We start from the raw sequence: 72,089 nt of genomic DNA, 5'->3' as shown, positions 1-72,089 counted from the left end.
TTGTTCTGCATTTCTTTAAGGGAGTTATTTATGTACTTTATCATCATCATGAGAAATGATTTTAAATCCAAATCATGCTTTTCTGGTATGTTGGGATATCCAGTATTTTCTTTGGTGGAAGAACTGGGCTCTGATGATGCCAAGTAGTCTTGGTTTCTGTTGCTTAAGTTCCTACATTTGCCTCCCGCCATCTGGTTGTCTCTGGTGTTAACTTGTCTTGCTATCTCTGACAGTGGCTTGCTTCCTGTATATCTGGGTGTCAGGACTCCTGGAGACCTGCTTTCTCCCAGTGGGATCTGGGTACAGAGTGCTGTGTCACAGGGTCAGCTCCAGGCGCAAGCAGAAACCAGAAGGATCCTGTCCCAGACTGCTCCTAGGTTCCTGTTTCCAGAGGGCTCTAGGCAGGTTCCTCTTGGATCAGGAATGTGAGCAGAAGTGGTGGTCTCTCCTGTGCTCTCAGAATTTTCTGCACTTCTGAGAGTCCAGCACTCTCCCCGGGGATCTGGGTACAGAGATCTATGGGACCAGGTCAGTTCCAGGCACAAGTAGAAACGGGAAGGATCCTGTTTGAACCTTACTTTCTCATTGTCATCAGGATATATGTACTTGTTTTTACTAGTTTATTTATTTGCTTGTCTATTACTGTAAGGAGACACCATGACAAGTGCAACTTATAAAAGAAAAATTTTAATTGTAAGCAAGCTCTATAATCTTAGAGGATTAGTTCATAATCATCATGCCAGGGAGCCTATCAGCAGGCTGGCATGATGCTGGAGCAGTAATGAGAGCTTATATATGATCCACAGTAACCAGGCAGACAGAGAGAATGAACATACTGTAGGCTTTATATGCCTCAAAGTCCACCCTTCCCCAAATGACACACCGCTTCCAACACAAGCATACGTCCTAACCTTACAACAACAAATTCCAGGTTCAATAAAAGTCCCTGTCTCAGTAATAGACAATAATATCAATGTGGATAATGAGAAAGGAAATCACCAAACATGAATTTCTAGTCTACTTGTGTGCGCACACACATGAGTGCACCCATTCACACAGGTGCACACAGATATACACCATACATGTGCATGGCAGAAATTTATTTCTCCTAGTTCTGAAGATCAGAATTTGTAAGAGAACATACAATCAGGTCTTGTGTCTGCTGAGGGACTATTTCCCGGTTCACTTTACATTCTTCTTATTCACGTGGTGGAAGAGATAAATCCTTTGACCTCTTTTACAAAGGCACCAGTCTCATGCATGATAACCCTCACCTCAGGACAAGACTACTTTCTAAAATGTCAAATCTCTAAACTTCATCATGTTGGAGATTAAGTGATCAGTATATAAGATGGCTTGCAAAATCCTCCAGACCCCCACCATGGGTACTCTCTGCTTCTTGAGTTGTGTTATCACCTCTGAACCTGTGTGTGTGTGTGTGTGGGGGGGGGGGGTTAATGTTTCTTCCTAAAAACTTAAGGAAATGAAAAAGACACACCATGGAGGCAGCTTGGAAAAGATTGTGTGCAGTAGAACTAACCCATTCAGTGCCACTCTCAGGATAAAATCAGACAGGGACCATAGCATTTCTGTACATTGTTTTCAATGTAACTTACCAAATAACTTCTCCTTGTCCTCAATTTCAACAGCCCCTTCTCCATGCACTCTACCCACTCCCTGTCTTCCCTTTAGACTGTTTTTTCTTCCATTATCTTCAATACCTGAAAGGTCTTGACATTTGTACTCTTCCTTTTACCTCCTTGAAGGACAAAGATTTACTTGCTTGTACTTATTGCTAATAGCCCATGCTGTACTTATTGCTAATAGCCCATGCTGAGACAGTTCTTCCATGCAGTAAAGAGTCAGTAATTATTGGATGAACAATAAGCAGCAAAGAGCTAGGTGAACTCACAGCTACCTTGCTGTTTGCATCATGCACAGAGCACATGTCTTATGCAGGTCCCCTGCTCTCAAGTTCTTTGATTATTTCCTATAGTAATGTGAACTAGTCCAGGGAAACTGCAGTGCTCAGCGGCCCCTTATCTGCTTTTTCAGATTTCCTTTGCTTCTACTCACAGTATTCTACTTTGAGGAAATCATTTCAATGGGGAAAGAATTCAACGCAACACTCCATTGCAAGTCTCTCCCTATGGCTTTTTGGGGAATTGTATTCTCTGAATAAAATATAGGTAAAAACACTAGGATTTTATTTTTTTAAAAAAAGTTCTTTCATTTCCTGTTGATACAAGACTATAACTTGAGTCAGGAACCAATCTGAGGGGCAGATATTTATAATTTTTTTGGCTTTTTACAAGTGGACTCAATTAAGTGATGTAGAATGATAAAGCATTGGTAAAGGTATTGGCTGATTAATTAAAAGTTCCCTGATGTTAATAAGAATCAGTTGTACTCCCTCCACCCCCTCTTTCTCCTCCCTCCCTCCCTCCTTCTTCTTCCTCTCCCTGTCCCTGTCCCTCTCCCTCTCCCTGTCCCTGTCCCTGTCCCTCTCCCTGTCCCTTTCTCTCTCTCTCTCTCTCTCTCTCTCTCTCTCTCTCTCTCTCTCTCTCTCTCTCTCTCAAAAAAAAAGAAAAAAATTTAAAAAAAAGAATCAGTTGTAGTTTTTTTTGGTTTCACATATTTGCATTATGCATTATATCAGCACATTTTTTCTCATTTTTATAGGTAAACTTTTTGGAAAATATGATTAGTGATATATCATTGATTATCCAGGTCTTTTTAATCCAGTCTGAAATGAGTATGTGGAAGCTATTACCATCCACTAATAAGGTTAAAGGAGCAAAGACTGCATCTTTGCTTCGGAAAATCCTAGATAGCTTTTTCTACAAATTTTTTATATAGTATTCAGAGTAACAATATTGAAAACTTATTAAAGAAAATATATTTAATGGCCAGAACTAGAAAAGATTATCCTGAGTGAGGTAACCCAGATCCATTAAGACGAGCATGATATGTACTCATAAGTGGATGTTAGTTATAAAGTACAGGATAGTCATGCTATGAGCCACAGGCCTAGAGAACCTAAGTAACAAGGAGAACCCAAGGGGCAGGGGCGGACACTTGAATCACATTAAGAAGGGGAAATAGAGTTGACATCAGGGATGGATGGAAGAAAGAGACTGTGTGGGGTAGTGTGGGGTGGGGATGAGACGAGGAGGGATGAAGTAGGGGGAAGATAGAGGGAAAGTGTATTTGGAGAGACAACTGGGTTCAGGGAGGGATCCCTGAGATGAATTATAAACCTGGAATAATGGAAACTCCCAGGAATCTATAAGGGTAACCATAGCTAAAACTGATAGCAATGGAGGATATGGAACCTGAAATGGCCACCAAACCTTAGACCCACAATTAATTCTGCCTACAAGATGTGCATGGGTTAAAGACAGAAGGGCCATCCAATGACTGACCAAGCTTGAGGTCCATGCCATGAGAGGGATCCCACCCCAGACATTATTGATGATATTCTGCTATTCATGGAAACAGGAACCCAGAATAAATGTCACCAGAGACGCTTCAGACAGCAACTGATAGAAACAGAGGTGGAGACCCACATCCAAACATTAAGTTGAGATTGAGGAACCCTGTGGAAGAAAGGAAGGAAGGATTCAAGGAGCCAGAGGGTTCAAGAAAACCCTAAGAAAACATACAGAATCAACTAACCTGGGCCCACAGAGCCTCATAGACCAACAACCAACTAGAAAGCATGAATGGGATGGACCTAGACCCCCTACACATATGTAACAGTTGTGCAGCTGATCTTCATGGGGCTCCTAAAGCAGGTACAGGGGTTGTCTCTGACAATATTGTCTGTCCTTGGATCTCTTTTCCGTAACTGGACTTCCTTGTCTAGCCTCAATAGAAGAAAATACAACTAATCTTACTGCCACTTGATAATGCCAAGGCTGGTTGATATCCATGGGAAGCCTCCTGTTTTCTGAAAAGAAGGGGAGGAGGGGATAGGGAGGTAGGAGAGGGAAGACAGATGGAAGGGAAGAGAAGGGAGGGGAAACTGCGATAGTGATGTAAAGTAAATAAATAACTTAATCAAAAAATAAAATAAATGCATAACAAAATTGGTAGAACTAGAGAATTTTGATTTACTGAATTGATTTGATGAGTGATGCTGGAAGGCCAATACTATTTAGGATTGAGTTGACTTAATTATGCTAAAGAGAACCATAGAATAACTTGCTTAATGAATAATAAATAAATAAGATAGTGAATGATTTTAATTGTCTGCTCTTACTGAGATAATTAGTAGCCAAAGGGCATTGTTTTAGACCATTTTGCCTATTTTTGGGCTTCCTTAAAAACTCTTATAAAGCCGTATCACCTGAAAAAAATATAAAGAAAATGTTTCCCTTGACAAGAAACATTGGCAAATATATGAAGAAAGCTTTTACTCAATGCTGATAGGAATATGAGCTGGGGCAACATCTATAGAAATCCTTACGGGAATTACTAGAAAAACTGAAACTGGAAGTACATGATCCTACAGTACCAGCCCTCAGTATCTGCCATTGGAGGACATGCTGACCAGCAGAGCAGAGGTCCCCGATGTGGGTGACAGCTCCCAGGCAGAGCCACACCTTACATTCTTACACTGAACATCCTCTGAGGCTGCTGTTAGCTCAGACAACTTCAGTGATCATGGAGAGGTTGGAACACTGCAGGCCAAGATACTAATTACGGTTTATATTGAGCTATCTCTAGCCCCCCTCTCTAACTAGCACTTTCTTGCCTATCTCTCTTTTTTTTTTTTTTTAGTCTATCTCTATTCCGAGTTAACATACTTGTGAGTAACCTTAAAACCTTTGGGAATGTATTGACTTAACACAATCCTGTCTTCTAACAATCAAAAAGTTTAATGCATCTGAGGCCTACATCTCTGATCTCCTGATCTTGCTCTAATCCACTTAACCTTGTATTTCTACCCATGTATTTTAAAGTAAATTCACTTAAAACTTTCTTAGTTATGTTTCTATCGATTTCTTATCATGTTTAAATGTGTAGTTTCAGACAACATGAATTCCTGGGCTGTGGTTACTCATATTTGGCTCCAGAATAAACTATCTCTTCTGAGCTTTGAGGTCAGAGTTGTGGACGTATATCAACATCGTCCATTCATGTTTTCTGCTGAAGTCGGTACGCATAGTGGTCAGGTTATGCAATCAATATCAGCGAGTACAAGAATGGATAAAGTGAGTGTGGGATGTTGTAGATCCACTGAAGTTTTATCCACCATTAAATGATGAAATGATGTCACTTGCAAGGAAATGGGTGAAACTGGAGACATTATATAAACACATAAGCCAGACTCAGAAAACCAAACTCTGCATCCTTTTTCTTATATGCTGAGCCCATATTTAAAATTATATGCATCTAAAACTATAAAAATATGCATGCATATATGTGTGTGTGTTTGTGTGTGTGTGTGTGTTTGTGTGTGCATGTGTGTGTGTGTGTGTGTGTGTCCTGAATACACTTTTAGGATTGTGGAAAAGCTGCTGGAGGGTTAACGATTACTAGACCAAAATTAAAAGAACAAGAACCCAGAGAGATCCTTGAGTATGAACACCAAATGTATAAAACCATAGTTTTAGGGTATAAGCTGATAGCAGAATTCAGACCTATCTGCTGAGAGCCATTGGGCAGCAATGACAGACAAATGGCATCCAGTGAGGCCTCCCATCTCTCCTCCCCCCAAATCTAAGCTACAGGAGACTACATCTCCTGGGTAAAATTGAACCAGAAATAGAATGCCCTTGCATGCCATTGCAGACCTATTTTAAATTAATTGCCTGACTAAGAAATCGCAACTGGTAATTCAGCTGAGGTGATTTCAAGCAAGCAGTTCTGCTCAGCAGAAGGGGAACTGTACTTGCATGTGGCAGACGTGCATGTGAATTTCAAAAACACCAGTGTCTCCATTACAGTTGCCAATACACTGAAAGACAGTTATCTCTGTCCAAGCTGAAGGAAAGAGCCAATACAAACAACAGAAATTTCTGTAGAATTTCAAATGATGTAATTATTGAAGGAAGATTATACAGCATCTACATTTTCAGATTTAGTGAAGTTAATATAAAAGAAAATTAATTAAAGAAATAAAACTGTGATTATTCTCTGAAAATATAAAGCAAACCACTGGCAAGTCCTGAGGGCAGTGGCACCCATATGTATATGTGAGCACGTGTGTGCCCATGCATGTGTGTGCATAACACAGAACATACTTTTTCTGTCCTTTATACATGTCTTTAAAAAGAGGAATGAATATATATATTGCTATTATTTTAGGGTTTTGTGGTAGGAAGGTTGAGTTTTAATTAATTATTTTATTTATTCATATTTCAAATGTTACCCCTTTCCAGGTCCCCCCTTCATCCTATCCCACTTCCCCTTTGCTTTTACAAGGATGCTCCCCTGCCCACCCATCCACTCCTACCTCACCCTGCTAGTATCCCCCTTCCCTGGGGCATCAAGTTTATACAGGATTAAGTTCATCCTTTCCCACTGAGGCCAGGCAAGGCAGTCCTCTGCTACATATGTAGTGGAGGCCATGGACCAGCCCATGTATGCTCTTTGATTGGGGACTTAGTCTCTGGGAGCTCCCAGGGGTCAGAATTGGTTGATACAGTTGGTCTTCCTATGAGATTGTCATCCACATCAACTCCTTCAATCCTTCCCTTAACTCTTCCATAGGGGCCCCCAACCTCAGTCTAATGGTTGGCTGTCAGTATCTGCATCTGTCTCAGTAAGCTACTGGTAGAGCCTCTCAGAGGACAGCCATCCTAGAGGACAGCCATCCTAGGCAAGCACATGGCCTAAGTAATAGTGTCAGAGTTTGGCACCTGAGCATTGCATGGATCCTAAGTCGGGCCAGGTTCTGTATGGCCTTTCCTTCAGTCTCTGCTCCATTTTTGTTCCTGCATTTCTTTTAGACAGGAACAAGGCTGAGTCAAAAATTTTGAAGGTAGGTGGGTGATCCCATCCCTCCACTGGGTCCCTGTCTGTCTACTAGAGGCTGTCTCTTCAGGTTCCATTTCCCCAGTGTTGAGCATTTTGACTAAGGTCATCCCTATCGAGTCCTAGGAACTTCACATACCCCAGGTGTCTGGGACTTTCTGGAAGTGCCCTCACCCCCTCAACTCCATATTCCCATTCTCCCGACTCTCCTTTTCTCCTGTATCCCCCCCCACATGTGATCCTTCCCCACTTTTCCTTCCCCTCCTCTTTCCCACCCTGGCCCCTTCCTCCCTCTTTCTACCTCTGCCTCCCATGATTATTTTGTTCCCCTTCTAAGAGGAATTGGGCCTTCCTTCTTGTTAAACTTCATATGGTCTGTGAGTTGTATCATGGGTGTTCTGTATATTTTGGCTAATATTCATTTATCAATAAATATATAACATGTATGTATGCCCTTTTGTGCCTGGGTTGCCTCACACAGGGTGCTATTTTATAGTTCCATCCATTTGCCTGCAAAATTCATGATTTCCTCATTTTTAATAGTTGAGTAGTATTGTATTGTGTAAATGAACAACATTTTCTGTATCCATTCTTCAGTTGAGGAACATCTGCATTCTTTCCAACTTCTGGCTACTACAAATAAGGCCACTGTGAACATAGTGTAGACTCAGAACAAACGCACACACTTATGGATACTTGATCTTTGACCAAGAAGCCAAAATCACACAGTGGAAAAAAGAAAGCATCTTCAACAAATGTTGCTGGTGTAACTGGAGGTCTGCATGTAGAAGAGTACAAATTGATCCATTTTTATCTCCTTGTACAAAACTCAAGTCCAAGTGGATCAAAGACCTCCACATAAAACCATATACACTGAATCTAATATAAGAGAAAATGGAAAATAGCCTCACAGTGGCACAGAGGAGAATTTCCTCGACAGAATACCAATGACTCAGGCTCTAAGATTAGCAATGACAAATGGGACCTCATAAAACTGAAAAGTTTCTGTAAGGCAAAAGACATAGTCAATAAAACAAAATGGCAACCTACGGATTGGGAAAAGATCTTCACTAACCCTTCACCCAATAAATGACTAATTTCCAAAATATGCAAAGAATTCAAGAAGTTAAGCTTCAGAAAACCAAATACCCCAATTTTAAAATGGGGTACAGAGTTAAATAGAGAATTCTTAACTCAGGAATCTCTAATGGCCCAGAAGCACTTGAAGAAATATTTAACATCCTAAGTCATCAGGGAAAAATAAATCATAATGACCTTACACTAATCAGAATGGCTAAGAGCAAAAACTCAAGTGGCAGCAGATGCTGGCCAGGATGTGTAGATAGAGGAACACTTCATTCCTGGTGGGATTCCAAACTGGTACAACCACTCTGGAAACCAATATGGCAGTTTCTCAGAACATTGCAAGTAGTTCTACCTGAGGGCCCAGCTCTACCTGGGCATAAACCCAAAAGATGCTTAGTCCACAATATCACAAGGTTGAGGGATATATATGTGTGTGTGTGTGTGTGTGTGTGTGTGTGTGTGTGTGTGTGTGTGTGTGTGTAGAATAGATAGATAGATAGATAGATAGATAGATAGATAGATAGATAGATAGATAGATGTTCTTTTCTTTGTTTTCTTTGGGTTTTGTTTGCTTGTTTGTTTTGGACATAGGTTCTCTCTAATTAAACCAGTTTGCCCTGAACTGACTCCCTATAGTTCCGCCTTAGCATTGAGTGCCAGGAATACAGGAATGCAGGTACCATCCTGAATGGTGTTTTCTTCTACCGCTTATAAAGCCACCAGCACTCACCTGGAAGCTCATAACCATCTATAACTCCAGGTCCAGGGATACAGGGCCACTACTGACCTCCTGTATATCAGGCACACACATAGTACACATACATATATGCAAGCAAACCAATCATGCGCACAAATAAGATAAATAAATCTTAAAATTTTTAATGTCCTAACTTCTTCAAAATATAATTTTTCCTAAATTTCATTAAATATGCACAGATTTATAAGCACTGGAATGTAAGTACCTCTTTCTTATGTATGACTATACATTAATGTTTGAATATACATGCATATGTATCCAAAAATTCTATTTTTACAATTACATTATAAGGTGCAACAGGCAAAACTTTTTATTTTCACCAAATTAAATCCCCCTTTCTCTGATCAATACAGCAATTGGTTTCAATGTTCAAATGGCATTAAGACCAAAGATGCCATCTGCTTTTCCTGAAGTATTAGTTAATTTACTCTGATTAACATGCCAGTTTTACATAACTTTCAAAGAACTCAGCACAGATTGCACAAATTAAAAATATTTGTATAATGTGGCTTTTGCCATTTTATGACATTTCAAGACTTAAAGAGTCTCTCTGAATAATATATGCAAAGGAAAATAGATGCCTGGAATTTAAATGTCACATTAAACATATCACTCCACTCACATTACAGCATATTAGAGAATATTTTTATATCTATCAACTTTGATAAAAAATAACCTAGACTGTATTTTGTGTCCATGCTATTCCCATGTGTCTGAGGCAGTGTCAGGGAGTCACTGGGCTCAATGAATTCATAGCTATATAATGTGACAAGAAGGGCCAAGCTCTAGAAAACACGGTGTAATTAAATGTTGTAGAAGAATTCAGTCACGACAGATTTGTTAGAAACTGAATATGAGGGAAAAGAGAGGATCTATTCTGGAGATCGTAAGATCACCCATATGGGTACAGCTTGAGTTCAAGCAAAACTGCAGAGTTAGTGAGGGTGTGAGAGTGGATATTCTAATTTTTGTGATCCATGTGATCTGGGTCGTAGTTAATTCACTTTGTCATTAGCAACAAAACAGCCATGAACAGCATAGGAAAGTGTAAGTGCACTGGTGCTCCAAGAGAGCTACTGAGACAGGCACATGACTTGGTCTGTGGGTTGGTCCTCAATAAGACCCCAAATGCACAAAGGCTTAAAGTGTTGCTTAAAATGTTTAATTTCCAAAACTAGAAAAGAAATTATCAAAGAGCCCTACCCCACCACCACCACCACCTGACACACACACACACACACACACACACACACACACACACACACACACACATACTCACACTGTGGCAATTTTGGTCCATTTTTATGGGCAGCCTGGTTTTTCATGGCCCAATACAAGTTGACTCAAGGCTCAATGACTTGTATAGTAGCATGATCTGTAGCAGCAGGAAATTTTGATCTATTAGCTCAGAACTCTGTCCTTTCATCATTCCACATACAGAGGAAACAAAGATAAAGAATTTCTTTAGAATCAGTGCTATGTGAAATCCTTCTCTGAGGATGGCGGAGCCTATTGAATCACATTCTCATTCATTCTCAACACATGCCATGCCAGGGTCCCTAAGTGAAGAGAGGCTTTAACCTGTTCGATATTCTACCATAGCAAACCCTTTCGTGACTACTTAGATCCTACATCTTTGGATGAGGGTCAGTTTTCTGGTTAGATTTGTCAACTTTGACGCAAACTATGTGCTGACCCAATACACAACATCCACAATTAACCAATATAACATGCCACCTCCAGTTAAAACCAGTTAATTGTGCACATGGGTAAGATGAGCTCTTGCCATCTTTGAAGCGCCAGAGTCACCACAGACATAGGTTTGATGGATATCCGGATATCTTTGTCATCACTCCTCCATGCAATTTGTGGGTGGCACTACATTGAACATTGATATGTAACTCGTATTAAGACTTAATCTATGGTCTAAGGTGGTACATCACAGAATAGATTGTGGCTGGAAATCAGCTAGCACCCACTGCTAGCACCTCACATCTTACTCCCATAGAAAAACCCTACAAATTTGATGTTGTCTACATGTGTGTGTTTTATATGGAATAGCCTTCACAGGCCAGGCATTCTTGATGACAGGAATTCAAAGAAATATAATGCATAAAAATTATTGAGGGAAGAGTTTACTGATAAACACAACTGAGCCTCAGAAGTAATTATGATGCAGTTCTGCTTGTAAGTAATTTAATTTAGGAACTAAAACTCTGAAGTATCACATACCTCTTATCTGTGTCCTTCAAGATTTATGACTTTTTTCTTTTCCCCATTACAGGCTTTCTTCTTTTGATAAAGGAAATATTACTAACATGCAACTTAGTTGTTACACCTTGTCAGAAACCATCTAGGAAAGGCTAAGGACATGTAAGTGACTTTTCTGGAGATGGCCCACCATTTTGCATGGCCTAAAATGGGTGAACACTGAGACAAGTTCCCAAGGACTTCATCCCAGGATTGCTTCTCACTGATAGTGTGTCTTTTTCTGTCACTATTACATAGCCTAATGATTCCTGGACATCGGCCCATCCTATCTGGACAGATTTTCTATAGGTTACCCTAAAGATGTACTTTCATGTAGTAAAGCTGTATTGAGAAATGAATGATTTCATAAGTTCTAATAACGGATTTATAGAATTCCTAAATTTATACAAGTAATTTTGAGCTCTCTGTAGTATGAAACAGGGCTCTGTAAACCTTCATGAGTCACAGGCTAATTGCAATAGGATAAGAAAGAAGGCTTGAAAACAAATTTGTGATCAAGAAAAATATTTCTTCTAGGTTAGCTATGAGGCCATTATCTGATAAGTAAACATGATAAACTGGGAATGGGCAACTTATTGTAGGTGCAAGGACAGAAAATAAAATATGATTACTTTATCTATATAAAACTTCAAAACTAATGAGATGATATGTCTCTTGACAAAAACGTGCTAACTTGTGACATAAAATTATTGCTTCAGACTTATAATGACCTTAAGGGGCTAGTAACAGATAATGGATCTTTAATGAAATGCTAGTTTTAAGGGAAAGACATGTAAATAATATTGTTGTAACTCTTAAAACCTTACTGATATATGGCATGCATTAATGCCTTAAACTCACTCTGAACTTATTGGAAAGTAAAAGTATTTAGAATCTTATGTGATCAATTATCTTACAGTAATGGTTCTGCCTGAGAGTTGTATGAGGTAATTGTTTATAGGCAGTATATATACTGAGAAACAAAATATAAGGCATTCTTGGAACTTACTGTATGGAGCTTTGTTCTACCCATAAAGTAAGTGTGTGTGTGTGTGTGTGTGTGTGTGTGTGTGTGTGTGTGTGTGTGTGAAGTTATTGGAGCTTTGCTCCATCTACCAAATGTGTATGTATGTGCTTATATATGTATGTATGTACTTACATATGTGTGTACTTATGGATGCATGTATGTATGTATGTATATATGTATGTATGTAAATCGGGTGCAGCCTTCTTTAGTTTCATCAAGAATGTGTGTTTTTTCCTGCATGTGGGAATAAAGGTTACTTGGACCTTTTCTTTCTCTGCCTCATCCAGAATGTGTGAGTTCTTTCTACATATGGAACAATTCTTTTTTTTTTCCTTCTTTTTTCCTTTGCTTTGCTTCGCTTTTCTTTTCTCCCTCTTGGATCCCTTCCTGCTTTTTCTTAGAAGAGTTTATGGCCCATAATGATTAGCACCATGACAGTCAAGCAAAATAACCACATAAATTATCATTTATTGAGAAAATAAAAAATAGTTACAGTTCACAAGAGTTTCACAGCTAAGTAAACTTCAGGTGGGAAGATGTTTGGAAAGGCTACATGTTTACACGGATGTGCGCAGATTAAAAGAGATAAATGGCAAGTATGCTGTGGAAATTATTTTAAATTTTCATAGTCTGAGGACAAATCTGAGAATTTTCATAGGGGAAGTGAATCTGTAGTAGATGTTAGGATAATTTTCAAAACAACATGTAAGAGAAGATGCGATGGCGAGACACTGGGAAGTGAAAAGAGGTTTTAGATACATTTCATTACAACGTATTTCTCAGCAGCTCCAAAGAGCTGCTCAGAACTTTCATGTTGGACTAATTATAACCCAACTTCTAGCTACCAATCCATGGATAATTACTGAAAGAGGAAGAGAGTAGGAGCCACCCTGAGCTAATTAAAATGATTTATCAGTTCCAGATGTCAGGCTCTTTTAACACTTCTTGTGAGAGTTGAAAGTGTGCATAAAGAATGGGGGTCGGGGGTCGGGGGATATTTATCCCAAGAGAATTAAAAAATTATGGGGCCCTAAATTAACTAATGACTGTTCCTTCATAATTGTTCTATTGTTCCTATGTTATACCAATCATGGTGACAAGTTAAACCTGACAACCCTTAGCACATGGTCAAGTGCATCTAAGATAGCTATACATGCAGCCCAACATCTTTGTAAAAGAACAGGATTTTATCATAGTTTCTGAAGGGTTTGAGACATTATTAGAAGACAGAAATTATGGGATTTATATTCAATGACAGTTCAATAAACTTTTGACACATACACAACATTATGCTAATGGTTCAAAAGAACAAAATGAAGAAAGCATTTTTCATATTACTTTTTTAATTTAATTTTTTACTTATTCACTTGACATCTCATTCACTGTACCCCTCCCAACCAACACATAATCCTTCCCCCATCCCCCCTTTCCTTTCTCATCTAAGTGGATCCCCGCCCCCCCAGTATCCTTGACCATGGCATGTCAAGTCTCTGCAAGGCTAGGTGCTTCCTCTCCCACTGAGGTTAGACAAGGCAGCCTGGCTAGCAGAACATGTCCCACATACAGGCAACATATTTTGGGATAGCCTCTGTTCCAGTTGTTCAGGACAGTCATTAAGGCCAAGCCGCATGTATGCTACATGTGTGCAGGAAGGCCTAGGCCTGTGCATGTTCTTTGGTTGGTGGTTTAGACTCAGAATACTAAAGGACCAGGTTAGTTGACTCTGTTCGTCTTTCTGTGGAGTTCCTGTTCCCTTCAGGGCTTGCGATCTTTCCTCCTATTCTTCCATAAATTTCCCCAAGCTCCATCCACCATTTGGCTATGAGTATCTGTATTTATCTAAGTGAGCTGCTGGGTAGAACCTCTCAGAGGACAATGTGCCCCTATCTGTAAGCATAACAGTGTCATTAATAGACTTAGAAATTGGTATTTTCCCATAGAATGGGTCTCAAGATGGGCCAGTTATTGGCTGGTTATTCCCTCCTTCTCTGCTCTATTCCCATGCCTGCATTTCTTGAGCACATGATAGATTTGGGATTGAAAGTTCTCAGTTGGTACTTCTATCATTCCACTGGGGTTTCTGCCTGGCTACAGGAAATGGCCTGTTCAGGTTCCATACCCCAATGTAATGAGTCACAGCTAAGGTCACCCCCATTGTTTCTTGGGTGCCTCCCTTATCTCAGGTCTCAATCTTGTCTTGGAGATTGCCCTCATGTTCTCACCCTCAGCAGTTGCAGATTTTTATTCATTTTTCATGGCCATCTAGCCATCTCTTCTATCTTTCCCCATAATTGATCCTGAACTCCTCTTCCCATTCCCTTCCCCATCCCCTTTCCTCCCAGTAACCTTCATCCATCTGCCTCTTATGACTGTTTTATTCCTCATCCCAAGTGAGATTAAGCTTCTACCTTGGGCCTTCTTGTTTAGCTTCTTTGGGTCTGTGAAGTATAACACGGTACCTGTATTTAATGACTAATAGCAACTTATAAGTAAGTACACACCATGCATGTCCATCTGGGATTGGATTACCTCACTCAGGATGATATTCTCAAGTTCCATTCATTTGCCTGCAAAATTCAATAGCTGAATAGTATTCTGTTGGTAGATATACCACATTTTCTTTATCTATTCTTCAGTCAAGGGACAGCTAGGTTGTCTCCAGTTTCTGGATATTACAAATAAGGCTGCTATGAAGATAGTTGAGCAAGTGTCTTTGTGGTATGTTGGAGTATCCTTTGGATATATGTTCAGGAATGTCATAGCTTGGTCATGAGGTAGAACTACTCCCAGTTTTTGGAGAAACTGCCAAACTGATTTCAGAAGTGACTGTAACCAGCTTGCAATCCCACCAGCAATGGAGGAGTGTTCTGCCTTCTCCCCATCCTCAACAGTGTGTGCTAGCTCTTGAGTTTTTGATCTTAGCCATTATGATGGATGTAAAATGGAGCATCCTATTTGTTTTGATCTGCATTTCCTTAATGACTAAGGACTTTGAAGATTTTTTTAAAGCATTTCTTGGCCATCTGAGATTCCTCTATTGAGAATTTTCAGTTTTAATTGTGTTATTTGGGTTGAGGGGTCTAATTCCTTGAGTTCTTTGTAAATGTTGGGTAGACCTCTGTCAGATGTAGGATTGGCAAAGATCCTTTCCCAATCTGTGGGCTACAGATCTGCCCTATTGACAGTGTCCTTTGCCTTAGAGTTGCTCATCTTAGAGCCTGAGCCATTGGTGTTTTGTTCAGAAAATTTTCTTCTGTACTAATGTGTTCTCAGAAGAGAAATTTCTCTCTTTCCCTTCTATGAGATTTAATGTATCTGGTTTTATGATGAGGTCCTTGATCCACTTGGTCTCAAGTTTTGTGCAGGGTAATAAATATGAATCTATTTTCATTCTTCTGCCAGAAGATATCCAGTTAGTCCAGCACCATTTGTTGAAAAAGGTTTCATTTTCCCATTGTACGGTTTTTAACTCTTTTATGAAAAGTTAAGTGTTCTAGATGTGTAGGTTTATTTCTGGATCTTCTATTCAATTCCATTGATCAAGATGTCTGTTTCTGTATCAATAACATGCAGTTTTTTTTTTTCACTATTGCTCTGTGGTATTGCTTGAGGTCAGGGATAGTGAATTCTCTCAAAGTTCTTTTATTGTTCAGGATTCTTTTGGCTATCCTGGGTTTTTGTTCTTCTGTATTAAATTGAAAATTGCCCTTTCAAGGTCTATAAAAATTATTTTGGAATTTTGATGTGAATTGGATTGACTTTGTCGATTGCTTTTGTTAAGATGGTCGTTTTTACTATGCTAATCCTACCTATCCATGAGCATGGGAGATCTTTCCATCTTCTGATAGCTTCATCAGTTTTGTTCTTCAGGGACTTGAAGTTCTTGTCATGCAGACCTTTCACTTGCTTGGTTAGAGTTCAACAAAGATATTTTATATTATTCATAGCTATTGCAAAGGGTGTCATTTCACTAATTTCTTTGTCGGCCTGTTTATTACTTATATAAAGGAGGGCTATTGATTTCTTTGAGTTAGTTTTGTATCCAGCCACTTTGCTATAGGTGTTTATCAGCTATAGGAGTTCTCTGGTAGAATGTTGGGGAATTACTTATATACACTATCATTTCATCTGCCAATAGTGATACTTTGATTTCTTCCTTTCTAATTTGTATCCCCTTGATCTCCTTTATTTACCTTATTACTCTAGCTAAAACGTCAAATTCTATATTGAATAGATAGAGTGTGGGCAGCCTTTTCTTGTCCTTGATTTTAGTGGAAATGCTTTAAGTTTCTCTCCATTTAGTTTGATGTTGGCTGTTGGTTTACTGTATATTGCTTTGATTATGTTTAGGTATGTGTTTTATATCCCAGGTTACTCTACTACCTTTAACATGAAAGTATGTTGAATTTCATCCCAATTTTTCAGCATCTAATGAGGTAATTGTGCGATTTTTTTGTTTGTATATATGTTGATAGATTTTTGTAGACTGAACCATTCCTACATCCCTTGGGATGAAGCCTACTTGATCTTGATAAATAATGTCTTCGATATTTTCCTGGATTTGGTTTGTGTGTATTTTATTGAGTATTTTTGCATCAATATTCATAAGAGAAATCATTCTGAAATTCTCTTTTTTTGTTGTTGAGTCTGTGTAGTTTAGGAATCACAGTGACTGCAGCTGAATAGAATGAGTTTGCAGTGTTCCTTCTGATCCTGTTTTGTGGAATAGTTTAAGAAGTATTGGTATTAGCTCTTCTTTGACACTTTAGTAGAATTCTGCACTAAAATCGTCTGACCCTTGGCTTTTTGGGGTTGGGGGTGGAGGGTGGGAGGTGGGGGGATGGGATGGGGTGGGAGAATTTTAATGACTGCTTTTATTTCTTTAGGTATCATAGGGCTATTTAAATAGTTTACCTGATTTTGATTTAACTTTGGTAAGTGGTATCTGTCTATGAAATTGTCCATTTCATTAAGATTTTCCAGTTTTGTGGAGTGCAGCCTTTTGAAATGAAACCTAATAATTCTTTGAATTTCCTCAGTGTCAGTTGTTATATCTCCCTTTTCAATACTGATTTTGTTTATTTGGATACTCTATCTCTGTCTCTTGGTTTGCTTGGCTAAGGGTTTGTCTATCTTGCTGATTTTCACAGTTCTTGGTTTCCTTGATTCTTTGATTTATTTTGTTTCTAACTGATTGAGTCCATTTGTAGTGTGACTATATGCCATGTAAAGGAATGTGTGCATACTATGAATACACATGTATGTGGAGGCCAAAGGTCAATAATAAGTATATTACTCTGTTACTTTTCACTCTACTTTTTGAAGCAGGATCTCGTCAATGAACCCACAGCTCATTGATTGGTTAAATAGACTGGCTGACCATGGAGCTACTGGGGATCTACTTCGCTCTACATCTCCAGAGCTGTGGTTACAGATTCATACTGCCTGTGCCTAGCTGTGATATTGGGTCTGTAGATCTGAACTCAGCTCCTCAGACTTATGCAGCAAGCGGTTTATTCACTGATTTTTCCCCTTCTTCAACATTTGCATAAAGGAGGAGCCCAATCATCATTGGCCCTTAGGAAAAGTTCCCTGGTGCAAAGTTACCAGCTTGATCAGGAAATGAATTTTTTTAAATAAGGGGAATTCAATAAAAAGCTTGGTGACAAATTAAAATTGTGAGAGAAGAAATGGAAAAGAAGAATTGGACAGAAGGAAAATGGCATTGATAATTTTTCTAATTATTTCTTTTAATTACAAGTGTAAGAATATATATGATAAAGCAAAATAGTTCATAATCAAATTCAAGATTTACATTTGAGGGGGGGAGCCTGAAGAGAGAGTGAATAGAATTCATGTGCTTGGCATCTGAATACATTTCTGAAAGAATGACATGTAGAATTCATGAAAGCAAAATCATTGTTGCATACAAATGGCTCAAAGAAGTTTATTGGGTTGGGGACAACTATAGAGAGAGACCAACAGGTGCCCAAGACAGGGGAGTCTAGTGGAAGAACTTCAAAAGTGAGTGAAAGAATTTGTAGTTGAACTTCAGGGGGAAAAAAATCGACAACCTTTCTTTTAGTGGTGTATTTTTTGTTCATTTCGTATATGAGAAATAAATTTACATCAATATTCTTCCTCTTTTCCACTCCAGCTCCTCCTGTGCCACCATTTCCTTTCAAACACATGATCTCTTTATTCTTGTTACACATACATACACACATAAACTCAATACTTTCACTAATAACTTATATATATAGCATATATCCAATACATATAATATATACCATATATGTATACATATATGCATCATATCCTCTATCAAAAGCCACTGGTCTACTGTAACATTTTATATCTAGGGGTGGGTCTCGAAAATTTTACCTGATCCATGTTGGCATGACAGCTGGTTCTGTCTGTCATAGAAGAAACTATGTTTTAATTGATGACCATGGCAAAAATAATAAAAACGGGCCACCATTTATGGAAAAGCCCAAAGATGTACAGACTATATATGAGAGACAAAAATCAAGGAGTGAATGTTTAGATTGTCAGGTGTGGCCATTTAATACACTAACTAGCTTCTTTTTCAGTGCTATCTAGTAAGGTACATGGGAAATATTTGTAAAATGTAGAAATGAAGAAAAAGAGTCAATTTCTATGCCCATATTTCTCAACACTCTCACTCATGAACTAGTAAATTAATATAACTCTTAACTGCAAACTAAAACAAATTTGGGGCCAGCTATATAGAACTTGGTAGGGAAAAACATTTTTACAACCCACCTACAGCACTGAGGCCACCACGAGGCATTTTTAAATTAGGAACTATGCTCTACTCATTGTCCCCATGTGAATGAGTCACATCTGGGACAGGGGAGGACATGGATGTTGAAAGTTGCTTGAAGTATGCTAATTGGAGATCTTCATCAAAATAGCAGTGAAGAAGCAATTTAATATTGCTTCCCAGAGTGTGAATGTTTTCAATGGAAATCTTGTTCCATTGAAAAAGGGCACCCACTGAAAAAGCAGCTGCCTGACATTTCAAGACAGAATATTTCACAGCACCAATAACCTGGAAAAAATGCCCCCAAAATACACTTGACATCATTATTCAATCTGTCAGCTTTCTCAGCTCTCAAAGAAGAACATAGTCTCTAAGTTGTAGCCAAGCACAAACCACTCTCATTTTCTTAAATAAATATTCTCCTAGAAGTGTTTGTGGGGTAGTTATCTGTAAGGTCATCCAGTTTATTGAATTTTAATTCAGCAATATCATGTCCAAGCCCTGAACCTACTCGAAGAACTGAAGAGACTATGTGAGGACATACTGCCTCTTTCGAAAAGAGAAAGTCTTCAACAGAACTCATCATGTAGCTTTGGAAAGCCTGGTAGTTGCTGACAGGAGGAAGTGCTGGGAGAAGGAGATCCGCTCCCCGTGAAGTGTGGGCAGGACATTTTAACTCAACTTATCAACTCAGTTTTCTTATCTAAAAATGAAAACTTTAGATGGGTGAAGTATTTGATCAACTATTAAAATAGTGATAAGTTATAAAAATAAAACAAAATACTATAAAAGAAAATCCTTTCTGGCTGGAGAGATGGCTGAGCAGTTCCAAGCATTGCATGCTCTGGTCTTCTAGAGGGCCTGAGTTCAGTTCTCATCAGTCACATCGTGGCTTACAACCATCTGTAATAGAGTTCAATAACATTTTCTGGTACGTAACATATATACAGACAAAATACTCATATAAGTAAAAGAATAAACCTTTAAAATAAGGAGGAGGAGAAGAAGGAGAGGGGAAGAAGAGAAGGAGGGGAAGAGGTTGAGGAGAGGAGGAGAAGAGGAGAGGAGGAGAGGAAGAGGGAGAGGGAAAGGAGGAGGAGGAAGGGGAAGGGAAAGAGGAAGAAGAAAAGGAGAAGGAGGTGGAGAAGGGAATGGAAACTTTGACTTGTGACCATTACTTAGTATAAAAAATTTGGCCAAGTATCTAAATGTCAGGCAGAATCCTGCAGTGTTAGTGGTTAACTATACAATGTAAACAGAACTGCATTCATGAACAGAGACACAGTGAGTACAAAGGTTTTGGGTCCCCTCACCATCCCCACTAGAACAACGAGTGAAGTTCAACAAGTAGAATGGCCATCAGACTTCAAGATAAAATAAAGAGCTGTGGATAGCAGGGTGCCTATAGTCAGAAGCTTCTAGAAGGATTAACCAGAAAAATGAAATCAGTAATTACTTTTCAGGAGCACCTTTTGACTACTGTGGAAGGGGGTAAGGGCTGGTTTGAAAATTGTAGGGACTCTTCTGCCAAACAAAACAAGACATGGTAGTGGCTGTGGGGGGAGGGTGAGTACTCCGTTTTGAACCATAACATAGTCTTTTTCTCTAGCTCCTACTCTCTGAGTGAGGTGAAGCTAGCCGATTGTGTGTCTTTTGAGAAGTTAGGAGAAGATATGCATGGAATCATGACCAAGTAAGAAGGAAACACTAGGATCATGAGGTGGGGAGACTTAAGCTGTGATCCCGAGATCACACGTTGTGGTTTTATTCTACTGTATTTAGCTGCTCAGATAGACACGATTTACCTGGGGTAGAGTTTCTCTGAATAAATACGGTACATGGAGAGCAGAAATGAACAACTGCACTGCAGGACTCTGAAACCTGATCCTGGCAGCAGAAGGATCAGGGGCAAGATGCTGCACAGGTAGTGAGACACGAATGTTATGAATAGGGCCCCTAGCTTGCCCAAACCCTCCTGGAGCAGCAATGGCAAAAACCAGCTGAAAAGTAGGTTGGGGAGTGGCTGGCAGGGAGACTTTGAAGGAGCAAGAAATGACCTAGAACAGATAGTCACAGAAGTGGGTTATATCCCCATGTGTTGCTTTGTGTCCCTTGCGTGTTTCTGCTGTAGAACTTGACAGTAATGGTTGCCAAGAGTCACAAAAAGGAGAGCAACCATAGACCCTGGCAACTAGGGTTTGGCTTAGACTTCAGTGTTTGGAGTCCTGCTTCCTTAGTTACAGCTGTGATTCCCACGGTGTACTAGGGAATAAGAGGGAGGTTAGAACATTTCCTGAGCTTTGGAGCCAGTGACAATGCCCCAATTCACCCTCTCTCTTCAGATGCAGGCAAAAAATTCTCACTTTGTTCCTCGGCGGATTGGAGCTTTTTCTAGGTGCTTCCCTTGGAGTTACCTCCCTAGAGATCAGTAGTCAGGGCTGTCACGCTTGGGTAGCGGCCAGCTCCCAGTGAATTCCTTCTATGGCCTACTTGTCAGTATGAAATCTGAGTTTTAATTTTGCACAGGTGGAGGTCTCTTTTGCTATGGGTAAGGTGGATAGCGGTGCCCAGCAAGCTCCTGCTCTCTAGAAAGGCAACAAGAACCCCAGGTAGGAGACCAGGTGCCTTGGCTCCTCAGCCTTGCTTCTGCAGAAACCAGGAGTGCCTCCCCCCACTATTTTTGACGTCAAGCTCAGACAACCAGCAGAGGAGCCTCACAGCTTGGGCGGTGGAGAGCCCAGGGAGAGTGGCAGGGAGGGGAAGCCATCACAGCAACAGCTTGGAGGGGGAGCTGGCTATCACTTTCCCTCAAAATACGGACTAAAACCCGGCTGAAGAAGACCTGCGGGATCAGGGAAGCGCCGGGTTACTGCAAAGAAGGGCGGGGAAAAGGAGGGGGCGCTGCATGCAGCGCGCTGGCTCCAGCGGTGCCCGCGGGGAATGTGACATCAGCGGCACCGGGCGCTTGCGGCTGGAGCAGGCAGCTCGCCTCGGTGGCCGCGCAGTGCACACCTCACCCACGGGAGGACTCGGAGCCCGGCAGGTGGCCGGGATGTCGGCGAAGGAGAGGCCAAAGGGCAAAGTGATCAAGGACAGCGTCACCCTCCTGCCCTGTTTCTATTTCGTTGAGGTGAGTTGGCCCAGCGCCCTGGCGTAATGCAGATCTTTCCGGACAGCTCCGGAGCGAATTCGGATCCTGGGCAGGATTGGTGACCACACCGGAGCACCAGGGCTTGAGCCCTGCTGTTTCCAAATGCTCGACCCTCTCCCTTTCCTCCCACAGGTTTTTCTCCAGAGCGCCCCTGAGTGTGCCTGTGGACATCTGCCAGCACCGGCTGGTTCTCACTAGGGGCAGCTCGCTGGGTGTCCTTCCAGGAAGGGATACCTGTGAGAGTACAGGTCTAGTTTTTGGCCCTATAGCGTCAGTGTGCACAGTAAATATCAATGCTCCAGAGGGGCCATGATGCCTAGATTTTGTAATTTGTGTTTTTCAATTTGCTGACTATATCTAGAACTCTGTGAGCTTTCGGTGGGAATTCAAATGCATACAGTTTTGCCTAGAGTGTAGGACCAGAGATGTTTAAGTGGTATCAGGATTATCGGTGGCTTCTATTAACCCTCTTAAACCCTTCTCCTACTACAGTTGCTATGGTACTTCATCTGCTTCTAAAATTGGGTCATTTCTAGATGTCAATCACCATTCTACTGGCCTTTTGCCGTGGTGTGTGTGGGTGTGTGCACAGATGCATACATATACTCATGTCTATATGTATATAACTCAGTGTAGATACATGCATAAACAAGTGAATATATATTTCAAAATGTATGACATCATCTGAGTTCACATTTCTTTTTGTATCTGTGCTTTTATTGTGACCTGAGCAGTGTTTCGGTTCAGCAATTAACATAGGCTCCCACTCATAAGGAACCTCTGACTTACCTAATGCAGCATTTGAGGGAGGGACAGTTTATGGGAGGGGTGTAAAAGATTGACAGGTACAGGATTCCATGTACTATGATCCATTGCATTCGGAAGACATTTTTAAGCAAGGGGTTTGTTAAATTACAGGTGAAGAGAGGACATATTGCATACATTTAGGAAAATCTAAGGGTTCTAAGGGTTCCTGTAATTATATCTCGGGTTGAATGGAGAATTTGGAAAGGACTGCTGCACTCTCAATAGCCTACCTTCGTTGTCTTTTTAGCCCAACATGGAGGTTCTCACTTCCCAGTACAGATAGCAGCTTCTGTCTTTGATGACTGAGAGGTTTATCTGGATTGGGGAAGAGCTACTATCTTGAAACTTGTAGAAGAAATATTGTGTCAAGGCTCTTCTTTGATAGTGCTATGTATCTCGAAGTTTCTTTTCTGAGCCATATATTTTTGAAAGATTTATGTTTTAAGAGAGGTGTGTATGACCTGCATAAGTTTCGGAGGAATGACCTGTGACTCCTTCATCTGGGACCTATAGAAAGGCGGCAGAGTAGGAGACAGGGAGGAAGAGGGAGAGGGAGGGGGAGGGGAGGCAGGGGGAGAGGGAGGGGGGACTGTTTGCTTAAACAGTTCTTTTAATCATTGTTTCCTCTACTGCCCTTCCTTTTTTACAAGGAACCTGGAGGCTACTGCTTAGGTGATTAAAAAATGTGGGCCCAGAAGGCTCCATGAGCAGAATCGAGGAATAGGACATTGGGATACCTGCTTCCAGATCAGTGGCTAGACCACTTGTGGCACTGCTGATTCATTTAGCGTTGTTTGTTTGTTTGTTTGTTTGTTTTTTTAGCTAAAGCACTTTTAATCACATCTAAGTCTCTCATGTTTACTGGAGAGAAATGACTGAGTTTGAGATTCTGTCCCTACAAGGTACTCACCTAAGGACAGCTGGAGGCTGACTTCATCAGAACACAGCTGAGTGGCTTCCAGGAACCTCATTGAATGAGGGTGCAAACCACAAAATTCAACCATTCTCTTAAAGAATCAAACTGCAGATTCTCAAGGACCTTTTCATGGAATACATACCCTTTAACCTAGGATTTTAAAAGTAAAGATTATTTTATAATTCATGGGAATTGTGTCTCTAGGGGAAAAAAATCTTAAAAATGTTATATATTTTCCAGTAGTGAAAACCATTATTTTTCACATCGACCCACTCTGACACCATCTATGAATTCATTTTAACCAGAGAAGTTACAGAGAGATCATTGAAGACGCATTGTTGAGTTTATTATAAAATTTGTTTCTGTTCGCATTTTCTTATTATTTTTTTTTTGTTTGTGTTTTGAAATGGGATGCCAAGGGAGTGCAACCTGACTTCAAACTAACTAGTGACAAGACTGGCCTTGAATTCCTAAGTCTCCTATCTCTCTCTACCTTCCACGTGCTGGAATGAGAGGCATGCACCACTGTGCCTGCCTCATGAAGTCAAATGAGTATCTATAACACTGTATTTGGGGCAGTAATAGACTTCTAATAGATGCCTCCAAAATTGGATTGCAAATTGTCTCCCTGAAACTTGAATGCACGATGAACCTCTAAAGAGATTGTGGAGATGGGAGAAGGCACCAGGCATCGTTCTTCCAGCTATTTAAAAGTTGGCAGGAAGCACTACCCAGCTCCTTAGAAATGACTCATTTTGAAGCTAGTGGGAGGAATCTGCAGGATGAGTCTCTTTTGCAAAATGAATAAACAGAGCTTGAATTAACATGTCAATTAAAAGCACTAGAGGACATAGTTTCCTATAACCTGGTCATTAAGATAGACTGACAAAATGCAAGTAAATCTCCCTCCATTGTATATCAGTGTAGATAGTATAATTGAAGTAACATAAAGACAGTGACAGGACCAGTATTCAGGGAGGGGAAGTATTCAGGTCTTACATGAGACCAAAGCTGTTTTTCATTAAAGCGTTTGGCCCATTTTAGATTGTTCTTTGATTCTTGAGTTCTTTTTATAGTTTGGATATTAGCCCTCTATCAGATATGGAGTGAAGATTTTTTCCCAATTTGTAGGTTGCCGATTTGTCCTATTGTCTGTGTCCTTTGCCTTACAGAAGCTTTTCAGTTTCTGGAGATCCCACTTATCAATTCTTGATTTTAGATCCTGAGCCACTGGAGTTCTGTTTAGAAAGCACCTACCCCCCACCCCCGCCCATGAGTTTAAGGTTCTTTCCCACTTTCTCTTCTATTAGTTTCAGTGTATCTGGCTTTGTGTTGAGGTCATTGATCCACTTGAACTTGAGCTTGTGCAAGGTGACAAATAGATCTATTTTCATTTTTCTACAAACCACCTGCCAGTTAGACCAGCAGCATTTATTGAAGATGCTTTCTTTTTTCCATTACACAAAGGAACTTAACTGGTAAATTTTCACTTGGACCAGAGAGGGTTAAAATAAACCTAGATGCAATTTTTGGAGGAAAATAGCAACATTTGCCTGATTGGGAACACAATGGACCTTAAAGACAGATTGACCTCGTTCAAATATCACCTGTGCCATGTTAGCTCTCTCGTTGGCTATTTCCTTTTATGGGATAAAAATCATGTAGTCTCAATATGAATATGCAACATTCATCTATAATAGAAAATAAGATGCCCATTTCTTAGCTATAGAGTATACTCTGTGGTTAAGGCATCATGCCTGTTTTAAGATGGATACATTGTGTTCTTTAATTTCATCTTTTACAATTGCCCTTGACCTGAAGTGGATTCTTTCCCCTTCAAGTTCTATTTCATTAGTTCACAATGTTCCCCAGAAGCTGTCACCTCCCAAGTTTCTAGAAGAAGTTCAAGTTTCAAGGGGTCCCTGGAATCAGTCTGTAATATTGGTCATGAGTAGGGACAGTGGAATGCTCTTAGCTTTGTATAGGAAATACAACTTTTCGTTGTGAAGTTGTTAGAAGAACATGTACCTTCTAGCTTAATCTTCAGTGGTTCTGTTGTAGAAAAAAGCTAGTCAGTGAGATAGCCCAACCCCGGTGGCCTGACTTTGATTACCGGCACCAACATGGTAGGAGGGTTAGAAAGAGAGGATAGAATCATTCCCACATGTTAACCTTTTAACTCTGTATCAAAATGTGTAATATACATAAATACATACATACATACATATATACATACATACATACACACAAATGCATATACATATGCATACATACATACACAATGAAGAGATAAATGTAATTTTCAATAAAAGGTCATTGTCTAGATTTTTTTCAAGGAAATAGATAGAAATTAAGTAACATAGCCAAGCTTACAAAGCAACAGTTGTTGCAGAGTGGGTACAAACTCAATCTTCATGTTCACCATCGCAGACTAGTACACTCCACTAACAGAGAGAATGCACATACAGGCAAAGTTTCTCCCTCTGCTTCCTCTCTGTTAAGAACAAGAAGACGGCACCTGGGAGGCTGGGTTGCGATGATCACTGTAGTCCGGGAGTTTGAAGCCAGCCAAGTTTAGCAACACTTTTTAGACCCCAACTCAAAAAGAAAGCAAGCAGAAAAACCAGCAACAGCAAAATAGGAAGATACGGTGTGAGCACGTGGTCAAAGGTGAGAGAGACTGCGTCCTCAGCTCAGCTATCCTCAGCTGGAAGACACTCAGCACAGACTTAGCAGACAGTGCGCACACCCCACGCTGTCTCACCAGCCAGCAGCTAGTGTCCCCAGGCTAGACAAGATGCTCCAGCCCACTTACTCTGGCAAAGAACCTCTGTCATCCTGTGTGCGCAAGTCACACTGTTCAGCCTCAAAGTTCAAGCAATCCTGTCCTGGCTCACAACCACACTTGACAGTAAGTTAACGGGCAGGATGTTGTTGTTGTTGTTGTTGTTGTTGTTGTTGTTGTTATTGTTTCCTTTATCTTATCTTTGGTTTCACTGATAAAGAGGTTGACAGTCACATCCTGTGGTAGTTTGTAAAGCAAGATGGCTTCTAGAACAGCACCCTACTTTATGGATTAGTTGAATAATTCAGTTTTCCACTGTTCAACATGAGAAAAGAAAGGCCAGCTATGGATGGACCAGACCCTTAAACAAGCACATAACCAAGGTAGTATTATATTAAACCAAAAGTAGGGCAATGAGTTCTTGCATTTTAATTTGTGAAGCCCTCTCCACTCCATAGCCATCTCTCCTGTGTTGGTAATTGCAGCTGGGAGCATCAGCCAAAGGCTTTGTGCCTTAACCACTGAATCTTACATTCCATGATGCTGGCAGTCTATGGGGGAGGGGATCCCTTTTCTTCTCAGCCCTGTAACAACCCCCCTGTGCTTGGGCTCATAATCTTTTTCTCATTAGAAACACTGCTCAAAGACCGTTCACCATGTAATGTAAATACATAATAAATCATTTGTAAAGTCCCCAGCTGAAAATTTATGAAAGTGAAAGAAATGGGCGACAGATTTCTTTCTATTTAAACATCATTCAGCTTGGTGGCATACTTCTCAGTTTCTGAGATAATGCAGACCTGTTGAAGAGGAAGAAATGTTTAATGAGTTTTAAGTGGGCATCCATAAAGACAGGACCAAAATCTTTTGTTTTATGTACACCCATACATGTGCTCAAAACTCTGCACACAGACTCATATGAGCATTGAGTGTGTGATAAAATTATGTGAGAAAATACAAAACAGAATCAGAAATGTGCAATCAAGGCTTTTTTAACCTAAAGATAAATAAAATTATTTCTTTTGAGAAATTTTTTAAGACATCTATATCTTAACTTTTTAATTAACATGAATCCACATTTCTGTGTTCTGTATTATCTTCTTTTCTAATTTATATAAGCTATTTAATCTTTCTGTAAAACATAGTTTATTTTCCTTTTACATGAACATTAATATCAGCAAGAAAGATTATATCACAACATCACTGAGTTTCCATGTACCAAAATAGTAACTGTGAATTTCCCCATCTCTTTTGGATTGGGTAGACATAGTCTCCTCAAAAAAACAGTTCTAAACTCTGCCAAGTGAGAAGAGCTGGCAAATCACCCTTCCCCAGTTACTTACAATCCACGAATTGATGCAAGGGGGAAAGTAGGAGAAGGGAATAGATTCCTAAGTCCTAGAGCTAGAGTTAAATGAGGACACCTCTCCTTCTCTCTCCTCTTCAAAGGCACAATCTCTATCTTTTCTCCATGAGTAAATGTCCTACATTTTTTCTTTTCTTTTTTTTTATTGGATATTTTTTATTTACATTTTGAATGTCATCCCCTTTCCTGGTTTCCTGTCCATAAACCCCTTATCCCATCCCTCCCCCACTCCTATGAGGGTGTTTCCTCACTCAACCACCCTCTGTCCTGCCTCCCCGCCCTGACATTCCCTTACACTGGGGAGTTGTATAGCACGACAGTATTAGTTCATTTCTGTCAGCTTCAAAGAGAGTTATAATGGCCGCATTGATGAGTCTAGTGGCAATAATCTTGGTAACAACAACAACAATATATAAAGATTAGTGAATTTCAAGTGTTCTTTATGTGGCAGACGCTCTGGCTACGTTATCACCCATCCTCGGGACCATTACACAGAGGAGGAAGTTTGCCCTTGTTGGTTTGATTGGGTTTTGTCTTGTTTTGGTTTTTTGTTTGCTTGGCTTGTGTTTTGTTTCTGTTTTGTGGGGTTTTTGTGACTAGATTTCAATTTCTATCCCAAGCTTGCCTCAAACTTGGACCTTCCAGCCTTAGGCTTCCAAGTGGTAGAATTATACCCAGCCTCAACCAAGGCATTGCTATCTTTGCTCTTTCAACAAGAAAACTGTAGCTCAAAGAGATAAATATCTTTGCAAAGACAGTTAATGGAAGAAGCCAAGATCTGAATCAGGCCAAGTTCTGCTCACACACTATGATTGTACTATGTTACACCATGTATACTTCCAGTGAGATTGCAGGATTTAATGATGAAGTAAAATGAAGAGATGTTCCTCTCCTTGACTCGGCTAGCTTCATGGTACTACAGGTCATGAGGTAAGACCGGTTGGCATTTTGTCAAAGCCAAGGAGTAACATTTTTTTCTGTACATCCCACTACTGAGTTTGACTTTGCTGGTACTATTTTCTGCTTGGTGGTAAGTGGTTTCCTTCTGGCGTGGATAGTTCAAAACCCATGATCATTGTGCACTCGCAAAAAAATGTCTGCTTTTAGCCAGAACAAATGGCATTCATCGGGTGTCTATGGAGATTAATGAAGAGCTATGGGCAGGATGGAAGAGAAGAAGGCTTTGAACTGAATTTAAAGGAAGCAGAATGGATAGGATAGGTTCACAAAGAGATACGGCTAGGTACATGGCTTGCAGTAAATAGATGCAAAGTGAAGCTAAAGCAGGTAAGGCTAGGAGAGAGAGGTCTTATGAAAACGGAGGTAGAAGTGAGTGCACGTGAGCTTATTGGAGATCTAACCTGTGAGCAAGCCTTGGAGACCTCTTTAGGCATGCGGATTGTCTAAGATGTCTTGCATTTGAGAAACAGTGATTGCTTTTAATGCTGGCAATGTACATCTAACGGAAATGTACATCAAACGTCATTTACAGAACAAGTGTTCCCCATGGACTGTGTAGATACAATAATATACAAAAGCCTAGGCTTTCTCTCAACCAAACACTCTTGTACAAAATGCAAAATTAAACACTCTCATTGCAAAATTAACTGTGTAGTCCAAAAACATCTGACATGGTTCTGTCAGGTATAAGAAGACTGTTTTAAAATGTTAAGAGTTAACTAAAGATATGTATTGTTAATATCAGAACAAGATGAAGGTCTCCTTACATCTGTTGTGTGTCATTTTTCTAGTTTTTATGGTTTTTAGAATTATTTAATTAAATATATGCTATTTTGAGAATTTGATACATGAACATATTGAGCATTGATTATATTCAACCTCACTCCCCACGCCATCTCCTCCTAGCCACCTTCCACATCCCCTCCACAACTTGATATCATCTCTCCTTTTGAAAAGTAACATACTGAGTCCAGGGAGAGTTTCCTATATGAAGTATAGGCAACATAGTAGGGCCACAATCCTGAAGTGAAAGTAACAACCCTCTCTCAGTGGCCACCAACATTCAATACTTCAGCTAGGATCTGGTGAGCTCCTACAGTCACGCTGGGGTCTTGATGGGCTTGATCTTGAGCAAGGAACAACAGCTGCTGGGAGCTCATGATTGGTGGCCCTGTAATGTCTAGAAGACGCCGTTTCCCAGTAGTCCCTCCACCCCGCAAATCATGGCTCTACGCCTTTTCCTCTACCATGCTTCCATTCTTTGTGAGAGCATGTTCTTGTTTGAGTCAAAGCTCATGCAAGTCATTCTAACTTGGCGCGTGCATGGACTGTGCTTGCTGTGTGCCCCTATTTCTCAGCACCTTTCGTGCATCATATTGAACAGCATGACAGGATCTGCTCCTTTTCTGAGTTATCATCCCACACACTCTTACCCTTTTATTATAGAGCATGGATGCATAGAAAATATGCAGAAATTTAGTATAGAAAATACTAAAAATTATATTTTCCCATCATATTGCCCAAGTCTTCCCATATAATTTCACAATTACTTCATTCGATATGAGTAGAGTCTCTCACAGAGAGGAAAAGAAATGTTTGGAAAAATAATGTAGTTTAAAACAATATTTAGAAAATAACTGAATTTCTCATTATTCTTTAATATAATTTTTGCATATAGTGTCACTCATCTAATTCTCTAACACAGGTTAAAAGCAGATATAGCCCTTGTTTTCTAGTAAACTCTTATTTAAATAGACTGATGTGGCGTGGGGAGGGGTGTCTAGGGACTTCCTTAAAACCCAACTATTAGGGGATGGAGAGATGATTCAGAAGTTCAAACATTTTCCCAGCAAGTGTGAAGATCAGAATGGATCTTCAGATGCCCAAGTAAATGTCAGGTGGGAATGGTAGGCAATCTTCAGGGTATTCCCCAGAGAAAGTTGGTTAGTAAGACGTGTCATATCCATGAGTTCTAGGATTGGTTGAGAGATCCTGTCTTAATGAACAAGGCACAAGAACAATGGAAGACGGTTCTCAAGAGCAATTTCTGGCTTCTACATGCCAATATATCCATATACATGTCCATCAACATGCAAGCATACATGCAACACACACACACACACACACACACACACACACACACACACACACACACAAACCACAGGTACTGGAACACTGGAAGAAGAAGGAAAGAAAATCAACCAGTGCTGTTCTAACCTCTTATCATTAGTTTGTAATTAAACTTTGAATTGGCTTAATTATGAGGGACGTGAGCATCTCAGGTTTCTGAGTTACAATAGGTTAGAACTGAAATTTCAGGTAACTGTGCAGTGCAAATGTTTATTTCTCATCAAGTGGGTTTGGAAAGGTTAAATGCCAAGGATAAAAGTGCTAATTATGTCATAATTAATGTTGAGGTGCCCCCCCCCCGCGCAGTGGGTAATTAGACTCTGAAACACTAGGCAATGGGTCCTTTGCTTTTGTTTGGTTGTTTGTAAATCAGAAAGAAATGTCAATCAACATAGAAAAGGACAATTGCTTGCTTGTGGTAACAAAATAGTTTCTGACTATTTTAAAGTTGACCAACACATTATGCATATTAAGGAGAAAAAAGAAATCTGAATGATTAAAGTCAATGAAATTTTGGTAAAAGTAAATGAAATTATTAACATACTTAACACACAACTATTGCTGTAAATGGGAACAATAGAAACACATGAAAACAAGTTGTCAACACTTTAATCTGGTGCCAAAAGTCTGTGCTTAGAGAATGGTTATGGTGAACTGCCACCTCAGAAGGGTCTATCCTCAGACAATGGTTCCTCATGCACAGAATCCCAATGGGGCCTGTTATCTTCTGTCAAATAAGAGATGTTAAGATAATGTTCTGCAGTTGATTTATCTTATAATTTCATGGCCAACTATTTACCAATTAAATACATTATTTACTACCTGCTCATGATGTGCCTTTTGGTTAGATGGATGGAAACAGTGTTTAAGGACTACTGGAGCAACTCCTACCAGGAAGGAAATTCTCAGTAAACTCTTATTGAATGTATGAAATAAAATTAGGCTAACTTGCTTTTCGTTTTGTTTTTCTTAGTACTGAGATCAAACCCGGGGTTTCATATACATTTGTCTAAAAGCTCTTAACACTGAGCTATATCTTCAGCCTATGGATATTTAGTAAGTGTCATACGTAGTTTGTGGAGAGATTTTTTACCTATAAAGGAAATGACAGTAACTATTATATCAGAAACAAGGTCCTGCCTTTTAGATTATTAAAAGACTGGAGATTAGTGTCAATGTCTGTTGTCTCCATGAGCGCTCACTTTAAAACTATACTTGTTTTATCATTTAGTGAGAAAATCCTGTGGACTGTTTGCTTAAGACACAGAGAAAACCAGACTATTTGGCATATGTCTGTGTGGGTTCTCTTTTGAGATGAAATCTATAATTAGAAGTGAAAAGCATCACTCTATCTCAGTATATGCTAGCCTTACTTTTCTTTAGAAGATATCAAGAAACGTTTGCTCAACACCACCCAGCAGATGGTATAGAAAGGAAAATGGTTCCATATTTAAATTTAAAGTTCCTCAGTTATTTGGGGGAAGGAGTAGGTCACTGGTAGATGTTTCAAAGAAAGGACAATAGACACAGTGATTACAAACATAATCACTTATCCCTTGAGTTAGCAATCCAGCTACCAAGCTGAATAACTTCACAAAAATCACATTCTGCTCTCTTATTCATAACATATCTGTAATAGTAGCCTGTTCCTTAAAAAAATGAATCATGGAGACTTCCTAAACCCAAAATGCAAAATCCTTTAAATAGTTCCTGTCAAATATCAGGAGCATTAAATTGCTATTAGTACCATATTTTTGAAAGTCAGCTGCATGTTACAGAAAAGAGAAATTATGCCCATAAGAAAGGATTTACAAAGCAATTACTTTCAACACATGAAATACTGGTCCCCAGCCTCAGGTCTTCATCTCTAATTTGGTTTCAAGAACAAAATTCTTTCCAAGACAATGCACATACTTCAGTGTCTAATCGTGGATGAGAAGCCAATCTTCGGTGCCTGGGGTTAAGGCTGCTGCTTACAAACCCAGCCCCCAAGCCTCATGCTAGATCAATATTCAGGTAATAAAGTAGCCACTAAGTGTTATATTAGGCTGTACTATTAAATAAATGAGAGATTGTAATAAGTCTTTTTAGAACTACAGAAATACAGCTTGTATTCAGACATAAAGAATAGAAAAGCATTTGCTATTAACCACTACTACTACTGGGAGGACCCAAATTAAATTTCTTGTGTTTTTGAACACTAACAAAATTGTTAGAGTTCAAACAAGACACTAACAAAACTTTAGAAGCTGAAAATAATTTCTCTTGGTATATATGGTTGACTTTTAAGTGTGGGGTTTTCTTACCTACACTGTAAGACTATACTGTGTACTGTGTATGTGTATGTGTGTAGGTATGTGTGTATGTGCATGTGTGTGTGCATGTGTGTATGTGTATGTGTGTGTGCATGTGCATGTGTGTGTCTGTGTGTGTGTATATGTGTGTATGTGTGTGTATGTGTATGTATGTTTGTGTGTGTGCTTGTCTGTGTATATGTGTGCATGTGCATGTGTATGTGTGTGCATGTGCATGTGTGTGTATGTGTGTGTATTTTATGTGTGTGAGTATGTGTGTAGGTATGTGTATATGTGTATGTGTGTGTGCATGTGTGTATGTGTGTGTGCGTGTGCATGTGTGTGTCTGTGTGTGTATGTGTGTATGTGTATGTGTGTGTGCATGTGTGTGTATGTGTGTGTGCATGTGCATGTGTGTGTATTGTGTATGTGTGTGCACATGTGCGTGTGTGTATGTGTGTGTTTGTGTGTGTGCATGTGCGTGTGTGTATGTGTATGTATGTGTGTGTATGTGTGTGTATGTGTGTATGTGTATGTGTGTATGTGTATGTGTGTGTATGTATGTGTGCATGTGCATGTGTGTGTATGTGTGTATATGTGTGTATGTGTGTGTGCATGTGCGTGTGTGTGTATGTGTGTGTATTTGTGTGTGTGTGTGTGTGTGTGTGTGTGTGTGTATTTACATGACAGGAACAACCTAAGCACATGCCACCTCCTTTCAGATAATCCACATAGGCATTAAATTAGTTTACATTGAGGACCATAGATATATCAGAAGTAAAGAAGTAAAAAGAACAGTTTCTCTACTCTACATACCCTGTTGTTTGATAAGAGAGGGATGCTATGATCCAGGCATCCTCGGAGCATCTTGGCATTTCTGAGGCAGGAATCCAGGAAAAGTTCCAAAAGCCAGAAACCTTTCACAGCCTTCATTGTGCTCAATTTCGAATATATTAAAAACAATTCACTACGGAAGGATGGAAGGTAAAAGTGGAGACAAAATCAGCTCACATCCCAAGTATTTAAAGTTCTTAAGATACCATCAAAATCAATGAAAACAAGGATGGCTTTGGAGAAACTAAGTGAAGAATCACTACGACCTGGAAATACTCTTAGTAGGGCTGCAGTTTGGAAATATTCAAGATCCCTTTCTGTTGGTGCTGCTTAATCCCCTTGCACACATGGCTCCCTCTAGCCTTCTGTCCTCTGAGCTGGCATGGCCACTGACTCCTGGGGCTATCTTTTCCTGAAAAGCATTAGGCAAGTGCCAGATGGCAACATGTGGTGGAACAGCAGTAAGATGTAATGGGGACACGGGATTCCAGGAATTTACTGGAGCAGAATTCAATTACAGTCCTGGCCATGCAGACATCAAGTAGATTATTTAAGTATCTGAGGCAAGTCCTTATTCTAAAATATAACACAATATTCCCAAGGGAGAACTAAAGTGCAAATAAATAAATAAAACTCCATATCCTCATCTCTCTCTTAATGTATGCCTATACTCAATGAATTCTGTTGTAAAGTACAATGGGATCTAGAAAGGACCAATCATAGATTCGAGCAAATGAAATACTTGTCATACTTAGGTAATAAGGAAGAAGTCAGTACAGAAAGTGTTTAAGAGTTCAAAGCAAAGGGTTTTTCAAAGCATTCTAGTTACCTAAGAGGTCCATTTCCGTCATGGGAAGTGTAGTCAGTGTTGCACAGTGAGGGCGAGGGGCAAGGTGCAACTCAAGCAAAGCAGTTCAGAGAATCTTGCCTGGACACTGGCACCTAAGCAGAAGATTAGTGTTCTCACTGACTTTCTGACGGTTGTACAATTTATATAATTTATCTCCACTGCAGTTTTTAACATCCAAGTTGAGGATGCCAACAAATACTTAGACTATATAAAGTATAAGTTCAATTTACCAACCTATTAATATCAACACAGCACCTGGCATAAATGCCTATGCCCTAACCGCATACTAAATATTGTAAATAAATAAATTATATTTTCACTTCCTTTGATAATAACTTCCTGGTCTCTTTCAATTAAATCTCTCAGCCACTTAGTAAACATATCCAAAACACTGGCTTATATGAAGATCTTACTTTCAGATCTTAGGATGGCACAGGTAAGAGATAAATATCAGAGTCAAGTGAACAACTCTTTTGAAGCTATATATTAAATGTAAAAACTCTGAGCCTCACTTCTAAGCAGAGGGCAGAAAGATTATAAAGAGAAAAAGACGTGAAAGAGTATTGGTTTTTTAAAAATGTGAAAATATACCATAATGCAAAGATTTATACGATGTCTCTCTTGAGATGGAAGCATGATAGAGACCCGAGATGTGTGTTTGAGAGTGTGTAGCATGTAGACATAAGTCAACACTATTTTTACACACACACACACACACACACACACACACACACACACACACGCACACACACACACATACACACTCCCCTTCCTCCAACCCCATCACTATGCTTCCTAGATCAGCAACTTCTCCGGAACTCTTGAAGCCCATTAAAATAAGGCTCAGCTAGCTACCACCTAGGAGCCAAAGAAGGCAGGAAATGACCACTGAATCTCCACAGCAAGAACAAGTTCTTATGGTCCTCAAAGACACATCCTGACTGGGCTGCTGGGAGTTCAAAGGCTGGTTCTGGGGTTATTTTAATAGGTCAGCATTTTTTAAAAAAGAAAATATACAAGCAAGGTCCTGAAGGCCATTCAGAAAAGGCCTCACTGGCTTCTTCATTAGCAGAGTGCTGTTAACTGCATGATCAGATGGTAATTCTATGAAAATCGGCCTGTTAGTTCTGGTAGCGGGAGGGGGAAACAGGTTGTGAAAAAGTAAGAGGCAGGAAAACTTAAATGCTTTTTCTTAGACTGGCCCTGACTGAATAAAGTGCAAGGAAACAAGTCTTAGGTAGTGTTGCATGTGGGAGATTTTAGAACCAGATAGCAATGAAAGAAACCCCCTCATTTCTTTGATGCCCCAACAGGTTAAATCTTGCCCAAATCCCGGAAGCTGCAGAAGCTCTGGACACTGAGACCAACACTGGTTTCCTGTGCCTGCACCCTCTTGCTTTAATTTGTAACTCCATATCCCATTTTACATGAGGAAACTAGTTCAGATATCTGGGTCTTAAAATAGTAAATGTTCATTCTAACTCATTCCCTTATTGAGACTGAAAATGTTGGTTTGCTCTTAAAACCCACTTTTAGGGTTCACTATTATTCATCTGAGCTGGCTTTAGAAACCATAAAACTTCATGCTATATTTTAAGACAATTTCATTGTCACTATTTTGAGGCAATGTTTTCTGTTTTGTCTGCACAGAAAAATGTCAAAGAATGCCAGAGAGCATCATTAGTGTTTGTATATGGTAGGGAGGAGAGAACATCTTCATCACAGTGTGCTGGCAACCTTTTGATGGTCAGTCCTGAACAAAACTATTTTGACGTATTAGCATTTTTTCAGTTTGAATTCCACTTCAATATATGTTTTGCTATGTGAAAGTTCACAATTCATGCGTGTATTCATGTGTGTGTGTGAATTCGCGTGTGCATGGATCTGCTTTTCTCTTGTGTTTATGTGCGACTGGCTGTGTGTGGAAGTGCAGAGGCACGTGAGCCACAGCACTTGTGCTGAGGTCAAAAGGTAGCCTTGAGTCTGGGACGGTGGCTCACGGGCTTGAGAACATCTGGGACTTCTCCTGTTCCTGACTCCCATCTCCCTATCTGATCACTGGAATTGTAGATGTGGCTACTATAATCATCTTTCACGTGGGACCTGTGAATATCACAAAGGCTCTCAGTTGTGACCCTCAGGCTTGCTCCACAAGTCCTTTATGGGCTGAGCAGTAGCCCCAGCTTCCCTACCCAAAGGCAGCACATACTCCCAGCTCCTCTCTCCACTCCAGCACTGGGATCACAGCAAAGGCCACCTCGGATTGTTTCTCACATCGGTGTTAGGGATCCAATCTCAGGTCTTCATACTTGCAACAACACGCTGTCAACTCTGCCATTGCCCCAGCCCTAATTCTCCATTGTATATAACTGTAGGACATGTCAAAATTGCTTTTAGACGTCCCATTTTAAATTTGTTATTATGTAAAAATGTTCCTTTGAACAGTTTGCATAATTATATCCCTTGAGTTATTTCTTGTGGTGGCACTACTCACAGTGAAACCAAGATAACTTTGAAATTTTTGTGCAAGTGTAGTTCTTCAAACGTGAGGACGTTTCTTATGTTTAAACACTCCTATGGCTGTATCTGGAACTGCATCCTTCCTCCCTGTAAGGTTTACCACCCAAATAGCACATTACAGTTTGCTGTACAGCTGTATAGAAACATCTCACTTTGAATAACTGTAAACTGTTACAGAATTCTTAATCACTCTCTCTCCCAGGTTTCTCCCAACATCCTTCCCCGGAAATGATCTGGCTGGTCTTACTTGGATTGCAACTCCCTGAACCCAACCTTTATTATTTCCTCTTCTTCAGTGACAACCCTCTGAATTCTTGTTATGTTTCCCAACTACACTCACCATCACTAAACTCTCTAGAGCTCTAGTTCTGTGTCCCATAACAGCCATCTCCTCTCTTGGCTGGGACAACTAAGTCTGCCCTGCAACCACTAGAACTCAGGTCACTTTGATGTGAGACTTCTTCCCTCGCCCCTGTAGTTTGAACTGTATACTTAAACAAGTGCCTTGCATCTGTTACAGAGGAATACACATTTTGCTAAATCTTGAAGGGCACTCAAATTTTCACCCTGCTTCAACTTTAGAGCTCCTGCTGTCCATCATCAATCCCATTCCCAAAGCAACCTTGGTAAAAGATATTTTGAGTTATGTTAGACCTCCATGTCATCTCTGAATGTTTCTCGTTTTATTTTATATAAAATCCCAATTCCTGCCTTTGATTCCAGTTCCCTGCCAAGTCCACCTCTCTGAGATCAACAAAGCTTGCTTTCTCCAGGTGGATAAATTAGACAGCATCTAAGCAGGTGTTGCCTAAGGTTCAGAGAATCCAGGAACTAAAACACTACCTCCTTCTTCTTTAGACATGTCAAATTTTTCCAAGATTCTTTCTTCATTCTTATCCACCTTCTTCAACTAGCAAGTATATCCATGAGATTAAGGTCTCTATTTACTCAAAACCTGAACAATGACTTGTGTGAGCAGGCAGGCTCTCAACAGAGATTTATGACAGAAAAGAGTAAGCTGGTTATTCAACAATGCTATGTATGCTGAGTGACTATGAAAATGCTGCCACTGCCTTAAAAGATTCTTCTAGGATTCTAAATCCACTTTGGCCATGAAATAAGTCCAAGAGAGGAACCAACATGTGTTCTACCAGTTGGAGAGCAAAGTGAATGCTCCCCAGTGGAGAGGAACCATGTACTTACTACCAGCATGCTACGTGTAAGTAAGTTGTCTGTCCTAGATAAGATGTCATGGTGGACTGCATAAATATGTCACCAAAACTGATACACACTAAAGATTTGTTTTTTTAAAACCTATAGGAGAAAAAATCAACATTACTTAGCAAATCTGATCTCTTAAAATACCTTTCTTCTCCTTAGCTCTGTGTTCCAAAAGTTAACATTTTATTTTCTCTGAAACTGCTCTATCATTTTTACTCAGGAGTTCTCATTACATGGTAATTATAAGAATCAATCTGTTCTTTTTGAGAACAACTTTTCTTTTCTTTAGGTAATTTTGCTCCTCTGTACAGCTGCATAAAGCAGGTTGGCTCACATTTTTTTTCTTAGCTATAGCACAAGAAATAAAACAACTATAATTGCCTATATAGACAATTTTAAATCTTCATAATCTCATTTTAAATGCTATCAAAGTCTAGACCTATTATATGCATATAAAATTTTATATATATGTATATCCAAATTAGCACATCTTGCCTGTTAACTTTCTTGCATTCAAAAGAAACTTACATTGCTAAGTACCTCAAAGATGAAAAGATGCTTTTGAAGACAAATATGAAAGAATAAAAAGCTGTCATTTAATTCACTGCACTTGGGTGGAAGACATGCTTATACATGTGTACACACACACACACACACACACACACACACACACACACACACACAAAATGATGAAAAAGACAGAAACTAGATGACCTCTCAGAAAAAATAGAGACACTAACATCAAAGGGATAGAAAATTATTCCTTGCTATGAAAACAAGTAAAGACATTGAAACAGGCTTCTACTGAAACACAGATAACTATTACATAGCTACAAAAAATGGCTAATGTGAGGAAGGTAGCAAGACGTACGTATTAGTAAAACACATTATTTTAATTCACACGTCAACCTATTGTCTGTGTGTGTGTATATGTGTGTGCATGTGTTTGGAAGTCATTCTGATATCAGCAACCATTAATGACAATATAGAAAGATTAAACCATAGCCTGATGGGAAAGCATCAGACCCATTTCATAGCAGATCACTACCAAAAAAAAAAATGCATGCAATACTTTCCTGAAAATGCATGCTAGGAGATTAAGATGAGAATGAAGAAGGATGTCGCTAACATTGTACAATTACGTTGGACAGTTTTAGACAATGGCCAGGCTTTTTCTACAAAGGACTCATTTTAGGTATTTCTGAGGTTACCTGAAGTTGTTTCTAGAAATCCTATATTCATTTTTCTTTGAACACAACGTTATAAAGTTTAACTTAGGAACTAAGTGAATAATTGGCAACACTAATAATGAATTTGGACAACTATCATATCCTATAATAAACTTTGTTGTAAGCTTTTGCAATTTTATCCTTAGATTTGTCTGCTTAGCTTTTTTTAAAGTCGGGTACCTAAATTCATGGAAAGAGAAAGAAATGTGCATTAGAGGACCAAAGTAAACTAGGTCATCTCTATCCCAGGTACTGGGTCATCTGGTTTGCAATGGCTCATTTCATCTTGTCATCCTACTGGCTAATTTCATAGATAAAAAACCTGAAATTTAAAATTACTTCCAAAGTCATCTCTGATTGACTGAGTGAACATACTGCCACCAGAACCTGACAGTCACTAGAAAGCCATCGACTCCTGCCCTGGTTCCTCTGCCCTGGCAAACCTCTAAGCATTCATTTCTGTTTCCTGTTTACACACATTGAGAATATTAGCCTCATTCTTTGGCTGTATCTTCACTAATACCATTGAGCACAGTTTCTGTATAAAGCAGTCATTCACAAAAGTCCAAAGAGGAATGTGTCTCTGCTAAGGAAGGTCAACTCTATTTTCTGATTGCTCATGGTGATAAAATTTTGCTCACCTTTCTTCAGGAGACATTAAGATCACCTTGTAAGTCTATGACTACTTAAAAAAAATCGATCATCAGGACTAGAGAGATGGCTCCATGGTCCATCCAGAGGTCCTGAGTTCAATTCCCAGCAACCACATGGTGGCTCACAACCATCTGTAATGAGATCTGATGCCCTCTTCTGGTGTGTGTCTGAAGACAGCTGCGGTATACTCACATAAATAAAAATAAATCTTTTTTTAAAGGAGAAATAGATCATCAAATGTTAACTGCATGGACACTGAACATCTCAAATCCAACTCCCATGTGCAAAATACATATAAAAAGTTCAAGATATTTTCCAGGAAAAATGAAAGTGGATGGAGAAATCGAGTTAAATGTGAAATATTTCATTCAACATTAACCAGAGCTTGGGGAATCTTGCGGGAGAGAGGGAGGAAGGATTGAAGGAGGGAGAGGGATGAAGCACACAACAAGAAAACCTACACAATCAACTAATCTGTGCTCATTGGGTTTCACAGAGACAGAACCACCAACCAAAGAGCATGCATGGTATTACCTAGGCCCCAAACACATACGTAACTGATGTGCAATTTGGTCTTCATGTGGTACCCCTAACAACTGTATCAGGAGCTCTCTCTGCCTTCAGATCCCTTTTCCCTAAATGGGTTAACTTGTCTAGGCTCAGTAAGAGACCCACCTAGTCCTACTGCAGTTGGACATGCCAAAGCAGGCTGGTCTCAATGAGAGACATCCCCTTCTCTGAGGGGAGGGAGACGGGGGTGGGGGAGGTGAAGTGAAAGGAAGGGACTAGAAGGACAAGAGGGAGGGGAAACTGTGATTGAGATGTAAAGTATATAAATGAACTAATTTTTAAAAATGAAGAAAATTTTTCAAATTTTATAGGAACCACACATCTAAGATAAAGTCTGTTTAGACTAATTAATACATACTTCAACTAAGTAATAAATACAGAAACGCAAGCTAACGGTCATCTTTTACATCGATGCTAGAGGTGCCTCGTTAGCGCAGTAGGTAGCGCGTCAGTCTCATAAATCGATGCTAGTCATGTTTCACTATATGAACCATTTATTTCTGTTTAATTTTGGGAAAGGACAATAGAGTTGTGTTTGATGCATAACATTTGAAATGAGCTTGGTTCAAAATCTCACTCAGCCACTTCCTGTTATGACTACTGTCATGATGATACTTAAATTAAATGAGTTAAAAATCAATGAATTAATTGTCGAAACAAAATTACCTGGTGTATAGAAAGTGATATATTTGCTAAATTAAAGTGAAATATATTAACATAGATTGAAATGAAAATTTTAGTCACACACATACACCAGGAAGAGCTGTTTTATTGGTCAAGATGAAAGTTATTTTTCCTGTACATGAGATTATGGAAGACTCTGAAAAAATAACCAGCTATTTAGAGTCATCAAATGATAATGGATAACAAAAACATAAATATTTTAATGCAATGTTTTGTTCGGTGAAAACCACCCACTTGAAAACCAAAAAAAAAAAACCAAAAAAACAAAACAACAAAAAAACAAAAACAATATCAAAAATAGACTCATCACTAAACTTTCCAATAAGTCTAATGCCCACTTCATTACATAAAAAGACTTCTTGGAAATAATATGATTCCATCTTGCATATTTATATTTTAAACAAATAACCACAAATAATTACAGGTTAATAATATTCTCATAAAAACCTTTATGGTTTGGTTATGTAAATATCTATAAACAGCAAAACCTTAACATACAAAAGTGGTCATGTCGGGGGAGGGGAATGTTTGTGCGTTCTGACATGTCCGTCCCCTTCAGTCACACTCAGTCTTACATTTGAGATGGGTCTTCTCCACAAATGGTGAGGAACTGCATTGCAATTCATTTAAACATAGCCAAACAGCTGACAGGGAAATTAAAACTTCAGATAAACAATGAATTATTTTTGGTGCATTTCTCAATCATTTCATGAGATATTCTTTCAATAAAAATAAGCTACTGCAATCCAAAGTTTTAATTCCACTGGTTGGCATGTATTTTTTTTTTCTTGCTAAATGTGACAAAGCAGTCTACTTACTGTAATACATTAAGGCTTACACATTTATTCAGTTAGTCATTTATTGATAAGTTGTTATTGGCCATTAAAAACTACCAAATGATGTATTGAGTGTTAAAATGTGCTAGTAATAGTTTTATGCTTCAAAGACTCAGCAATAAATAATACTGACAGATTCTCACTTCCTCGAGTGTTTATTTAGTAGTAATTTATAGATGAAAGCTAAATGAATTGATTGTGGATTTTACTAACATGATGTTAATTGCAAAGCTATTTTGATTAGTAAGTGCCATTGAGAAAAGTCAACATAGATGACAAGGTTGAGGAGGATCAAAGGCCACTATGGCTGTAGGATTCTGGGCAGTACAATTAATGATAGAGAAATATCCTTCATGCGAAGAGCTGGGGGAGAGGACATGAAAGGGAGGAGGCACTGACGCAAAGGACCTTGGGCAGAAGTACATTTAACTCCCACAGGCCAAGCATGAAAAAACATCTGAGTGAGGTCAGCACAGAGTTGAAGAGTGTTAGAAGTGAATCCCTAGAAGAATTGGAGACTGAGACCAAGTCTAGATACTGAAGAAGGTTCAAATCCATGATGTAGCACTTGGATTTTCTTCATGGTAGGCTGGATTTGGTTCAGATGAGAATGACAACCGACGGGATGCTTAAGGTGGGAAGGGAAATGCACTGGAATAGTCCCAGAAGTCTCTGTGTAATGTTAATGGTTGAGGGGAGAGAATTGGTAAGTAAAGAGCAAGACGAGAGAGATGACAACACTAAGCAAGGGTGACAGGTTCAGAGCAGCCTGGTGAGGCAGATGAATAGGAAGCATCGCGTGATGTCAACCCCACAGCACTGTATAACCATAGAAGGGCCACGAGAGAAGAAGGAAATTCCATCAGTTCCCAACACCATTATGTACTGATTCTATTTGTCCTATTTACAAAAATGGACCATGTCCTATGTCTTCCGCCCTCAGTTGCCTATATTGGCGTCATCGGTGGTTAGTCTCTACTTCCTGGAACTCACAGATGTCTTCAAACCTGTGCACTCCGGATTCAGTTGCTATGACAGGAGTCTTAGCATGCCGTACATTGAGCCAACCCAAGAGGCCATTCCATTCCTCATGTTGCTTAGCTTGGCTTTTGCTGGACCTGCAATTACGGTAAGAACTGACCTTCAAATTGTACTGTTCAGTCGCAGAGGACAAAAGATGGTCCAGTTTGTGTATTAAGTGAGCAGGGGGGAACAGAAAAGCAAAAAGGTGAATTCTAACCCTTCGGGAAGATCTTGTCTGGGATGTATTATATAAACTTACATTATCATGTAATTGATTTCTTAACATTGCTGGCATGTAAAGTTTAAAAAGAATACATGGTTTGCTTATATTTATACATCATTATGTAAAAGGTTTTGTAATCACACAATTATTTTTAATAGGTAGTATTAAATTCCTGATACACTTCTAAATGGTGTACTTTTCATGTGTTTGTTTGCTATTTGGATTCTAGAAAGTTGAAAATAAATAATTATATACCCAACAGTTTCTCTCTCCTCAAAAATGAATTTTCAATAACATTTATAGGTTTATTTTTACTAAGATAACACTTTATGCTGATTATAAGCAGTGAGGCATACCAACTGTAAAGAACTTAAAACTCACCTTTGGGGCATGAAAGGCATTCTCATTCTCCCTCTCCCTTTTCCTCTCCCCCCTCTCTCCCCCTTCCCCTCTTCCCTCCTCTCTCTCTTTCTCTCTCTCTCTCCCACATGCATGCATGCATACACACACATAGATAGGTAAATATACAGAATGAGATCCTTCATTTACATTTTAAAACATATATATAGAAACACTTCAATAAAATAAATTAATACAGTTATTTTTAAAATTTATTATTAAAGACATGTATTATTAAAAAACCACACACTAAAATTAGCCAGAACAAAGACTACACAGCTCAGCGAACTTCTTAGAGTTTCAATAGCTATTCGGAACAGAACCTGTGGAGCTTCACGTTTTATTTTATACATTTAGTAATGCTTTTATGCACTCATCTACCACCAAAAATAGAAAATCCATGAGAGATTAAAACTAAAAAAGCAAGTTGTTTTATATCTTCCTTCATAATGAAGATACACTCATTGCTGCATTCAGCCCATCTTCACCCCCTGTGTTCGGCTTTCTCTCTTCTTTATTCTACATGGTATACTGTATCCCCATGTATACTTGCTTATTGTATGCTGGCTACATGTGTCATGTTTTACTGGCTGCATACTGCCTATGACTGAGAGCAAGTGGTTTTTTTCTGAGATTATATAACAGTGCTTATTTTGTACATTCTAAGTTCATGTATTTACCTACAGATTTTTGTGACTGCATTTTATTTTAGAGCAGAATAGTATTCCATTTTATATACGTATAATTTTTCATTATATATTCATCTGTTGATGGACAACTAAGTTGACTGTGACTCATTATTATAGTGGCGAAGGCAGCATAAACAATGGGGTGCAAACATATCTAGGATACATTGTCGAGTGCCCTGACTATGTGCCCAAGAGTAAAGTCTTGGAGTCATATGACTCTATTTTTAAGTTTTTGAGAAATTTCCAAACTGATTTCCACTCTGACTATATTAATTTTTGCCTCTACCAAGATTTAATAAGTCTTTCCTTCTCTGCACATCTTCCCCAACCTTTCTTGACACACTCACTGATGATAGCCATTCTAACTAAGAGAATGTAATATCTTAAAGTAGTTTTACTTTTCACATTTCTAATAGCAAGGAATCCTGAGCACTTTTTAAAATGTTTCTTTTATGAAAATTATCAGTTCATTTGGCTATTTTTGGTTGGCAACTTTATTTCCTAAGCATTTAATTTATAAAACATTTGTTTTAATGTGTTAATACATATCACCAAAACATGTTTTATGCAAAGCCATTAATAAATAAGGTTACCCAAGTCTTTCTGCCATTTCTTCTAAGCCCGCACTACTGGCCTAAATGACAAGAAGCATGTTTCCAGGGTGATAGCATTTGCTCATACCAGAAGGAACCTTTGCTCTTCTCCAGTCCTTTCATTATACTCATAAATGTTGGGCAAATATTATAAAATTGAAACGCATGCTTAAATGGAGATTTATGAAATTCTCTCATACACTGGCCTTTTGAGTTTTGGTACATCAGCAGTTTTTAAAAGCTTTTGTGTAGACCTCCTAAACTTCATACTTTTGTATAACCACTATTGTGTATCCAAAGTACTACTCTTATAATAATCATATTGTTTATATTACAAATATATTGAATAAAATATTTCAGTAAAATAATTAAAGCCAAATTTGTTCAATTTGTAAATTAATGTTATTGAACCTCCTGTGAATTCAGGGGGATTAGAATTATTAATTATATATGTGGAAGCCAAGAAAGAAAGCTTTTTATAACCTTTTTTATTTTTATTATCTTTTTGAGAAAGCTTTTTAATGGATGATATTTCCTCAAATAGTAGTGCCTTCCCATCATTTTGCTTAGTCATTTGACCATAGCAGAAAAACATATTTGTTTTAAACCTATCATATCAGAAAAGATTTCTCAGTTGCTATTTTCCCTACCAGAATATTTTATCACATGTACTGGGGACAATGACCTTGGCCTCATCACAATGTCCCTACTTCTCTTGACTGCCTTGATTCCAATCATAAACTCGCAATACACAAATTAGGGGTGCTTTCTAGGGCTTTGTGGCTTGAAGACCTGAGAAATCAATAGAGATCTACCACCCTTCCACTCACTGAGGGGACCTGGGGAGCCCAGTGCCATCTCCTTCCATGGGCATTTCTATAGGGTCTCCATCTTTAATGCTTCTTAATGTAAAGAGAAGTAAGTCAAGATGTTTTTATTATTAAAAATGCCCCCCAATGAAGGCTTTCAAGGTATCAGTGGTGTTTTTTCTTCAACAATAGTTTCATAGACATCCAGAGAACAGTATTGAGATGAGCTTTGGTATCCCTACACAGGACAGAATCTGACAATCCTCTCTTGCCAAATATATATATAATTCTTCTAGTTTTGTTCTGATTTCATTGTTCTTTCTGTTTTTGAGGCCTTCCCACATAAAAATGTGGTTTTCTTAGCACTGAGTGGGTGACAAGTCGAGAAGGCAATAATTCTGTCTATAATCTTACTGCCAACTACCTCCTTATGTCCTTCCTCCTTCCCTTTCCTCAGAGTGAATGTGAACAGTCTCTAACCTCTGACCATCAACGTTGCTGGGTTTATTTTCATATTTGTAGCTGAATAAACTTATTATAAAATTAGTGTCTTCCTGGAAAGTAGGAAGAAAAGATATAGTTCATGTGGCTTAGATTTTACAGCAGACTGGTATAAGGAGAGAGGCTAACTACAAAGAACAGAGAACCCATTTCTAAGTCTCATCTCAAGGAACAATGTTGGAAAATATCAGTCAAAAAGTATACATAGTTAATTCAGTATTGAATAATAGAGATAAATCCCCCTTCTATGACTTCTGTACTGACTTTAAAACATACCATGTGGTATTTTTTTTTGGTTTATTGTCAGAATTCCTTGGGGAACATTATATGAAAAATTTGTATACAAATTAAGTCATTACCATGACATGCACATCACATTACCTATGCAGTTAAATATAATTAAGGGAGCTATAATTTTCAAGCATTTTGTAAAACAAATAGAAAATGTTAATGAGGACATAGAAACTCACACAGATAAATGTAACCCTCACCATTATCCAATCCTATGTCCATTCATGATCATTGTAGTGACATGATCTTCTGTGTCTTAGAGACTTAATCTCTTGAAACTCTACTTTCCTCAACTCTGCACATTTATGAAAATCACTATCTAATTTTCACAGAAATTTATTGGAGATAATGCTCTTAAATATTTGAATTTTTTAAGATTTATTTATTATATATAAGTATACTAAAGCTGTCTTCAGACACACCAGAAGAAGGCATCAGATCTCATTACAGATGGTTGTAAGCCACCATGTGTTTGTTGGGATTTGAACTCAGGACCTTTGGAAGAGCAGTTAGTGCTCTTAACCACTGAGCCATCTCTCCAGCCCTTGAAATCATTTTAATAAATAAGTCATAAATTCAGACCTTGTTTGTATTATAAGTAGCAACTTATATTTTCAGGGTAGATAGAACCATAAAAATAATGAACACAAATCCCATATTTTGAGATACAATGCTAAAAAAATGAGATAACTAAGAAGTGGCTCTTCCCTTGGAGGGTCCTGGTTTAAGGAGAGGCAATCCACTGAATGAGTAGCATGTGATGTAATTCAATAAATCTACTCTAAGGAGAAAGACAGGGCACCAAGTGAACTACATAGAAGGTGATTCAATTCTTGTTAGGATACAATAAGAACCTTAAAAGGAAAAACTTCCTGAATGGAAGGACAGCTAAGTAACTCTGAATTCTTTCACTGGTGTTATATTTCTCAAAGTCCCACAGCAACTGTGGGACTATGTGATGTCCCACTGCTTATATCTTAAACACTCTTGACTCGCCTTCTTTATCTACTGATTGGTCTAATTATTGTATGGTTCTTTCTCTATTGTAAACATGCACTCTTAAAGCTTATCCCTCACAAAGACTAGCCACTTATGTCTTGTCATCTGCATTCTCCAACGGGATAGCCACTTACTTACCATGTGGCTTTTTCAAGTCTAAATATATTTAGTTTAAAAACTGTTTACTGTAACACTATTAACATTAAATATTGACTCCATTCACAGTGCCTACATTTCCAATCTTTGGTGTCTATATGTGAGTGGTGTCTAACACATTAGCTAATACAAGTCGTACTTCTAGCCAGAAAGCAATGTGTGTGCAATGACTACACTCAATGGTACTTTTCTAGTCAGACATGCTTTCTATGTCTTCTTCCTCCTGCTAAATTAAAAGTTGTTTAACTGACCAAATCTGCTTATCAAATGTCCCTGATCCTCTCTATACTTACTTGATTTTTCTGCGACATCGTGGCATTGATGTCAAGATTCTCCAAGCTAGAGAATCAGTCACTGTGCAGTTGATTGAATCACTGTGTGTAATAGGCAAAAAGCTAAAGGCTGATTGATGTAATCAAATTGAAATTCTGAGGTATTTTCATACATTTGATCAACATATAGGAGTGGATGAGATCCAGCCTGTGCACAATTTGATTATTTTCCATTGCTTGCTGAATCCCCAGGATAAATTGCTTGGGCTTCTGAAAATATTTACATTTTCTTCTTGTTGAATTGGTGATGTGTGCAGGGATGAAGCATGGTTTTTGTGTGTTAGTGCGTAGGTATTGTGATACTCCTGCTAACAGTGTGTGGTCTTTGCAGATCATGGTGGGTGAAGGGATTCTGTACTGCTGCCTCTCTAAAAGAAGAAATGGAGCTGGATTGGAGCCCAACATCAACGCCGGGGGCTGCAACTTCAATTCCTTTCTCAGAAGAGCCGTCAGATTTGTTGGTGGGTGTGAGGAGACAAAAAGAACGAAAAGGCTTTTTCGTAGAGAAATGCCATGTCTAATTACAGATATTATGCCCGTAAACCTGTAATTTCGATGTATACATTCAGTCTGTGATGAGTTTTACATTATACAGGAAACTGTTTTTTAAAAACAGAATCTAGGCTCTCTCTTGAAAATGTGTTATTTAGAGTCATGGCTCTGGTTTTGTGAGCTAGCAAATAATAATAATAATAATAATAATAATAATAATAATAATAATAATTCATAGCATTTTGCCAAACTCTGATTGAAGCATAAATTTCCTTTAAAATAGTTTCAAAGAGTTTTAGCCTTTAGTTTTTTCTAGGGCAAAATGAAAGAGTAGAGGCAAGGTCCATGCAGCCCTGGCTGGTATCAAATTATGATGTTGCTGAGGCTGACCTGAACCCCTCCGCTTCTGGACTCTGCCTCCCCAGTTCTAGAATCACAGGTGTGTGGCTCCATAACCTTTTTGTTGCTTTAAATGGAGAATAAGCGTCAGTGAGCCATCATAATTGGCAGTTCTTGAGAAATTAATTTATTCACATAACCGAATCTATTCTCAGTAGTTTTATCCTGAAGTCACCATGTTTGGAAATGTCACAAGAGATTGCTGCAATCATGGTTATTTTTTCTTGGATAATATATCTTGTCCCCCCCTCACTTCACCTTAAATTTTTTAATGAAGTCTATAAAAGAAATTACAGGCCTGAGTAAGCAGGCTCTGAATCACAGTAATTCCTAAATCACAATTAGTATGGGGCCATCTTAATGTAGTTGGAGCCATAGACTTCTTTCTCCTTTTTTTTTCACTGATTTAAGCAGTTATCCACAATACCAGACAACAAACTGAATGTTTTAATCTCATCCCAGCAAGTCAATAAAGGTTATTTTTACCTTATATAATTATTACTTTATATTATATCATTATATTAATATATGATTCAACCTTGAATTATGTTTTCCTTATATTATTTTGACCTTATACTCCATAGCATGTCAGCATAAAGAAATTGGCAGCTTCATGTAATAATATCTCATATATAATTAAATTAAATCTTCTCTCCCAAGACGAAAAAAAAAAATACTGGCTCTGAATAGTTCCCCTAACTCTGCTCTTTAAAGTTATCTTTTCATAATTGCATCAATACCGTTAAAAAGCCAGTAGTCCTCTTAGCAACATTTGACTCCAAGACCCAAAACTGAGCCCAGAGAAATGTTCCCGTAATAGAATATAACGCTACAGACGAGGGAGTGTGTACTCTGAAGTGTTCTCAGCAGCCTCACCCTCCCTGAGACTGCAGAGTTCCATTTTCCAAAGGTAAAATAAGTTGATTCCCATTCTATTCAGTCTTTACCCAGGCCCTGCAAATCTCAGACCACACTGCCTGCTCTTTGTGCTCAACACACAGTGATCTATGGTACCCAGTATCAAGAATGAATCCTAGGGAGCTAGAGAGATGGCTCAGTGGTTATGAGCACTTACTGCTCTTCCAGAGGACTAGAGGAGCTTGGTTCCTAGAACCCACATTAGGCAGCTTACAACTGCCTGTACCTCCTGTTCTAGGCGATCTGACTCTTCCCCCTGCTCTCCATGAGCATCCTCACACTACTGCCCACCCTCACACACCTACACATGAGTTTACCACAAGGATAGAGCTTATTCACGCCTCTAGGAAGTGGAATGCAGAGATGAACTTTCTGTCATAAATCCCCAGTGTCAATGACACCAGGGCTGTGCCAATTAGAGGACAATCAACTGGAGAAGAGGAACGCAAAATGATGTGTACAGTTTAGTGCTGCTGGTCTGGAGGTGGTGATGGGGTGCCTCTCAGAATGACGCTGTGAGTGACTCATGAGTCAGCAGTTGAGTCAGAATGAGTCCAGGAGTCCAGACAACCTGGGAGGAAATGCAAGTTCTAGATCACATCTTGGAAGGTACTACTCACAAGATGAGCCAAGCAAGTGACTTCAAACAGGCATACAGCTGGAGGCGTCATAGTTTATGAATAGTCCCAGAAGATAAAAGAGTGGAATTTCGGCTGGAGATGTAGAATATCATCACCAAATAAGGCAGCTCCCACTGTTTCTCAGGTTGTTTGGTTATTACCACAAAGCCTGCCTTCCCCCTTCTTCGCTTAATTAGCATTCTAAGGAGGATTGGGTTTCATAGAGAATGAGACTATGGATCCTGGGGGATTTAGTAACTGTGCCTGGAGTTATAGACAATGGTGAGAAAAAAGGCCGAATTACCCAGAAATGCTCAGAAATTTTAAGTTATTTTTTAATTGGTTATGTGCATCATATTACAAATTTAAATGACTTTTTATTATATTACTTCTTTGACAACTGTATATGTTATATTTAATACATACCAACTCTTCTTACCTCCTTAGTTGATTTTGTCTCCTTCCCATCCCTGTCAACTCCCCCTCCTCCCTCAAAGTTCTTCTCCATGTTGCTGAAGTATTTAGCTACTGAGGGCTCTGCAGTGGGGGCAGTTGCCTTAGTTGCAAATCCACCAGATTCCAATGAACAGTTCCAAACCCACGATCACAGAGATGGCCTGAAGAAGTTCGGTTGATCACAAGACAAAAAAGAATTAAACTAGTAGCATTTTTAATTCTACTACATTTCTCCTACTCTGTCCCTTTCTAATCATTTCTCAAATTTCCCCAGGTAGATGACAAGTGACCTTTGGTAAACCATGTTAAGTATTGACCTTAGGCGCTGGGGGCCATAGCTCATCAATTAAACACACACTGATCTTGCAGAAATCCCAGTTTCTGTTCTTTAGCACCCACATCTGGCCACTCACAACTCCCTGTAACACCAGCTCTCAAAATCTGACACCTTCTTCTGTGCTTTGCAGTTACCTGTGCTCACAGGCGAACAGACCTACAGACACGCTTAATTAACACTAAGTAGTTACATATAAAGGTTATACCCTGATTAACAAGATTGACTACAGTGTACTTACTACTTGGGGAATTCTCAGTGTATTATGTTGCACTGGAATATCAACTTAGTTTAGAAAATTTCTCTATTATATTAGAGAAAAATGGCAGCATTCTATAAGGTCACATATGCATAAATACAGTAAGCACGGTTTAACACTAGCAGAAACCCCTCTTCAGCCAGTGACTTGATAACAATGTTTCCGTTTGTTTCTAGGTGTCCACGTGTTTGGACTGTGCTCCACAGCTCTCATTACGGATATCATACAGCTGTCCACAGGATATCAGGCACCATACTTTCTGACTGTGTGCAAGCCCAATTACACCTCTCTGAATGTATCCTGCAAAGAAAATTCCTACATCGTGGAAGACATTTGTTCGGGATCTGACCTTACAGTTATCAACAGTGGCAGGTTGAAAACAACTCTAAAACTATTCCACACTAATATTTGTGTCATTCCATCCTTGTGCCATTTAAGCATGCCATTTTCAGTCACAATGACCTTTGTTTTACTTATATTTTCAATACAATAATCTCTTCGGCAACTTTAACACAGATATGGGCTAGTAGCATGTTCCAAATCCTTCCCTGAAAGTCTCCAAATTTCAGTTTCATAGTCTTGCTACAGAATCTCTGTCACTGAACCCATTTTTTATAATCTATGACATCAATGATCCCTTATAGACAGCAGTCAATGTTGGACTCATTTATGTCAAATACCAAAAGTCTGTGCTATACCACTTCTGTATCCTTTATTTAAAAATTAGGGAAATTTTGCAAATTAGGTGAAGTTTGCGAAGGAGTAATTCCTGCAATAACATCTCTTTTCTTTGGATGAACACAGTAATGTTATCAGCTCCTGAACTTACACTTCAGAAAGTTAAGAATATGAAACTCAAAAGCTACTAACACATTGAAATCTTTTCAATCAACGAAGTTAGATAAACTTAGAGAGGAATAAGTTCCTGAGATGCTCAAAAGAAATAATTAGCAAGATGCAGAACACTAAACAATTATTCTGAAAATTATATTTGTTATTTAGTGACTTCCCATCGAAGGAAATTCCATGGACCTTTCAGTAATTTTGAATCTACATTAAAGAACCATGCCCTGAGTTCTTTCTCGATTCTTCTACATTCGTTTGTACTGAATTGCAGCCATCAAAATAATTAGAAAAACAACATCAATGACTCTTTTTTCCATGTTTTTCTTCCATTGAAAGAAATTCTTTTACTGTGTATCCTTTTATGTATGTGTTCCCCTAACCAGTGTTGTAAATAAACCTTGCTCCCTACCCTGTTAAATTTAAGAAAATTCTCTGTTGTTTTAGAAGTAACAGTCATGTTTCAGTGGACTAAGCAGAGAAGCAATTTGTTAAAACTGGACTTTCCTTACACAGTTTTAGAATATAAAAATACATTAAAATCTACTGGTATAGAAAAATAATTTTATTACTTAATGTAATAATAATTAAATACTTAATAAGATGGTTATCTTGGAGCATAAAAAAGTTTAAAACATCAAAGTCCTACATTTTATGAATTTTCACAGTGAACGTCTATAGTTATAACCAGAGAGTAGCTACATTTTCCAGCTCAGTTCAGACTTTATCTTGCATGCTCCTTTACCAACCTGATAACTATTTTCTACCTCCTGTCCCTTTAATATTTACTGAGAAGTACATCACTGCTATTCTTTAATGCTGATGGTGACCAGGAATACTCCTGAGGGTAGTAAGTCATTCTGGTTTTCTCAGTAAACTAGATAGGAATTAAGATAATGGCTTCTTGCTTCGTGGCTTTGAGTTGAACATTGTACTCAGTGTCCTTGAGATGATTGTTGGCAGCACACTCAAAACTAAGGAACATAACTTGGCTGTCTTCCTTTGACAGAAAGTCATTCCCGTCCCAGCATGCGACCCTCGCTGCCTTTGCTGCTGTGTATGTGTCCGTAAGTATCAGGGTTTCTTGTTAAACTGTGACCTTTAGAAAAACTGAGAAACAAATGTTTCCTCCAGGTGACCGATTACAATTTATCTGTGCCTCCCTCTAATACAAATAACATCTAAAGCAGTTATCAGATGCTACCTAGAAAAAAGATATAAGCAAAGATTATTTTTCACAGACAGTCATTATACTTGCTTTTAAAGTATTTTAATACAATACTTGGTGGCAAGATATTTATAAAATATATGAAAATCACCAAAATCAAAGACCTTTGATTGAATGTGCAGAAAACCAGATAGGAGCACAGATTTCAGTATTTATATAACAATGGTGACTTCTCGGTCGCTGTCAGTATGAGAAGTGTTATACAATGAAGAGCTCTTGTGTTTGATTGACACAGCCTGTGGAGTCATTTGTGAGACAAATGGACTAAAATGTGGCAGATAAGAGAGGGTTGAGGACTCTCTGGTCAAATCTAGACTGCTTCAATGTTTTTCAAACTTTCCTGTGATTACACAAGAGCTCTGTTGTTCATTCCATGAATGTGCCCTACATTTCCCTCCTTGGCCGGCTGAGAACTTGGCCACGGCACGTGGAAGGGTGAACAGTACCTCGAGTGTACCAGTCAGACATCTGAGTTGAACTTTTTGTTTGCTTAGACTTTTCTAACACAGTGGCCTTTCTAGCGCACTTAACTCCTTGCTTTCATTTTAAAGATGTACTTCAATTCCACATTAACTGACTCCTCCAAGCTCCTGAAACCTCTCTTGGTCTTCACATTTATCATCTGTGGAATCATCTGCGGGCTAACACGGATCACTCAGTATAAGAACCATCCCGTCGATGTTTATTGTGGCTTTTTAATTGGAGGAGGAATCGCGCTGTATTTGGTAAATGGCATTATTGTTATTGGGTGAAGTGCAGTGTAAGACAGACAGGCTTGCAAGGGATATGTTGTGCAATACGTTACTCATACTGTATTTCATATTCATAAAACAATCATGGGGGGATCTTTATTCTACATCAAATTATACTCTACTTCCAATAAAATAATTTAGTATGTTCTTCTTGTGAGACATAATTAAATTGAGAATCATTGCATTTCAGTTTTAAAGTAAGCATTTGAGATATATATATACATATATATATGTGTATATGTATATATATATATATATATATATAGAGAGAGAGAGAGGGGGGGTATAGCATGAACATTGAAAGTTTATACATAAGGAAAGTGAAAAGAAGTAAAAGGAGAAAGAGTGGAATAGTGAAATTTTAGAAAAAGTTGCAGTAATTTTCCCACCACCACAAATGCGCTAAATGTAGCTATGTTCCAACAAACAAGGAATTTCTATCATTTTTCTGTCTCTCAAACATGCTAAATTTCTTCAAAATAAGTATCTGCATTATAAGGAAACTGATAGCACATATTGAACATAGTCATGCGTGCATTCTTCATTCATCTTAAGTATTCATTATCTCCCCATTGCCATCCATCATAAAACAAAGGACGTGCCCCTCGGAGTCTCATAGCACGAGGGTCAGCACAAATGGTACAACATGCTTAGTGACAGAATGTGGTTCTATAGCATGGACCACTGCCAAAGGAGAATCAGGAAGTCTTTCTAGAAATGATATGGTAAAGGTAAGAGAGTAGAAATCATATTCAAGGAGAGATTATCACACAAAGAGACGGACATGAGAAATAACAGCTGCACAGAAAGGGGAGGGGTAGAATGAGACATGGTGGCCAAATCTGTAGCTTGGAAGACAGGACTTATGGCAGCCACATCAGTAGACCAGGTAAATAATCAACGTAATAGATTTCTAGAGAGAAAGGCACTTGAGGGGCTCATGATGAATCAAAAGGCACTTAAATAGTTGTGTCTGAAGGACAGAAAAGCCATGAGAACTTTGTAAGCCAGGGACATTACTTACAGAAATGTCACTGTGGTTATTCAGGGCATGTACAATTACCAGGGCACGGAGTCAAAAAGAGCCAAGGATAACCAATATGCAGGTGACAAATAGCAACAGACAACAAGAAAGAAACTAAAAGGGGCTGACAGGAATAAACATAAGTTGCCCATAACCACAGTTCTTAGCTACGTGATCTTGGTGCTTGTAAGAATGGAATTACAAAAAAAAAAAAAATTCATGAAAAAAATTTATGAAGTGTGCAATGATTCTGTCTTTAGAAAAAAGTAGAGCCAGTGATGAAACATTGAATTTCACTGTTACATGCTTTCTTTAGAGACAGGAGAGGGATCACACTGAAGTCATTGGGTAATAAGGGCACATAAGCCAGGGTAGCTACAGGAGTGCCAACTGGAAGTGAGTGAATGCTACAAGAGAAAGAGAAAAGAGCTTCCACTTGTCCTCATTGTGTGTCCCTTGCACTCATGTAAGACCACAGTACCCTGACTTTACATGAGTTTTACAACCAACCCAAAGGCTGTGGGTATGACGTTCAACACTTCAGAGCCACTCAGAAACTTGACCCTTTACCTACAGAATGAAGATACTGAAGTAAAGCTATAGCTCAGTAGTAGAGCACACAAGCACTTGGTTAGGTTCCCAGTGCCACAAAATTAATTAATTAATTAATTAACTAATTAAAAGGAATAACTGCTTGTTTCACATTTCATTCAAAATGAGTTAAATCACTATATTACCATTTTTAGCACTGTATATTATACAATAGGGTCAGAACCTGCCGTTCAGTGGAAGATATTCTCAGACACACAAATGAAATGCACCTATTAATAGAACATTAGGCAGTCTTTGTGGCAAGAGCACCAGTAGATACATTTGAAAGAAGGTATTAATGTCTTGATAGGATGTCCTAGGCAATGTTCATATGTTCATGCCTATAATCTTAAGAGATTCAAGCAGGAGAATTGCAAATGCAAGGCCAACCTGGTCTACCTAACAAAGTCTTCTCAAAAAGAAAAAAAAAGGTAATTTACATATGATGGCATATGCCTAAAATCTAACACTTGAGAGGCAGATATTCATCTGCTGCAGGTTTGGGGACCAGCCTGATCTAACAAATCCCAAGCCAACCAGATTGTCGTAGTGATGTCCTGTCTATACACACACACACACACACACACACACACACACACACATCACAGAGAGAAAGAAAAAAGAGATGGACAGACAGAGTGTCAGAGAGATTTTATTCTATTTGGAACATTATTATTCTTAACATATGCTGCTCCTTGCTTGGTGTCAAGCATTCTATAAAATATTAAAATCATGAAGTTGCATTTCTTAGGCTTAAAAATTAGACCCAGTCTCCTTCAATTGAAACTATCTCACAGGCAGGCACCTGCTTCACCATCTCCTGTAACCAGGAGAACAATTTTGAAACTGAAACTTAGCCTTTCCGAACCTAAAACAAATAAAAATGCTGGACTAAATATGAAGACAAAATTGAATAAAACTTGGCCCACATCGGTACACAACAGTGATGTAATCCAACTTCCCCACTTGAAGGTCAAGTTTACAGCAGAAGAGCAAGGCCAACAACGGTGTGATTTGAAACAATATATATGTCCTCATTTCCAAACCCCACGTGGGGTTTTTATGAATGATCCACTGTTCTATTTTCCTGCAGTGCTGCTGTTTGCCATCAGAAGGTATGATTGAAAGCGGAACATAAATCATTCACACTGCTTGGACTGTTTCTCAAAAAGAAGCTCTCGAGTCCAGGAAAAAAAAAAGAATAGCTTTGGAACGCGGGGGGAAAAATGTCCTTATTTCTTTCCTTGTCTACCTTTTCAAAATATACACACAGGATGACAATCACATCTGTTGGGACTGAGAAGATTTGCCGTATTTCTGAGCAATTAGTTCAGTGGTCTAGACAGTTAAAAGCACTACATCCACCATCACCACCACCACCACCACCACCACCACCACCACCACCACCACCACCACCACCACCACCACCGGAATAATTGCACTTTTCATTGCTTTATTGGTCTGTGACTTATGCACAGTGCCTGCCTCAATTATATGTTCCTTTGGGCATTCTAGGGGAACTGTGATTTATTGCGCCTTCTAGTGTGTGATATCTGTTATTTTCCCTCCAACCCTAGGGCCTGTATGCTGTAGGGAATTTTCTGCCTAGTGAAGACAGCATGCTTCAGCACAGAGATGCCCTCAGGTCACTGACAGACCTCAATCAAGACCCCAGCAGGGTTTTGTCAGCTAAAAATGGTAGCAGCGGTGATGGAATTGCTCACACAGAGGGTATTCTCAACCGAAATCACAGGGATGCAAGCTCCTTAACAAATCTGAAGAGGGCCAACGCTGACGTAGAGATCATCACTCCTAGGAGCCCCATGGGGAAGGAGAGCATGGTGACCTTCAGTAACACGCTGCCCAGGGCCAACACCCCGTCCGTGGAAGACCCGGTGAGAAGAAACGCGAGCATTCACGCCTCTATGGATTCTGCCCGGTCCAAGCAGCTCCTTACCCAGTGGAAGAGCAAGAACGAGAGTCGCAAGATGTCCCTGCAGGTTATGGACTCTGAACCAGAAGGGCAGTCACCACCCAGGTCCATAGAAATGAGGTCCAGCTCAGAGCCCTCGAGGGTGGGGGTGAATGGAGATCACCATGTCCCGGGCAATCAGTACCTCAAGATCCAGCCTGGCACAGTTCCCGGGTGCAACAATAGTATGCCTGCAGGGCCACGTGTGTCCATCCAGTCCCGCCCTGGCTCTTCCCAATTGGTGCACATCCCCGAGGAGACCCAGGAAAACATAAGCACCTCGCCCAAGAGCAGTTCCGCACGGGCCAAGTGGCTGAAAGCAGCAGAGAAGACCGTGGCCTGTAACCGGGGCAACAACCAGCCACGCATCATGCAGGTCATCGCCATGTCCAAGCAGCAGGGCGTGCTGCAGAGCAGCCCCAAGAATGCCGAAGGTAGCACGGTCACCTGCACAGGCTCCATCCGCTACAAAACCCTGACTGACCACGAGCCGAGTGGCATTGTGCGAGTGGAGGCTCATCCCGAGAACAACAGGCCCATCATCCAGATTCCATCGTCCACCGAGGGCGAAGGCAGTGGCTCCTGGAAGTGGAAAGCTCCGGAGAAGAGTAGCCTGCGCCAAACCTATGAGCTCAACGACCTCAACAGGGACTCGGAAAGCTGCGAGTCCCTCAAAGACAGCTTTGGTTCTGGAGATCGCAAGAGAAGCAACATCGACAGCAATGAGCACCACCACCACGGCATCACAACCATCCGCGTGACCCCAGTGGAGGGCAGCGAGATAGGCTCAGAGACGCTGTCTGTATCCTCCTCACGCGACTCCACCCTGCGCAGGAAGGGCAACATTATCTTGATCCCTGAAAGAAGCAACAGCCCTGAAAACACAAGAAACATCTTCTACAAAGGAACCTCCCCCACGAGGGCTTATAAGGATTGAGTGACCGCCCTTCTTGTCATCATTTTGGTGACATCCCCACCCCCACCCCAAGACCACACATTTATTATAGTACCTTGTGCTCTTTTGGGTATTTTGTTGTTGTTTTGGTTTTGGTTTTTTGTTTTCTTTTCTAGTGGATATGGAGAGCCTTCTTGCCCAACTAGATTGTTCACCATCAGCCTGGAACTCTCACTGACCCACCACAGAAACCGTGGTGATTTTCCACCAAGGGAAAGGAAAAGCACAAAGCAAGACCCGAACTAATCTCATCATCTGAATAGTTCTTAAGGCCTGTCACTGAGACTTCGCAGAGGGCAGTATTAGGATAAAGTGGTCTCCTCCGATGTATAGTATTTAACTTTCTGAATGTGCCAACTTTGAAGTTTCTTTTTTTTTTTTCATTATAATTAGCGGTGGGAACCCAAAACACTACAGGTTTCCCCGGCAGCAGAGGCCACGCAGTATTATATAGTATTTATTTTTGCAGACTCTGCACCAGAAGAGCAGACTGGGCGGTGCTGATTACCACAGTACATCTACCATTTCAACTCTCAGACTCTGTGTAGCTGTGAGAGAGTGATGTACAACCCCCTTGTCAGAGAAATGCTACTTCATTCAGAAGACGCCAGTGACTTTGTGGTAGCATAGGCCATTCTTGGCTTCCCTGTAGTGGCTCTCTCACAGTCAAAAAGAAAAAAGAAAGAAAAAACTGGACAGGGTTCTGAGCATTTCTTTGAAAGATTCTTTGTTTTCAACATTTGAAAGTCTGTAGGGATGTTTTCGGTGAGACGGAACAACTAGTTCTCCGCATCGTTTTTCTGCTTTTTATTTAAGTATTGGTAATGCTGGTTTCTGGTATCTTTTTTTTTTTAGTGAGTGCATTTGCATATTTAAAATACATTGTTTTAGAGAATATTTTGAAATTATTATAATCACATTTTCCATTTTGTGGCTTCATCTTAGTTTATTAAGTTTTTTGAGGTTATGCACACCATTCTTCTATTTTAAGAAAGCAACAGTGACCATTTACATTCCTTGTGCAAAATACACTGCTTCGAGGTCCTACGCAAGAAATATGAGCCAACGGTTGAAACTGTGCGTTCCATTGCCAGATACATTGGTCACATTCAAGATGTCTCCAATCCGATGGCATAGGTTATCACATCAGTAAGCGATCCCCAAACTTCATTTTCTTCCAGAGCATTTCATTTTTGTGTTATCCTGATAATCACCATATGGGAGCCACCATGGGGGTGAGCTTGACTCCCTTCCCTGACACACTTTTAACTGGACACCAACAGTAAGGACCTAAGCAAAGGCTAATTGATAGATAGAAGTGTATCACAGCATACATTTAGAAAGTGTATCTTCAAAACAGCAGACCAGGCAAAGCTTTTGTGCTTAGAGTACTATTGACAGTTTTGGCTGCCTGTCTTGAATCTAGAACCTTGAGCCAAAATCAAAGGAAACCATACTGTTGATAGCAAGAAGATTACCACAAGATATTTTTGAAGTGTTTTCCCAGGTTAGATGTTTAAAGAGTGGAGACATATATTTGGTCCTTGAAATTTGTTATAAAACCTTTCTCATGCCATGTCTTAAGAATTATAATGGACACTTGATGATTGCCAAGAGGGGGAGCAAAAACAGCGAGCAGCAGAGCTGGTTGGTCTGAACTCAGTGCAGCTTTCAGTGAGAACAAAAGCTGTCCAGCAAAGAGTCACATCATTCATTCTCTAGCCTCTCCATTCAAAGGGCAGAGCTTTTTTTTTTTTTTTTTTTAAGAAAACTCAACCTCTTAAGGCATTAGGAATTTAGCTGAGACCAGCAGAATTGAAAACTCTGGCAATAAAATATAGGCTCAACCATAACCCTTCTGGCAAGTTCCTTCTCAGAGAAGGAAGTGGGAGTAAAATGTGGCCTTCCCCACTTCTCTTACATCACCACTGTCACAATGTCCCCGCTGGCCCGGCCAGTTCCTAGAGGGAAGGGTGGACTGGTTTTAGTACTCTGGAGAAAAAAAAAACCAAGCTGCAGTATTTGAGGTGCAGTATGATATTTCCTAATCTTTCCTATTTCTTAACAAAAAAGATTTTAAAGCACTTCTCTAGTCATTGAACTTTTGTTCTTTACATACTATTGATATATTCTTTTTCTACTCAAAGTGCCAAAGGCTACAGTTTTTAAACGACTTAACAAATTGTACCACACTGTTAAGGAACTATAACGATAGACACTAGAATTCAGACCTCTGCATGTATATTTGATAACACATCTTTTGTAAAAAATAAATAATTACAAAAAATTTGTTTACATTCCACTGGTACCTTAATTTAAAAGAAATCAGACTAACAGGTGGTATCTCTTCTTAGTGTTCTATTTATCTTACTTGCTAACGAGAGCAATTCTTCTTTTGTTAGGCTGTGCTTTATTGATGAAACCGAGTATTGAATAAAGAGAGTTAATTATCTTTTTAAAGTAAATAAAACTATGAATATATAATATATATGAAGTATCGTGTTTAATAAAAATGTTATGCAATGTTTTCCAAACTGATAAAGTTTGTAAAGTGCTATAAATGTATTTTGTTAAGTACAGATCAAAGCTATCGTGTGAGTATATTGTGCTGGCATCATAGAAATAAAGATTAGATTTCTTCATCAAAAATAGAATGGCTTGGGTTTTTATTTCAAACAGAATGTGAATTGATAACAACTTGGAATAGCGAAAGGAAAGTATAAATATGAGTTGGATGAACTCATAGCTGATGAGAAGAAAGTATTGCATGAAGAAAAAAATGTCTTTCAACATACACGTTTCCGTGTTTGGAAATTTTATTTCAAGAACCTAGATAGATTGCTCACTGAATAAGAGAATCCCCTCCTCTTCTACAAGACCTGAGTTCAGTTTCCAGCACCCACAACAGGTGGCTCACAACTGCTTATAATACACTCTCTCATCTGGCCTGCATATATATGGCATATGCATGCACACAAAGAGTTAAATAAAAATAGAACTATTTTGAAAAGAATTTCTGTGTCATGCATATTATAGGAGGTCTTTCCCCATACTTGGGCATACTTTCCCATACTATAATACATTTTAAAAGTGAAATAGGAAAGTCATGTAGTCTTAATGTCTAAAACTAGTCAATGTACTCTTCCCAGTTATGGCCCTTATGACATTGTGGGAAGGACCGTTGCAGCTTTACTTAAGAGTGCTTTACTATTAACCCTATTTACATTCAAGCCATTACTGCCCACTCTCTCTGACTTTTAGTGATCTGCATCTCATTAGGAGTTCTTAGAACATGGTTTAGGTTACAATGAAGATGTATACTTTAATCCAATGGTCTTTAAGTATTGTGTTGAATGATCACAAAGTGGCAGTTATCAGAAATGCCACTAACTTTATGCAACCATTTAATAGCCATCGTTGTCATGGATAACAAGGAAAAACATTACAGCAGCCTAGACAAAGCCTTCTCAGGTTCCTGTGAAATTCCGGAAATATCCTGGCATTACAGACATTAATTGCAGACTATTATGTGTCCCATAATTATTTAAATATAGTTTTAAACTGCTTCCATTCTGAATTTTTCATTTCTATATCAGCCATGCCAGCTATTTGATTGGTCCTTTCTGGAGACTATCTAAAAACACTTTACACGTTTCTGTGGATTAGCATCATTATTTTACACAGTAAATAAAGCTACGGATAAGGAGGCTGAAAATAAACTACTCAGCCAGAACATTTAATTAATATTGTCTCCCTTTGGCCATGGGTTTAAGAGAAATTAACAAGTATAGGTTCCTGAGAGCATGTGTCAACCATTTTACCATATAACCAAAGTAGGTGTTTTCTGTACAGATGCACCTGAAGCAAACATTGCCTTTGGGGAAGCTGGGGAAGCAGCTTCTGAGCTGTACACCTAAGAAGCCGCCATGTCATTTCTTTCTTTTATACATTAAGTACTATAAAATGGTGTTGTGTTCCATACCATAGAGCAAAGGAACATAAAGATGTAGTTATAGGAATTCTTTAGTGACCATGATCTCTAGTTGCAAGAAAATATCTAAGTGAGAGGTTCATATAGAGATGAACTACTACAGTACTCGGAAAATGTAGTCATAAGTTCCGATCCATTGTTTACACACAGTTAGTGTCAAAGACTAGAGAACTGGGGTTATCCATAGCTCTGGCATAAATTTCATGTAACAAGCATTTGGGGTGTCCATTTCATCTCATTGGGTTGCCTATTGTTACCACGTCTTCTGTCATTGTCGTGAGAAAATCTATTAAAAGTCTGAAATTCTCCTTATAAAATGGTACAAAAGACATTTGAATAGATGAGGCTAAAGAAAAATGTGAGCGTGTTACAGTCATGCAAAATTCACCCTTTCCTTTAATTACTTAAAGGGACTCTGTACAGAAGTAATGGCTACTCCCTTGTTGGAAACTCTGGCTTCTTCCCTATGGATCTACCTTTTAGCCTTTGGATAGATGCCATCTTGGAGTTTGGGGAAAACATAATTTATGCCACCTTCAGGTCAATTGTCCCCATTAAAGAACTAAGTTAAATAATGGCAGACTTTGCAAAAACTATATAAGAAGAGCTTGAATACCTAAATGTAAAATATGTAACTTTATGTTAAAGACAGGAGAAAAACACTTCAAATCTAGGAATTGTTTTGGAGGTTGGTCTGCAAATATATTTTCCAAGTTCATAGCTTGTCTTTTTATCTGTTTAATAAGTTCTTTCCTTTTCAGCCACCCCCCAGGGATTGATATGTAACTGTCAACATAAAATTGTATGAGGTTCATTGTATGAACACATAGATGTTGTGAAATAGTTGCCATCTTTAAGTAAATGAACACAGCGATCCCATGCCATGACAAATATCACATACACAATACAGTATTAGCTGTACTCAAAATGCTTTATTCAGTAGAATTAAAGTTATAGGATTTATTTACCTTGCATAGCCAAAAGATTTTTTCCTTGAACTCACATCTTCCTTTGTACCCCTTGGTCCCCAGTAGCTTCCATTCCACTATTTTAGAAAAATTTTTAATGAACAACTTTTCTTAATTTTGATAAAGACCAATTTGTATTTCCCTTTATTCATATGTCAATCTCTTAATGCTAAATCAAGGACAGAGAAAGAATTCAAGAAATCTAACAGCATGCTAAGTAGAAAATAATAAATGTAAAATAAAAGTATTGTAAAATAGGTACAAATATTTCAAAAAATTATACAGAGGACAAATGAGATAACCAGACATTGGCCACTTAGAAAATATTATTTAAAATCTCTATGTAATACTACCATATCAGAACAATTAAAGACGGTAGCCACATCATTTTCTGGTATTAGTGTAGGAAGTAATACAGGAAATAAAAATTATCCATTTTTTACTAGTGGAAAAACAACAATCCAACAGTCATTCTGAATTCTGGTTTGGCCATGACTTAGTTACTTTCTATTCCTGGGACAAAAGCAACTTACAAAAGAATTCAATTAGAGGCTCGATTAGAGGCTTGCTTAAAGTCTTGGAGGCTGAGTCCATGACTCTCATGGTCAAAACACAGTGGCAGGCAGGCAGCCATGACACTGAAGCATTAGCTGAGAGCCTTAGAGGTTGAGTTAAGAACCATGAGGCAGAAATAAAGCTCAAAGAAATGATGTGACTTTTTGAAGCATTAAAGGTGACCCGCAGTGACATACCCTCTCCAACAAAACCACATCTCTTAATCCTTCTCAAATAGTTCCAATAACTGAAGACCAAGAATTCAAATATTTGAGCCTAACAAGGCCATTATCAGTCTTCACCACAGATCTTTTCTTTCTTTCTTTTTATTAAATCCAAACATATTTTTTACTATACATACCAGTGACTATAATTCTGGTCATTTAGCATGAAATGGAAACTTGTGCTTTCATACCAAAAAGCTGACACTTAACTATCAAAGTTGCTTTATTAGTAGTAGCCAAAGACAAGGAACAATCCAGATGTCTTTTTACACATGAACCATTAAAATTGTATACATCTGTCCCCCCACCGTGTGTGTGTGTGTGTGTGTGTGTGTGTGTGTGTGACTTGAGTGGTTCTCCAGGAACTTATGCAGAAAACAGTCAGACCAAGCCAGAGAGCAGCTTAGCTATTAAAAGCTAGGCAGAAAATCCATCAGACAACTGTCACTTATTATATGATTTTAATCATACAAAATAAGTAATTTTCATTTTGAAAAGTCCACATTTAGAGAGATGTATTCACAATCTTTAACATGTGATTTCCAAGGTCACTCTAATTGTTACAATGGGGTCAAGAAAAAGCCTTTGGCTTCAAAATTCTACATATTAGCATCCATCATTCATAACCTACCTGATTGGCCATAATTCTATCACCCTCTGCAAAGGAAGCTGATGGCTGTGTTTTCTAGCCAGAAAGCATGGCCTCAACAAAAAATCTATGTCTTCTCTAAGTAGATGAACAATAGGGAAGGCCCTGGGGTCTGTTTAAGTCATCTTTACTCTTAACAACTACCTCTCCATCTTAGCTACTAAGACCTGAGGAATCCTTAATTCTGAGACCAACCATCACAATTACCAATGGTACACACCTGAGAAGACAGAATGTGTGAGAAGAAGCTTATTTACCTGCCCAACTGTCATGTGTCTCGGGAACACTGGAGACAGGGACATGGTCTTTTGATCACTTTTTGTCCCTCCCTGGTCACTCTACCCCTTTGGGGAATGAATTTTTTCCTTTTTTTCGACTAAATCTTTGAACATAGTTCTTCTAAAAGGAACTTACCCACCACCTCTCTTTGGAAACTGCTAGCAAATATCTGATGGATGTAATCAGTGTATTTGCTTGATCGTATAATTTATATTGTAAAACATTTTGATGAATGAAGCACTTAATTTTTATCACACACTATACTGAAAAGTCCTTATGAGTGGCTTCATTCCACTATGGGTATTCAACAGGTAGAAGAATACTTGAGTTGAACACTGTGAAGAAAGACATCATTAAAGTAAGTAAATGATATCACTTTATCTATAGAGGAAAAAGACATTGAAACACAGAAACAGATGTTAGACGAGAGAGATGGCTCAGAGGCTAAGAGCACTTGAGGCATTTGCATAGAACCTGAGGTCAGTTTCCACCACCCACAAGTGGCTCATGGCCATCAGTAACTCAAGCGCCAAGGAATATGGTACCCTCTTTTGTTCTCCACAAAAAAACACACACATGCATGTTTATACACACACATACATATGGCATGCACAGAGAGACACACATTCATGTAAATTAAAAATAGAAAAAAAATAAAAGTTAAAAAAGAAGAAAGGGAGAGAGGCAGACAAGCCTGGGAAACCAGAAGAGACTGCTCACTGCACACACATCTCGGGCGCCAGAGGAAAAAGCCAAAGACCATCTGGAACCCTGGTGCACTGAAGCTCCCGGAAGGGGCGGCACTGGTCTTCCTGATTGCTGCCGCTGTAGAGAGCCCCTGGGCAGCACCCCACGAGCGAACATGAGCCTCGGGACCACAGGTAAGACCAAATTTTCTGCTGCAAGAAAGCTGCCTGGTGAGCTTGGGACACACGGAAGCAGAATTTCTCTAGGACCGGGCACGTTCTGTGTTTACCGGAAGTCCCACACCCGCGGATCCCGGCCCGCAGCAGCTCTCTGCCCCCAGACCCTGTGAGAGAGAGACCCAACCGCCTGGTCAGGTGGGCACTCCTGAGGCTGCAGAGCAGATGAGACCACCAACACTGCTCACCCCTGCCCACATCCCTGGCCCAAGAGGAAACTGTATAAGGCCTCTCGGCTCCCGTGGGGGAGGGCCCAGGAGCGGCAGGACCCCTGCCTGAGACACCGCCTGAACCTGAAGGAAACAAACCGGATAAACAGTTCTCTGCACCCAAATCCCGTGGGAGGGAGAGCTAAACCTTCAGAGAGGCAGACATGCCTGGGAAACCAGAAGAGACTGCTCCCTGCACACACATCTCGGACACCAGAGGAAAAAGCCAAAGACCAGCTGGAACCCTGGTGCACTGAAGCTCCCGGAAGGGGCGGCACAGGTCTTCCTGGTTGCTGCCGCTGCAGAGAGCCCGCGGGCAGCACCCCACGAGCAAACTTGAGCCTCAGGACCACAGGTAAGACCAAATATTCTGCTGCAAGAAAGCTGCCTGGTGAACTCAAGACACAGGCCCACAGGAACAGCTGAAGACCTGTAGAGAGGAAAAACTACACGCCCGAAAGCAGAACACTCTGTCCCCAGAACTGACTGAAAGAGAGGAAAACAGGTCTACAGCACTCCTGACACACAGGCTTGTAGGACAGTCTAGCCACTGTCAGAAATAGCAGAACAAAGTAACACTAGAGATAATCTGATGGCGAGAGGCAAGCGCAGGAACCCAAGCAACAGAAACCAAGACTACATGGCACCATCGGAGCCCAATTCTCCCATCAAAACAAACATGGAATATCCAAACACACCAGAAAAGCAAGATCTAGTTTCAAAATCATTTTTGATCATGATGCTAGAGGACTTCAAGAAAGACATGAAGAACTCCCTTAGAGAACAAGTAGAAGCCTACAGAGAGGAATCGCAAAAATGCCTGAAAGAATCACAAAAATCCCTGAAAGAATTCCAGGAAAACATAAATAAACAAGTAGAAGCCCATAGAGAGGAGACACAAAAATCCCTGGAAGAATTCCAGGAAAACATAAATAAACAAGTAGAAGCCCATAGAGAGGAGACACAAAAATCCCTGAAAGAATTCCAGGAAAACACAATCAAACAGTTGAAGGAATTAAAAATGGAAATAGAAGCAATCAAGAAAGAACACATGGAAACAACCCTGGATATAGAAAACCAAAAGAAGAGACAAGGAGCTGTAGATACAAGCTTCACCAACAGAATACAAGAGATGGAAGAGAGAATCTCAGGAGCAGAAGTTTCCATAGAAATCATTGACTCAACTGTCAAAGATAATGTAAAGCGGAAAAAGCTACTGGTCCAAAACATACAGGAAATCCAGGACTCAATGAGAAGATCAAACCTAAGGATAATAGGTATAGAAGAGAGTGAAGACTCCCAGCTCAAAGGACCAGTAAATATCTTCAACAAAATCATAGAAGAAAACTTCCCTAACCTAAAAAAAGAGATACCCATAGACATACAAGAAGCCTAGAGAACTCCAAATAGATTGGACCAGAAAAGAAACACCTCCTGTCACATAATTGTCAAAACACCAAATGCACAAAATAAAGAAAGAATATTAAAAGCAGTAAGGGAAAAAGGTCAAGTAACATATAAAGGGAGACCTATCAGAATCACACCAGACTTCTCGCCAGAAACTATGAAGGCCAGAAGATCCTGGACTGATGTTATACGGACCCTAAGAGAACACAAATGCCAGCCCAGGTTACTGTATCCAGCAAAACTCTCAATTAACATTGATGGAGAAACCAAGATATTCCATGACAAAACCAAATTTACACAATATCTTTCTACAAATCCAGCACTACAAATGATAATAAATGGTAAAGCCCAACATAAGGAGGCAAGCTATACCCTAGAAGAAGCAAGAAACTAATCGTCTTGGCAACAAAACAAAGAGAATGAAAGCACACAAACATAACCTCACATCCAAATATGAATATAAAGGAAAGCAATAATCACTATTCCTTAATATCTCTCAATATCAATGGCCTCAACTCCCCAATAAAAAGACATAGATTAACAAACTGGATATGCAACGAGGACCCTGCATTCTGCTGCCTACAGGAAACACACCTCAGAGACAAAGACAGACACTACCTCAGAGTGAAAGGCTGGAAAACAACTTTCCAAGAGAATGGTCAGAAGGAGCAAGCTGGAGTAGCCATTCTAATATCAAATAAAATCAATTTCCAACTAAAAGTCATCAAAAAAGATAAGGAAGGACACTTCATATTCATCAAAGGAAAAATCCACCAAGATGAACTCTCAATCCTAAATATCTATGCCCCAAATACAAGGGCACCTACATACGTAAAAGAAACCTTACTAAAGCTCAAAACACACATTGCACCTCACACAATAATAGTGGGAGATTTCAACACCCGACTCTCATCAATGGACAGATCATGGAAACAGAAATTAAACAGTGATGTCGACAGACTAAGAGAAGTCATGAGCCAAATGGACTTAACGGATATTTATAGAACATTCTCTCCTAAAGCAAAAGGATATACCTTCTTCTCAGCTCCTCATGGTACTTTCTCCAAAATGGACCATATAATTGGTCAAAAAACGGGCCTCAACGGGTACAGAAAGATAGAAATAATCCCATGCGTGCTATCGGACCACCACGGCCTAAAACTGGTCTTCAATAACAATAAGGGAAGAATGCCCACATATACGTGGAAATTGAACAATGCTCTACTCAATGATAACCTGGTCAAGGAAGAAATAAAGAAAGAAATTAAAAACTTTTTAGAATTTAATGAAAATGAAGATACAACATACCCAAACTTATGGGACACAATGAAAGCTGTGCTAAGAGGAAAACTCATAGCGCTGAGTGCCTGCAGAAAGAAACAGGAAAGAGCATATGTCAGCAGCTTGACAGCACACCTAAAAGCTCTAGAACAAAAAGAAGCAAATACACCCAGGAGGAGTAGAAGGCAGGAAATAATCAAACTCAGAGCTGAAATCAACCAAGTAGAAACAAAAAGGACCATAGAAAGAATCAACAGAACCAAAAGTTGGTTCTTTGAGAAAATCAACAAGATAGATAAACCCTTAGCCAGACTAACGAGAGGACACAGAGAGTTCATCCAAATTAACAAAATCAGAAATGAAAAGGGAGACATAACTACAGATTCAGAGGAAATTCAAAAAATCATCAGATCTTACTATAAAAACCTATATTCAACAAAACTTGAAAATCTTCAGGAAATGGACAATTTCCTAGACAGATACCAGGTACCGAAGTTAAATCAGGAACAGATAAACCAGTTAAACAACCCCATAACTCCTAAGGAAATAGAAGCAGTCATTAAAGGTCTCCCAACCAAAAAGAGCCCAGGTCCAGACGGGTTTAGTGCAGAATTCTATCAAACCTTCATAGAAGACCTCATACCAATATTATCCAAACTATTCCACAAAATTGAAACAGATGGATCACTACCGAATTCCTTCTACGAAGCCACAATTACTCTTATACCTAAACCACACGAAGACCCAACAAAGAAAGAGAACTTCAGACCAATTTCCCTTATGAATATCGACGCAAAAATACTCAATAAAATTCTGGCAAACCGAATTCAAGAGCACATCAAAACAATCATCCACCATGATCAAGTAGGCTTCATCCCAGGCATGCACGGATGGTTTAATATACGGAAAACCATCAACGTGATCCATTATATAAACAAACTGAAAGAACAGAACCACATGATCATTTCATTAGATGCTGAGAAAGCATTTGACAAAATTCAACACCCCTTCATGATAAAAGTCCTGGAAAGAATAGGAATTCAAGGCCCATACCTAAACATAGTAAAAGCCATATACAGCAAACCAGTTGCTAACATTAAACTAAATGGAGAGAAACTTGAAGCAATCCCACTAAAATCAGGGACTAGACAAGGCTGCCCACTCTCTCCCTACTTATTCAATATAGTTCTTGAAGTTCTAGCCAGAACAATCAGACAACAAAAGGAGATCAAGGGGATACAGATCGGAAAAGAAGAGGTCAAAATATCACTATTTGCAGATGACATGATAGTATATTTAAGTGATCCCAAAAGTTCCACCAGAGAACTACTAAAGCTGATAAACAACTTCAGCAAAGTGGCTGGGTCTAAAATTAACTCAAATAAATCAGTTGCCTTCCTCTATACAAAAGAGAAACAAGCCGAGAAAGAAATTAGGGAAACGACACCCTTCATAATAGACCCAAATAATATAAAGTACCTCGGTGTGACTTTAACCAAGCAAGTAAAAGATCTGTACAATAAGAACTTCAAGACACTGAGGAAAGAAATTGAAGAAGACCTCAGAAGATGGAAAGATCTCCCATGCTCATGGATTGGCAGGATTAATATAGTAAAAATGGCCGTTTTACCAAAAGCAATCTACAGATTCAATGCAATCCCCATCAAAATACCAATCCAATTCTTCAAAGAGTTAGACAGAACAATTTGCAAATTCATCTGGAATAACAAAAAACCCAGGATAGCTAAAGCTATCCTCAACAATAAAAGGACTTCAGGGGGAATCACTATCCCTGAACTCAAGCAGTATTACAGAGCAATAGTGATAAAAACTGCATGGTATTGGTACAGAGACAGACAGATAGACCAATGGAATAGAATTGAAGACCCAGAAATGAACCCACACACCTATGGTCACTTGATTTTTGACAAAGGAGCCAAAACCATCCAATGGAAAAAAGATAGCATTTTCAGCAAATGGTGCTGGTTCAACTGGAGGGCAACATGTAGAAGAATGCAGATCGATCCATGCTTATCACCCTGTACAA

The 72,089-nt window shown here is 39.2% G+C and overlaps 1 protein-coding gene across 1 annotated transcript; it reads left to right on the top strand.

Moving 5' to 3' along the window:
* The first annotated feature begins 21,206 nt into the window (after positions 1-21,206).
* On the top strand, positions 21,207-62,205 carry Plppr4 (phospholipid phosphatase related 4). The gene is given in 7 exon segments (NM_001001508.2): positions 21,207-22,021; positions 43,642-43,827; positions 49,045-49,174; positions 52,368-52,563; positions 54,044-54,101; positions 54,814-54,987; positions 58,207-62,205. Coding segments are annotated over 7 exon segments (2,301 nt in total). The 5' UTR covers positions 21,207-21,796; the 3' UTR covers positions 59,539-62,205.
* Positions 62,206-72,089: the final 9,884 nt, after the last annotated feature.

Source organism: Rattus norvegicus, chromosome 2 (genome assembly GCF_021556685.1).
Source record: "Rattus norvegicus strain SHRSP/BbbUtx chromosome 2, alternate assembly SHRSP_T2T, whole genome shotgun sequence".
In the NCBI taxonomy this organism is placed as follows: Eukaryota; Metazoa; Chordata; class Mammalia; order Rodentia; family Muridae; genus Rattus; species Rattus norvegicus.
The sequence above is the reverse complement of the archived record's forward strand: the minus strand, read 5'-3'. Positions and strand labels throughout refer to the sequence as shown.